The sequence below is a fragment of the Manihot esculenta genome, chromosome 4 (assembly GCF_001659605.2).
Source record: "Manihot esculenta cultivar AM560-2 chromosome 4, M.esculenta_v8, whole genome shotgun sequence".
Lineage (NCBI taxonomy): Eukaryota > Viridiplantae > Streptophyta > Magnoliopsida > Malpighiales > Euphorbiaceae > Manihot > Manihot esculenta.
Genome location: NC_035164.2, coordinates 2225968 through 2296762, shown reverse-complemented (window position 1 = coordinate 2296762; position 70795 = coordinate 2225968). Strand labels below are relative to the sequence as shown.

Below are 70795 nucleotides of genomic sequence, written 5' to 3'. Positions count from 1 at the left end.
CGTCTCTGGAGGAGACTTTCGGCTGCCGAAAGTGCCGCCGAAGGTGCTTTGTTTTGCCTTCCCTTGCATGATTTTTCATGCATGTTTATGAGGCTTTAGAGGGATTTTGGGAAGGTGTATTCGAGTTATGTTAGAAATGTTTGGCACCTCATAAGAGTCCTTTGGTGTAGGATTTGATCAGAGAAGAGGTGTTTAGCTCCAGTACAGAGTTGGCCCAAGTTAGTAAAGCAGAGGACACAGGTGAGTGGAACTAACTATGCATGTTTTATAATGATGTATAAAGATAATTAAGGTATGAGCATGAGACACGCATCATGAATGCCATGAGACATTAGGTTAAAAGGATAGTAATGGCATGAATATGAGACACGCATCATAAATGCCATGAAATATTAGGTTGTTGCATTAGAATTCACGAAGATGACGCATTGCATTGTTGTGATAGATGGTAGTGGATGGACATTCAGATGATTCACTAGCCCTTGATTATAGCATACGAAGTCCTGTGGTGCCCATAATAGGGCCGGGCAATAGCTCTGAGTCACGAAGTCCTGTGGTGCCTTTAAAAGGCCGGGCATTTGTACGAAGTCCTGTGGTGCTCTCTTTAGGGCCGGGCATAGAGCTAAGGGATTTTTGGATCAGTCCATCCGTGATATGTTTTGTGTTACGGTGCATGGCATAAGAGCATATGTTTTATAAACTGTTTTTACGGTTCCTACTCACTGGGCTTTAGAAGCTCATCCCTCGCCCCTATTCCCAGTTTTGTAGGGCCATAGTTAAAGCAGAATGAGCTAAGGAAAGTTAGAGAAGGTAAAGACGAAGAAGCCAAGAGTTATGGCTTTTGTATTTGATGTAATAGTATATGGTTATGTAAAGTGAATGTAAGAGCATGTTATGATAGTATGTATATGTTAAGCAAGATGATGTAAAGTGCTAGTGATTGTATGCATGTTAAGTATAGTGATGGACATGATGAGTATGATATGAAAAGTAATGATGTGAAAGTAAAGAGGAGATTAGAAAGAGCTAAAGGAAAGCTAAGAAGAGTTTACGAGATATAGTTACGAAGTGTGCTTTGCCTAATGTATAGAGAGGCATGTTTTGCCTATAGTTAGCTAATCCTAGAGCTGGTACATGATCAATGAGATTGAAAGAGAACTATTTTTATATGATGAATGAAATGTTTTACAGAAAGTTTTAATGTCCAAGCTTCAAAGTAAGAGCATGCATGAGCCAAGCTTGGAAAAAGAAAGAAAAGTTTGAGTCCCAGTCCTCGGGGCAAGCCTGGGGTATTTAAAAGTTTAAAGTTTTTATGAAAGATTGATCATGTACAGGATTAGACCAAATGTATAGAAGTAATGTCAGGCTTACTACGGGTCTAGGCGACCTTAAGTCGATCTGGATCCTAGTGCCGAACAGTTTGGCGCCGTTACGGAAGGGTACCGGTTTCCGGGCTGTTACAACTCCAGCTTTGCCCCATATCCACCCTACATGCCATATATGCCCTATCCTTCCTTTTATCCACCATATCACATGTATCCACCCCCCACCTTTTCACCCAAGTTCAGCATCGCCTGAATCCAGAGAAACAGTACCTCCACCACCACCACCTAAACCAGCAGCCCCTGTTGTTGAAGCACAACCTAGTTCTTCAGGGGGAAATAAGGTGAAGATGACGGAATACTTAAAGTTGGATGCTCCTAAATTCAACACGGGAGATGATCCCTTTGAGTATCTCAGTGCAGTCAGAAAGATAACAAGTGAGTTAGGAGCAGATGACAGTAGAGCCATTGAGATGGCAGGGTTCACATTAAAATGCAAGAAAGTCAGAGAATGGTTCAAGAACTATGTGGACCCCAGAATAGACAGTATGACATGGGAAGAGTTCGCCAACGAATTTGCTGGGTGGGCTTTCCCTGACAGTTCCAGAGAGCTAAAGGTTGTGGAGTTTGAGCAGTTGAGACAGACGGAGGAGATGAGCGTTGATGAGTATACAGATAAGTTCTTGGAATTGTTACCATACGTGGGTTAGGCGTATGATACGGACCAGAAGAAGGCAAAGAGATATGCCACGAGGCTTCATCCCAGGTATTTCTCCTTGATTCGCCACGCGGAGAAGGAGAGTTTCCACTCCATTGTGGATGCTGCTAGAAAGATGGAGGCCAGTGCCATAAGTCAGGGAGTAGTCAGGCAACCAAAGGCACAGACTGCTGGTGTTAAACCAGGTTCCTCCTCATAGAGTACGGCAAGTGTGAGCAAGAAGAGATGGGATAAACTCAGAGGAAAAAGAGGCAAGTTCTGGAACAGGATTAAGACGAGTTTGGGAATGGGTAGCGGCTCTAGCTCTGGCATAGATATTCCAGTTTGCACTAGGTGTGGGAGACCGCACAGAGGAGCTTGTTTGTTGGGATCTACAGCCTGCTACAGATGTGGGCAGGAGGGACATTATGCACGAGAATGTCCTCAGGCGACTTTGGTTACACCATCCCAGCAGATGACCTCAGGTAGTGTCGTACAGTCAGCAGCTTCAGCCCGACCACCAAGCAGTGGCAGAGGTAGAGGAAGAGGGGCAGCCTCTTCATCAGGGATGGGTTCCCGAGGTGCAGGTCCGTCAGCTCCAGCACGGATTTTCACCATGACGCAACAGGAGGCAGACACTTCGAACACAGTGGTGTCAGGTAATCTTATCATTGGGTGTTCAGAGGTGTATGCTTTGATGGACCCCGGTGCTTCTCACTCTTTCATTTCTTCTAGAGCCGCAGAGAGGTTGGGTCTGATGGTGTCCGAGTTAAAGTGTCCTCTTTGGGACAGTGGACCCAAATGTGATCCATCTTTGGCAGAGTCAGTCTGTCGGTTCAGTCCGATGTGCATAGAGAGTAGATACCTTCCAGCTGACCTTATGGTTCTAGAGTTGACAGATTTTGATTTCATTCTAGGGATGGACTGGTTATCTACGTATAATGCTACCTTGAACTGCAGGGACAAGGTAGTCCTTGTCAGAGACTAGGATGGGTCAGAGTGTGTCTTCAGAGGAGACAGGAGGGGGACACCTAAGGGTTTGATATCAAGCCCTTTAGGCTCATAGGTTGTTGAGGAGGGGTTGTCAGCCGAAGGTGCCGCCGAACATGCATGAGTTTCGTCTCTAGAGAGGGGTTTCGGTCGCCGAACCTGCCGCCGAAAGTGCCCTGTCCAGCTTTCTTTTGCATGTTTTATGTGATTGTTTGGGGATCGTTTAGAGGGTTTTTGGGGAGTTTCTTAGAGATGTTCTTGAGGTAGTTTGGTCCCTCATTTGAGTCCACCTGTGTAGGTATGGACCAGAGGAACCCCAGAGAGCAGCAGTGAGCACTGCTTCAGAATCTGCAGAGGTAGTACAGAGTCAGCCAGAGGTGAGTGGAACTTCTCTTTTCAGAACTAAACTGCTTTCAGCATATGTCATGCATCATAATGAGTATAGTAGGATGATTGCATTAGTTTCACGAATATGACGCATTGCATAATACGATGAGTATGAGGCTGTGGATAGACCAAGGCGACTCCAATAGCCCAAGCTCTGGTATAAGACCTGGCCGGGCTAGGCAGCCATCTGTAGGTAAGACCTGGCTAGGCCAGGCAGCAGAGATAGTAAGACCTGGCTGGGCCAGGCAGGCAGAGTTGTAAGACCTGGCCGGGCCAGGCAGACTGAGGTTGTAAGACCTGGCTAGGCCAGGCATCCTTTCATTGGGATTTTTGGTGGTCATGTCTATCCCTGAGATGATGTGCTGTAGTGCATTTCATGAGATCATGTTTTCAAATTATGGTTTATAGTTCTGCTCATTGGGCTTGTATAGCTCATCCCTCTCCCCTATCCCCCAGGTTTGCAGGTTCAGAGTCCAGAGGGAGTCCAGCAGGGTATGGAAGAAGAAGAGTTATGTAATAGCTAGTGTGGACATGTATATATATATAGAGATTGTAGTTGTGTAATAAGATGTATAGATGTGTGCTTGATCAGTTAGAGTTATCCCTTGTTGTATATACATGGTCAGTTTATGTTTCTTTTATTGTTAATGTATATGAGAAAACTAGGCTTAACATTATGAGTTGATAGAACAGCAATAGTGCATGCACAGGTTAAGCCCTGGAGGAAAGAAAAGTTTTAATGGTTTGACAGAAAATGTATGATCATGTATGGGATTTCACAGGTACACAGACAGTATAGCAGGCTTACTACGGGTCCCGGCGACCTTAAGTCGATCTGGATCCTAGTGCCGATAGCGGTTCGGTTTCTGGGCTGTTACAGATTGGTATCAGAGCCCTAGGTTCACATGGTCGGACCTATATAGATCGAGTTGGGCTCATATAGAGGATAGTGGGTCAAGCACAATAGGCAAACATGTCCACTAGGATAGGATGTTAGTCCTGTCTATTTGATGATGTGCAATGCCATGATTCATGCATGTGCATTCTTTTATATGTGTTGCTTATGTGCTCTGTTATGTGTTGTATTCCAGAGAGTTAGGATGCGAGGAACTCGTCGATCCGCGAGATTGACTGGAGTCCCATCGAAAAGTGAGGGTACAGCTGCTCGTCCTCCTGCATTGCCAAGGGCAAGGACTCACAGGTCAAGCAGGGAGGGAACATCAAGAGACCCTAGAAGGTCTTCTGACGAGAGCAGAAGAGGAGTAGGCAAAGGGGGAAGATCAGAAGAAGAGAGAGTTGCTATGGAGGAGGATCAGAGTAGAGATGTAAGTATGGGTATAGGAAGGTCAGAAGATGGTATGAGGGAGTCCCAGGGAGGCGCACAGGCCTCGGGGTTTGGCTATCCACCCTTTCCACAGGGCCCAGGGTATCCGATGGGAGGCACGTCGGATTACTCCAGCTTTGCCCCATATCCACCCTACATGCCATATATGCCCTATCCTTCCTTTTATCCACCATATCACATGTATCCACCCCCACCTTTTCACCCAAGTTCAGCATCGCCTGAATCCAGAGAAACAGTACCTCCACCACCACCACCTGAACCAGCAGCCCCTGTTGTTGAAGCACAACCTAGTTCTTCAGGGGGAAATAAGGTGAAGATGACGGAATACTTAAAGTTGGATGCTCCTAAATTCAACACGGGAGATGATCCCTTTGAGTATCTCAGTGCAGTCAGAACGATAACAAGTGAGTTAGGAGCAGATGACAGTAGAGCCATTGAGATGGCAGGGTTCACATTAAAATGCAAGAAAGCCAAAGAATGGTTCAAGAACTATGTGGAACCCAGAATAGACAGTATGACATGGGAAGAGTTCGCCAACGAATTTGCTGGGTGGGCTTTCCCTGACAGTTCCAGGGAGCTAAAGGTTGTGGAGTTTGAGCAGTTGAGACAGACGGAGGAGATGAGCGTTGATGAGTATACAGATAAGTTCCTGGAATTGTTACCATACGTGGGTTAGGCGTATGATACGAACCAGAAGAAGGCAAAGAGATATGCCACGAGGCTTCATCCCAGGTATTTCTCCTTGATTCTCCACGCGGAGAAGGAGAGTTTCCACTCCATTGTGGATGCTGCTAGAAAGATGGAGGCCAGTGCCATAAGTCAGGGAGTAGTCAGGCAACCAAAGGCACAGACTGCTGGTGTTAAACCAGGTTCCTCCTCACAGAGTACGGCAAGTGTGAGCAAGAAGAGATGGGATAAACTCAGAGGAAAAAGAGGCAAGTTCTGGAACAGGATTAAGACGAGTCTGGGAATGGGTAGCGGCTCCAGCTCTGGCACAGATATTCCAGTTTGCACTAGGTGTGGGAGACCGCACAGAGGAGCTTGTTTGTTGGGATCTACAGCCTGCTACAGATGTGGGCAGGAGGGACATTATGCACGGGAATGTCCTCAGGCGACTTTGGTTACACCATCCCAGTAGATGACCTCAGGTAGTATCGTACAGTCAGCAGCTTCAGCCCGACCACCAAGCAGTGGCAGAGGTAGAGGAAGAGGGGCAGCCTCTTCATCAGGGATGGGTTCCCGAGGTGCAGGTCCGTCAGCTCCAGCACGGATTTTCACCATGACGCAACAGGAGGCAGACACTTCGAACACAGTGGTGTCAGGTAATCTCATCATTGGGTGTTCAGAGGTGTATGCTTTGATGGACCCCGGTGCTTCTCACTCTTTCATTTCTTCTAGAGCCGCAGAGAGGTTGGGTCTGATGGTGTCCGAGTTAAAGTGTCCTCTTTGGGACAGTGGACCCAAATGTGATCCATCTTTGGCAGAGTCAGTCTGTCGGTTCAGTCCGGTGTGCATAGAGAGTAGATACCTTCCAGCTGACCTTATGGTTCTAGAGTTGACAGATTTTGATGTCATTCTAGGGATGGACTGGTTATCTACGTATAATGCTACCTTGAACTGCAGGGACAAGGTAGTCCTTGTCAGAGACCAGGATGGGTCAGAGTGTGTCTTCAGAGGAGACAGGAGGGGGACACCTAAGGGTTTGATATCAAGCCCTTCAGGCTCATAGGTTGTTGAGGAGGGGTTGTCAGGGGTTCCTAGCTCATGTGAGAGAGCTAGACAGTCGGGTTAGGGAACCGTCCTCAGTACCAGTGGTTAGAGAGTTCCCAGATGTGTTTCCTGAAGAGCTTTCAGGGCTACCACCTGATAAGGAAATAGAGTTCGAGATCGAATTGATGCCTGGTACCAGACCGATCTCTATTCCTCCCTACAGGATGGCACCAGCAGAGCTGAGAGAGTTGAAAGAGCAGTTACAGGACTTGGTAGACAAGGGTTTCATCCGCCCGAGTACCTCACCCTGGGGTGCTCCAGTACTGTTTGTCAGAAAGAAGGATGGATCTCTGAGACTTTGTGTCGACTACAGACAGTTGAACAAAGTCACTACCAAGAACAAGTATCCTTTACCCAGGATCGATGATCTATTCGACCAGTTGGCAGGAGCAGGTTTTTTTTCTAAGATAGATTTGAGATCCGGATACCACCAGTTGAAGATCAGGGAAGGAGATGTATCCAAGACTGCTTTTCGGACCAGATATGGGCATTATGAGTTCCTCGTAATGCCGTTCGAGTTGACTAACGCCCCTGCAGCATTCATGGATCTCATGAATAGGGTTTTCAGGGAGTACCTAGATCGTTTTGTGATCATCTTTATAGACGATATCTTGGTGTACTCCAGGAATGCAGAGGAGCATGCTCAGCATCTGAGGATAGTTTTGCAGACCTTGAGAGAGCATGGCTTGTATGCCAAGTTCTCCAAATGCGAGTTCTGGCTAAGGAGCATTTCCTTTTTGGGACATGTAGTATCAGAGGAAGGAATAGCAGTAGATCCCAAGAAGGTAGAGGCAGTAGCCAACTGGCCTACACCCACTACAGTGACAGAGATCAAGAGTTTTCTGGGTTTGGCAGGCTACTATCGGCGGTTCGTGCAGGACTTTTCGAAGATAGCTGCTCCTATGACCAGACTGACCAGGAAGAATCAGAAGTTCGTATGGTCAGAGGATTGTGATGAGAGTTTTGAAGAGTTGAAGAGACGGTTGACTTCAGCACCGGTGTTAGCTCTGCCGATCAGTGATGAAGATTTTACAGTGTTCTGTGATGCATCCCGAGTGGGATTAGGTTGTGTGTTAATGCAGAATGACAGAGTGATAGCTTATGCTTCTAGACAGCTGAAGAAGCACGAGCTGAACTACCCGACACACGATCTTGAGATGGCAGCTGTTATCTTTGCACTTAAGATGTGGAGGCATTACCTCTATGGGGTAAAGTGTGAGATCTACACAGATCATAAGAGCCTGCAGCACATCTTGAGTCAGAGAGAGTTAAACTTGAGGCAGAGACGGTGGGTAGAATTTCTCAGTGATTACGATTGCAAGATCCAGTATCATCCGGGTAAGGCTAATGTTGTAGCTGATGCCTTAAGCTGGAAGTCACTTGGCAGTTTATCCCACATTTCAGTAGAGAGAAGACCGGTGGTGAAGGACTTTTACAGACTCATGGATGAAGGGCTACAGTTGCAGTTATCTGGTACAGGTGCTTTGATTGCACAGATGAGAGTTACACCTGTGTTTCTAGAGCAAGTGGCTCTGAAACAGCACGAAGACCCTGAGTTAGTGAAGATTGCCAGGACTGTTCAGTCTGGCAACAGTGCAGAGTTCAGATTTGACAGTGAGGGGATTCTCCGTCATGGTAAGAGATTATGTGTACTAGATGATAGCAGTTTGAAGGAAGACATTATGAGGGAAGCTCATAGTGCGAGATATAGCGTTCACCCTGGAGCCACTAAGATGTATCAAGATCTGAGAAGGGTGTATTGGTGGCCAGCGATGAAGAGGGAAGTGGCACAGTTTGTGTCAGCCTGCGAGACATGTCAAAGGGTGAAGCTAGAACACCAGAAGCCGGCTGGAATGCTTAACCCACTGCCGATTCTAGAGTGAAAATGGGAGAACATAGCTATGGATTTTGTAGTGGGATTACCGGCTACGTCCAACAGGCTAGACTCCATATGGGTGATTGTGGATAGACTGACTAAATCTGCCCACTTCATTCTAGTCAGGAGTACCTATTCTGTGGACAAGTTGGCGCAGGTATATGTAGACGAGATAGTCAAGTTGCATGGAGTTCCAGTGTCGATCGTATCAGATAGAGGACCTCAGTTCACCTCCAGGTTTTGGCGGAGTCTGCAAGCTGCTATGGGCACAAGATTGGATTTCAGCACTGCTTTCCATCCATAGACAGACGGTCAGTCAGAGAGGACCATCCAAACCATTGAAGATATGTTGCGAATGTGTGTGTTAGACTTTGGCAGTTCTTGGAGGCAGCATCTACCTCTGGTGGAGTTTGCCTACAACAACAGCCATCATGCTAGCATAGGGATGGCTCCTTATGAAGCTCTGTATGGGAGGAAGTGCAGAACACCTGTTTGCTGGGAAGAGGTAGGAGAGAAGGCTCTTGCAGGGCCAGAGTTAGTTGAGATTACCAGCAAGTTAGTGCCTATCATCAGAGAGAGGATCAGAACAGCTGTAAGCAGACAGAAGAGCTATGCGGACATCCGTAGGAAGCAGATAGAGTTCCAGGAGGGGGATATGGTATTGCTAAAGGTGTCTCCAATGAAGGGAGTGGTTCGCTTTGGAAAGAAGGGTAAATTAGCTCCACGGTACATTAGTCCCTTTGAGATCTTGCAGAAGATCGGGCCTGTGTCGTATAAGCTGGATTTACCTACATCGATGGAACGAGTTCACCCGGTATTTCATGTTTCTATATTGAGACAGTTTGTGTCGGATCCGAGTAAGGTTCTCAGTGAACCTGATATAGAGATCCTTGGAGATCTCACTTATGTGGAACAGCCAGTGCGGATCATTGACACCCAGATTCGAAAGCTGAGAAACAAGGAGATACCAATGGTGAAAGTCCTGTGGAACCACCACAACCTAGAAGAGTGCACCTAGGAGACACGAGAGTCGATGCTCCAGCAATATCCCTATCTGTTTTAAGGTTTGTTTTTCCCCTTGTTTATGTGTTTATGTGTTTAGTTGTTTGAGGAACATTCGGGGACGAATGTTCTTAAGGGGGGGAGAATGTAATACCCGGCTCGAGTCCAGCATCGGAATTCCTGTAGTCCGGTGGAATCTCGGGTGTCGGAACCCTCGAGAAGGGTAATATATATGTTTTCTAATGTATTTTGACTTGTTTTAAGGTTTTAAGGATAAAGGAAAATGAGGTTTTGAAAGAAAAGAGTTAAGGGAGAAAATGGCAAGTTCGGCCGCCGAAGGTGACTTTCGGCCGCCGGACCTTGCATGGTTTTGGATTCACGTTTGGCCGCCGAAGGTGGTCTGGCTAGCCACCTATAAAAGGGCGCCAAGGATGATATTTTGCTTCCATCTTCAGCCAGAGGTGAGTCCAACACCCTCCCTAGTTGACTTTCATGATCTTGCTCAAATCTTGTAAGGTTTTGAAGAGTTTTCATGTGTTTTTGAAGGTTTTGAGAGTTTTGAGCAAAAGAACCAAGTTTTTGAAGTGTGGAGAGTTGTAAGGAGATTTCTCCATAGCTCCACGTTAGGATCACTTGATCTCTTGTTTGGAAGAGGTAAGCAAAGATCCAGAACCTCTTTTACTGATTTTTGAAGGTTTTATGGGAGTTGTATGGATAGTAAGCATTAATAGGGTTTTGGTTGAGGTTTTGCATGATTTTGTGTTTAAGCATGTGTAAGTGTTGTTTGATATGTTTCTTGGGGTGATAAGTTAGTTTTAGGCCCTTTTATGCATGTTTTTATGGTATGTGCTAGTTGGGAGTAGTTGATATGCATGTTGGAGAAGTTTGGGGGAAAGTTTGCATGAAACAGAGTAGGGTTCTGCCCAACGGGCAAAACCAAGTTCGGCCGCCGAAGGAAGGTTCGGCCACCGAACCCCTTGTGGAGGCAGTTTTGGCTGCCAAAGCTTGCCCCCGAAAGCTAGGCTTTCGGTTTAGAAAGGGACTTTCGGCCGCCGAAAGAGGGAGTTCGGCCGCCGAAAGTGTGTGAGTTTCATCTCTGGACGAGACCTTCGGCCGCCGAAGGTGCCGCCGAACATGCATGAGTTTCGTCTCTGGAGAGGGGTTTCGGTCGCCGAACCTGCCGCTGAAAGTGCCCTGTCCAGCTTTCTTTTGCATGTTTTATGTGATTGTTTGGGGATCGTTTAGAGGGTTTTTGGGGAGTTTCTTAGAGATGTTCTTGAGGTAGTTTGGTCCCTCATTTGAGTCCACCTGTGTAGGTACGGACCAGAGGAACCCCAGAGAGCAGCAGTGAGCACTGCTTCAGAACCTGCAGAGGTAGTACAGAGTCAGCCAGAGGTGAGTGAAACTTCTCTTTTCAGAACTAAACTGCTTTAAGCATATGTCATGCATCATAATGAGTATAGTAGGATGATTGCATTAGTTTCACGAATATGACGCATTGCATAATACGATGAGTATGAGGCTGTGGATAGACCAAGGCGACTCCAATAGCCCAAGCTCTGTTATAAGACCTGGCCGGGCCAGGCAGCCATCTGTAGGTAAGACCTGGCTAGGCCAGGCAGCAGAGATAGTAAGACCTGGCTGGGCCAGGCAGGCAGAGTTGTAAGACCTGGCCGGGCCAGGCAGACTAAGGTTGTAAGACCTGGCTAGGCCAGGCATCCTTTCATTGGGATTTTTGGTGGTCATGTCTATCCCTGAGATGATGTGCTGTAGTGCATTTCATGAGATCATGTTTTCAAATTATGGTTTATAGTTCTGCTCATTGGGCTTGTATAGCTCATCCCTCTCCCCTATCCCCTAGGTTTGCAGGTTCAGAGTCCAGAGGGAGTCCAGCAGGGTATGGAAGAAGAAGAGTTATGTAATAGCTAGTGTGGACATGTATATATATACAAAGATTGTAGTTGTGTAATAAGATGTATAGATGTGTGCTTGATCAGTTAGAGTTATCCCTTGTTGTATATACATGGTCAGTTTATGTTTCTTTTATTGTTAATGTATATGAGAAAACCAGGCTTAACATTATGAGTTGATAGAACAGCAATAGTGCATGCACAGGTTAAGCCCTGGAGGAAAGAAAAGTTTTAATGGTTTCACAGAAAATGTATGATCATGTATGGGATTTCACAAGTACACAGACAGTATAGCAGGCTTACTACGGGTCCCGGCGACCTTAAGTCGATCTGGATCCTAGTGCCGGTAGCGGTTCGATTTCCGGGCTGTTACATAGAAAGCCACCAAGGAGTAGTGATGACAGACCAGCGTCTGAAGAAGATTCTACACAGACCGAAAACCTCAGGTCAGATGCTGGCTTGGTATATTGAAATTAGTCCTTATTGTCTGGAATACCGACCTCGAACAACTATAAAGTCTCAGGCCCTGGCTGACTTCATAGCAGAGTGCTCATTCAATGAAGAACAGAAGGAAAGGGGTGAGTCGCCTTCGGAAAAACCAGAAAATGAGGGAGAAGGGCAGTCCTCTAAAGAATTTAATTGGAAGTTGTACGTGGATGGGGCATCAGGCGCTAGGGGCAGTAGAGCTGGAATAATGTTGAAAGGACCCGGGGAGTTTAAGGTCTGCTACGCCCTGCGCCTAGAATTCAAGACCTCCAATAATGTGGCAGAATACGAAGCCCTAATAAATGGGATGCTGGTAGCGATGGAGGTAGGGGCAACCGACCTTGAAGTGAATAGTGACTCCCTACTGGTGATCAATCAGGTAACAGGGGCGTATCAGGCCAGAGACCCTACCATGCAGAACTACCTAACAAAGGCAAGGGCTATAGAAGCCGAGCTCAGGAATAAAGGGATCATAGTCAGGTATCAGAGAATACCTCGAGAGGAGAACAAAGAGGTGGACTTGCTCAGTCGGTTGACCAAAGAAGAACTAGAACAACTTCCCGATGAGGTATACATACAGCATGTCAGCACGCCTGCTTTTAATAAAACAATCACTGTATTTCAGGTGGAGCAAAACCAGGATTGGATGACCCCGTACCTGGAGTACCTAGAAAAAGGAACGCTCCCCGAGGATAAAGATGAGGCAAAAAAGATAGCAGCTCGCGCCGCTAACTATCAGGCAGTAAGGGAGACTTTGTACAGAAGGGGGAAATCCAGCCCGTGGCTCCGATGTTTGAGCCCAGAGGAGGCAATAAAGGTGATGGAAGAAATACACAGGGGAATGTGTGGAGCTCATGAAGGAGCAGGAACGCTGGCTAATAAGATATTCAGACAAGGGTACTACTGGCCCACTGTCAAGAAGGAGGCAGAAGAGTTTGTCCGGAGGTGTGATGTATGCCAGAGGTTTGCCAACGCCATCAATGTCCCAGCCACTCCTCAGTCCAGCATATCCAGCCCGTAGCCGTTCTCACAATGGGGAATAGACATCCTGGGACCATTTTCCAAAACCACAGGGCAGAAAAAATTTGTGGTGGTGGCTGTGGAGTACTTCTCAAAATGGCCAGAGGCGGAGGCAATCCCCACAATCACAGCCCGCAAGATGATAGACTTCGTATGGGGGAACATCATCTGCAGGTTTGGTGTACCTAGGGTGCTCATCTCAGACAACGGCAGACAATTTGACTGCAGCGTCTTCAGAGCATTTATGGCAAACATGGGTATATGGCACAAATTCTCCTCAGTAGCTCACCTTCAAACCAACGGCCAGACAGAGGTCACCAACCGAGCTATCCTCCAGGGATTGAAAAAACGGCTAGATGGAGCAAAGGCGAACTGGGCGGAAGAGCTCAATAGCATCCTGTGGGCACTCCGAACTACCCCCAGGACGTCCATTAAAGAAATGCCTTTTGCACTCGCATTTGGCACTGAAGCCGTAGTCCCAGTCGAGTTACAAGTCCCCACACACCGAGTCCAGTTCAATAGTGAAAGCACTAACGACGATAAATTGAGAAGTAACTTGGATGCCCTGGAGGAAGTCAGGGAGGAAGCTCAAATCCGTACTGCCGCTTATCAGCAAAGAGTAGCCCGATATTACAATCAAAGGGTCAGGGAAAGAAACCTGAAGGTAGGGGACCTGGCCCTAAGAAACCTGGAAGCTACAGGAAAAAGAGCGGCGGTAGGCAAGTTGGCACCGACCTGGGAGGGCCCATTCAGAATAGCAAAAGTGGTCAAGCCAGGGGTATATCGAATTGAGGATATGCAGGGAAACCTTGAGCCTTACGCCTGGAATATCCAGCACCTAAAGAGGTACTTCCCTTAAAATATTTGTAATGAGAATTCTTGTATTCTGAAAACATGAATAAATGGAGTAACATTACTATTTGACAAAACAATGTTATCTTTATTACTATGAGTATTAACCCTCTCTGAAAAAGAAAAAAGAACAGATCCCAGAAGATCTCAGTAAGGTAGGTGTCCGGGCTTCCAACGTGCCCCACCACCACAAAATCGGCTGAGATGACGAAGCGACAATAAGGCCAATGAACCCAAATCTTACAGGAGACCTCAAGGAAATACAAGACCAGGATCCCCTAGATCTCCTGGCAAAAAGGCCAACGGCCGGCGAAGATCTCAAAGATCTCCCGAAGCAAAAACAGCCGGCAAAGATCTCAAAGATCTCCCGGAGCAAAAGACGGCCGTTGAGATCCCCGAGATCTCCCAGAGCAAACAAAGACAACAGTATGCGGTGACAACATGCAAAAACAACTCATGAAAGCACAATAATGGGCCCATAATCACCAAGGAAAAACCACATCCTGACGTCCCAAAGGAGCTCGGGACCTAAAGAGCAAGAGACTCTGATCTCGCAACCAAAAGAGGCAAAGTGTCTTGCGGACCTCAAAAAGATACCAAGGCAGAAATAAAAAGCCCAAATCCGAACTCGGATTACAAACTATTAAGGCACCGACCTCCAAAGTTAACTGAGGGCATTAAGCCAGCTCAGCTAACCTAGAGGAAGATCTAAACAACAAAGAACCCAGCCAAGGCATACCCGAGAGCTGAATCATCAGACGAAAGACGACAAAGGGCCAAAAGCACCGACCTGAAAACACGAGCTTAGAAAACCAAGCAAAAGAAAGCCAGCCCTGCTCATCCCCTTAAAAAGGTACATGATCCATTTTACTCCGATTATACAAAGGTTGTACTCCTGAAATCGTATGCATGAAGTAATGAAATGAAAATTGAGGACGACTGGTCAACTGTAAAAAACTGAGCTCAGGCTGAGGACCTAATAGGGTCAGAACCCGTAAAGGAGCAACAGCTCAGAGTCTTATCCCTACGGAAAACCCAGCTCGGAAAAAGCTTGCAGACGAGAAGCCCCCAGTGAAATTGAAGAAATTTGCAAGCCAGGAGCCAAGTCTTGGGCTAAGTCTTCAACCCTAGTTAGCTTAAAAGCAAGCGATAACTCGGTAGAGTATTAAAAAATAGACAAAGACAAAAACAATTCAAGCGCAAACACAAGACAGGAAATAACTCAGGTATGAACATGAAGTAATAGACAGTAATAAATTTTCATTAAAAGAAAAGTATATTACAGCTTATTCTCATCACCTACGCGGGATAGAAGGAAGACCGTCCCTAAAGGACTTACATGCTTAGGGGCGCTATCATCTACATAATCTGCATTTATACTATCTACATTGTTGATTGTGGGAGACCCAGCACTCTATGGCTCAGGCCTCCCAGTACCCTCAAAAGGAGATTCAAGCCGGATAAAAGAGAACCTTCAACGACAACAGATGGGATACGACACTTGGCAAATTCAGTAGTGTTGTCGCCCTTTTGCTTACTTAAAGTAGCACAAGAAATCCGATAAAGCATTCTGAAGGGCAATAGAACAAGAAAGCATTGACGGCAGCTTGACTGAGCGCAGCAGATCTCTGTTTCTCATAGCACAAGCGCTCTACATCAAAATCGACAGCAAGCTGATCATCTTCACCATTCCCAGCAAGGAAATCCTGACACGAATCTACCACGACCTACTTTATATTACATGTGTGAGCCGCATTTTGTATTCCACAATAAACTTCAGAAATCATGTTATTCCTTGAATCTGAGTCAGGAGCAGGAATCAGAGACACCACGAGAGCATCCTTTTTCTTCTCAAGAGGAAGGAGGACAGAAGCCGGTCTCCCAGAAGCCCGGGACTCCTTCAGAATGGGAATCGGGGCAGGCACTTCGATAAGGGAAGGACGCTTGCCCCCGACCTCCTCCGCTACACTCCCGCCATATGCAGAACCGGACTCCCTCTCCTCTGTAACCTGAACACCCTTAACTGGGCCCCCCTGAACATTCCCCCCAGGCACGTAATACCCGGCTAGACTCCGGTATCGGAATTCCTACCGTCCGGTGGAATCCCGGATGTCGGAGACCTCTAGAAGGGTAGAATCATGTTTTATAAAAATGTTTTAATGTGATTTATGATTTTAGCATGAAATTAAATGAGTTTTTGCATGAAAATAGCATTGGAGGAAACCCAGGTTCGGCCGCCGAACATGCATGTGTTTTGGAGGCACGTTAGGCCCCCGAAAGCATGAGTTAGGGAAGTCCAGGTTCGGCCGCCGAAAGTCAAGTTCGGCCGCCGAACATTGCATGGATGCGGAGGCACATTCGGCCCCCGAACGTGGCCTGGCCAGCCACCTATAAAAGGGGCACTTAGCCGAAATGGGCGAGCTTTCTCCCATTTTCGGCCACAGCAAGCTTCCGACCTCCCCTTTGCAACTCTTGTGTTCTTCTTCCAAATCTCTTCCATTTTTCTTGAGTTTTAAACTCACATTGCAAGTTTTGAGCATTTAAACCAAGTTTTGGAGCTTTGGAAACTCAGGAGCTCATTTGCTTGGATCTCTGAGTTTAGGTCGTCTTTCTCTCGATCTTCAAGAGGTAAGAACCGATCTTAAGCTCAATGCATGTTTTTAACAAGTTTTAAGTAGATTTATGGGGTAGAAATGCATGTAGGATATATGTTGAGTTTATGGGTTAATATTGATGTTTTGGACAATGTGGCTTGTTTGAGTATGTTTGAAGTGTTGTAGTTGGGGTATTTGATGTTTTAAGGCCCCTAGGAACTTGTATGCATGTTTTGGTTGAGATATATGCATGATTTGAGGTTTTGGGAGGCAAGGGGTTCATATGAACCAAGTTTCTGCCCTTCTGGCAGAAACCAGGTTCGGCCGCCGAAGGGAGTTTCGGCCGCCGAACCCCTTTGTGGAGGCAGCATTCGGCTGCCGAAGCTTGCCCCCGAAAGAGGACTTTCGTCTCTATCTGGGACTTTCGGCCGCCGAAGGTGCCGCCGAAAGTGCCCTGTTCAGCCATTTCATGCATGTGTCTCTATGATTATTTCATGATGTTTTAGGGGGTTTTTGGGGAGTATTTTAGAGTTATGTTCAAGTATGTTTGGTCCCTCATTTGAGTCCACCTGTGTAGGTTCGGACCCGAGGAACCGAGGACCCCAGCAGTGAGTTCAGCTGCTTCGGTGTTGTCAGAGTCAGCCAGAGGTGAGTAGGACTAAACTTAATCTTTTAAATTAAATGTTTATTCATGTTTCATGCATCATGATTATGCAATAGGATGATTGCATTAGTTTTCACGAATATGCCGCATTGCATCGATTGTTGTTGATGTGGGTGAATGTCGGATGACCCAATTAGTCCATGACAGGAAGACCAGGCCCCATGCTACAGGCCTGGCACAGAGTAAGGAAAGACCAGGCCCCATGCTACAGGCCTGGCACAGAGTAAGGAAAGACCAGGCCCCATTCTACAGGCCTGGCACAGAGTAAGGAAAGACCAGGATCCCATTCTATGGTCTAGCACGGTTATGGGACTCGAAGACCAGGAGCCCAGAGGAGGCCCTGGGGAAATGGTAAGTAATGTATGTTCTGACAGGAAAGACCAGGACCCCATTCTACAGGCCTGGCACAGAGTTAACTTGGACTAATTGGTGACACGTTCACCCAACCCTTATGTGAATTGTCTGTGTTATGATGCATTTCATAGAGCATAGTGTTAATGGGTTTTATAGTTCTACTCACTGGGCTTTTAGCTCACCCCTCTCCCTTTACCCCCAGGTTTGCAGGTACAGGATATAGCAGGAGTCCGGATAGAGTAAAGAAGTCATGTTTATGTAATAGCTAGTAATGGACATGATCGAATTGTAATGTAAAGTATTAATCAGTGTAGTTATGTAATGATGTTTATGGATGATAGAGGAGTGCTTGACCATAGATTGTTGTATCCCTTTTAATACATGATCTTAGAGATTTTTATGATGTTTATGTAAACCAGCTCAACATATGTTATGTTACCCTTTGGGGGTACTGATGAGATCCCACAGAGGGATCAATGTTATGTTAATGTTTTTACAGGTTGAGTTTGGTTGATGTTATGGAAAGAAAATTTTAAATTTTTATGTTTGTAGTTGATCATGTATGGGATTATACAGGTTTACAGGTTTCATGTCAGGCTTGCTACGGGTCCCGGCGGCCTTAAGCCGATCTGGATCCTAGCGCCGGTAGCGGTCCGATTTTCGGGTCGTTACAATATTAGTCTCGCGTGCAAGGACCTTCACCTCAGCCTGAGTGATCGAGCTCGACGAGCTGCAGCTTGGCGACCTTGAAGATTTAACATTTCGAGGGCCTGGCTTTGGAGCTCGGAAAGGAGGCCGAAAAGACGACTTGGACGATCTTACTTCAGCCATGTGTTGGGAGGTCTCCCCCCTCGATCGCACCACTGAGGAGGCGCCCGAGGTGGTATTCATGTCTTACCAGGAGAGCACAAAATTCTTAGAGGGCTTAATCTGATCCATTTTCATTTCAAAAGCTGCAAAAAAAAAAAAATCCAAAATCGGGGCAAGTCAGATAACTTCTCAACGAAAATCATAAAAGCAAGATTAAAACGGGACTCCAGGAGGGACAAAATAATGAGATCTTTGGTCCATCTTGACCCTCCTGAAGAAGACGATGAACAGACACGCCGTAGGCGTGAACCCCCAGCTCAGACAAGTAGACTCGAAGGAAGGCAAAATCAAGCTCACATCATTCTGAGAGTCTATTAAACCAGAAGGATGAAGGGCGAGGAGAACGATTCTCCCCTTTCGGCAAGGGGCACTAACGTTCAAAAGGGGAACATCCGGTATTTTCTGGGAATGAAGTTTCAGATGTTGGACAGGGTGATACTAAACTCTAGGTTGCCTACATCCGAGAGATTAGAGCTATCCCAGGTAAAAGAAGAAACGTACCGTGGAAATAAAGACAGGGGAACGCAGATAGCAGCGTGCACGAATGACCGAGAAAAGCAGAGACTGGGAGAAGACGAGGAAGATTTGGAAATCGATATGACGATAAGGTGAAAGGGTGTTCTGATGCAAGCTATATTTAGACGACGCGGTCATAATGATTCTCGGTATTTACCCCCTCACCAGTCGGGCAATAACTGATGAGAAGGTAAAGGGGCATTTGATGACCGCTGGGCTTCTCCATCCCATCAAGAGGCCGGGCCGATAGTAGCAGCTCACAACCAGGAGGCTCCTAAGCCCTCAAATAAGCCGGGCCCAACCCGTTCATCCTCCAGACTGGACTTCTATTTAAGTCACTTGATCAGACCAACCCAACCCAGTTCAGCTTTAAAGCCAGACCTTCCTGAGTTCCGGTCCGTTTCCCTCAAACCCGGGCACGGGAAGAAATGATTGCGAGTCCAGTCATTTCGCAGCCCTCTCCACTCACGTGCCGAAGGGAATTAAATGCTTGTCTGATACAGGGATGGTCCTGAGGTCATCTATACGTACGAACCTGCAACAAGGGGTAGAGGGTGCTGTAGCGGAATGGCCATCTCGCGTGAGGAAAGGAAAGAGTATAAAAGGGAGGAGATACCCTCCTTTAGGGCTAAGTTTTTTCCTAAGTTCACAAACTCATTGTAAAACCCTATTTTCTGGATCTTAGATCATCATAAAGTATTTATAATTAAATTATATTAATTATAATTTTATAAAATTATTAAATAAATAAATAATAATACTGTAAAATAATAAAAACTTTTTATATGGTCTTTTATTATAAAATTATTGCTATACAGTAAAAGTGATTTTTTTAATTGTCTAAACTTTTTTTATGGTGTCTACTAAAATTTTATAAATATATTTTTAATATTTTATTTATTATTAAAATAAAAAATAAAATAAAATTTTTATTACAATATTAATAATATAAAATATTAAAAAATAATAGCACATTAAAAAATCATATAATAGTGATAATAAATTATATAAATAATAAATTATATAAATAATAAATTATATTTATTACATAAATAATAAATTATATTTATTACATATACATGAATCATTATTTTATATAAAAATAAAATTATAAATATATAAAAATTCATAAATATATTTATATTTTATAAATATTTAGAATTAATTGTATCATTTATTAATTTTCATAATTTATTTAATTATTTCCATTCCCACAGGTTCTCATAACAATATTACAGCAAATAACTTGACAAATCAGCACGTGAATGTTTTCAAACAAGTACAACAATGCCTTACAGAAGTTAATGACAAATATAAAGCTACACTTGATAAACATAGATGTTTCAAGTCCTTCAATGCCGGCAACCAAGTTATGGTGTATTTATGTAAGGAGCGTGGTAGTGGATAGAAAAAGCTTGACGTCGAGAAGATTGGTCCATTCTGGATCATTCAGAAGATTAATGACAATACTTATATTCTTGACATGAAAATTTTCAAGACGTTTAACGTGGCGGATCTATTTCAGTACTATGTTGCTGATGAAAACTCGAGATCGAATTCTTTATAAGTGGAAAGGAATGACACGGAGCAATTAGTTTTGGATTTTACGGCAGACTTGAACCGAACCTAATTTTTGCTGTCGACATCCGATGGAGACCTACGATAACTTTTTAAAAAAGAAATTACTCGACTTTTAAAAAAGAAATTACTCGACTTTTAAAAGTGTGATGAGGGCCACAGACCTAGTCATAAAGTTCGATATGAAAATTTCATCGTATAGGTATTAATTTTACATTTTAATTATTTTTTTAGATATTTTTATAATTTTGCATATTACAAATTTTTTCTATTATAAATAGATTTAACTATTAAAACCCACTTTTCAATCTTTAAAAAATTTTTAATAAAATTTTTCATATTCTAGTCTATCTTTCTCTTATATCGTTTTAACCGAACGATATTGATTAAAATTATTGATGGAGTCTAATTAGTCATTTATCACTCGACCAAAATTAAACCTAAGAAATGTCAAATCTTCTGAGTTGAGACAGCAAGAATCCATTTTATTCAAATTCCTTATGCCCTTTTGTCCCTGTTCAAAGTTTTAAGGGATAGATGTTTCTTTAAACCTTAAATTGTAAGTAAGGGAATTTTTATACGCAATTGAGCTTATGCACAGTCATTCAATAAATTAATAATTAATAAACATATTAAAAGTTATTACAGATTTTATATTTAATTACATTCTATTAATTGAGTATATAAAAAAAATTTTCTTTTTACTAAAATTTGACTTTTATATTTAATCAATTCGGCACTGTTTTCCAATAATAGTTAAGTGCTTTTCAGATAATAAATTTTAATTATTTCTATAAACCACAGTACAAATATTTCATTTAATAATTATTAAACTTATTTTCATTTGTGAATCCCATTTGAAGTTTAAATTCCAATATCACAATCATATAAATAATTTTATTTTTCTATCTCAAATAATAAATTTGGTATTGATTTAACCACAAATTAATTCCAGTTTGGGGAAAAGTAAATTGCCCAAATTAGAATTAAAATTCTATTAACATATCAGGATTGGCAAAGCTTAATTTGGGTTCATGATAAAAGTCTTGGTTTCTCCTTTAACCCAGCCAGCATGACCATGAGGTTATAATTATAACAAGGATAGGCCTATTTTGCTTTGGTATTTTGTAGAATTGAAGTTGAGCTATTTTTGTTAACGGCCTAATTTAGTGTTCAAAGAAATGAGCCCATTTTCATATGGGCCTGGATGTATTAGGGGTAGATTGCATTGAATGATCGCTCAATTTAAATAATTACAAATTAAATTTTAATCAATAATAGATAATATGTAATAATTTAATTAATTAATTAATTAAAATTTCTCCTAATAAAAAAAATTAAATAATGAAACAAATTTAATTATACTAATAAGAAAGAATATGTGAATAAATAGTTTTAAAGAAAAAAAATAATAGTGATGAGTGTCGAATCTATCAATTATAAATATTTTGTTTTTAATTCAATAATTATTATAAATAAGGTAAATAAATATCAATCTCCTAAAAATTTAAATTTATTTATTTAAAAAGTCAAGTGAGAAGAGAGTAGAAAAAGAATTGTTAAAATAAAAGGAAAGAAAAGAAAATTTTAATTGGAAATTTGGTTTTAAAAAAACTTGAGAAAAAAATATGTGTGATGGATTAATTAAAAACTCGTAATTCAAGTTATAAGGTTTATTAGTTGATATTAATTCAAAAAGTAATTTACTTAATTTTTTATTACTGATTAATGTTCAAACAAGTGAATCTAATTAATTTTTCTTTAAAATTAAATTAATTTATAAAGTACTAAATTAATTCATAATTAATTAATACTCAACAAGCGTATAAATTTAATTAATTAATCATTTAAAAAAATTAAAATTTAATTAATAATTATAAACAAATTATTTAAATCAAAACACTAGATTAATTAGTATTTGTATTAATCAATTATTCAATTAATTAATAATATGTTATTTAGTTAGGATATTTAATAGCGCTCTTAGTTTTGTTAATAGAAAAAGTAAATGTAATGTCGGGTAGATTTGAAATTTGTCAAATAATAGACAAAATTAATTAATATCCTACCGACCAACAACTTTTCAAATAGCAACTAAATGCTAAGCCATTACAGCAACATAACCGATCAAGCAATATCCCACTACTTTACTAATTAAGCAACATGACCCACATTTTTAACAGTCTCGTTAAATTTTGTTCTTACAATAATTTTAAAAATAATATTTAGTATTTTAACTTAATCGATTGATACTGTGACTGATTTAATTTAATTGATCAAATAATATTTATTAAACTTTTAAATTTGAAAAATTAATAATTTTATAATTTTATTTAAATTTTAAATTACGTTGAATTATATAAATACTGTTGTGATTAATAAAATCTTAAAACCGTTCAGTTTCAATTATATTTATTGTTTTATATAAGTTTGTAATAATAATAAAATCTGGAGTTTTCACTTCTCCATCTCTTATTAGATGTAATATATATTGAGCACATGTTTAATTTGAAAATAAAAATCGATAACTATTTTTATCAATATTCATTTATTAGATGTAATATATATTGAGCACATGTTTAATTTGAAAATAAAAACTATCAACTACTCGTATCTATATTCATTTATTAGCTGTGAGCAGTATTCGATTCAAATAAAAATAAATAGTATTTGATTCAAATTAAAAAAATTAATAAAATAAAATTAATTTAAAATTTTAGTTTAATTTTTTATTTATTTCAATTTAATTTAATTTTTAATTTTAAAAATTTTAATTATTTTAATTCGATTTAATTTTAATAAATAAAATAAAAAAATCAAATTCAATTGAATTGAATTTTTAATAATATATAAAAATTAAATTATATTAAAATTAAAATATTTCAATTAAATTTTAAAATATTAAAAATAAAATTTAAAAATAAAAAATTTATTAAAAATTTAAACCAAATTAAATTAAATTAAATTAAAACATTCAATTCGATTTAATTTCTAATTAAAATCGATTTTATTTTTATAAATATTAAAATTTTAATTTTTAATTTATGTAGTCCGAACCGACAGTCTTGCGTCTATAAATGCGAATTGCGTCTATAAATACGAATGAAGTCTTGGCCCTGTAATGGACACATGATTGCTATCTCTCTAATTTTGGTATTGCAAACTTGCAATGGAACTTGGAAGTATCCTTCAGTTTCTTGAGAACAAGACCATTCTTCTCACTGGTGTAACTGGGTTTCTTGCTAAGAGTATTCTCTCTCTATCTACTGCAAACTGAGCATTTATTTTTCGGTTTAGTTCTTAGTTCATGCTATATATATTAAAATTGTTTTTATAAATTTATCTTCAGTTTTTGTAGAGAAGATATTGAGGGTTCAACCAAATGTGAAGAAGCTTTATCTTCTATTAAGAGCTGCAGATGCTACTTCTGCTAGTTATCGCTTCCACAGCGAGGTAATTATATAAGGTCTTCCAAATGTTTGATCTTATTCCTGTTACTCTTTCATACCTTTTCATAATTTTTCCTTTTATTGTATACATCTTTAACATTAATGCAGGTGATAGGGAAGGACTTGTTTAGAGTTGCAAAGGAAACACTGGGTGCAAATTTCGATGCGATTATATCCAAAAAGATTATTGTTGTTTGTGGTGATGTCTTTTATGGGGACTTGGGAATTAAAGACTCTTCTTTGAGAGAAGAGATGATGAATGAATTGGATATTGTACTTAATTTTGCAGCCACTACCAAATTTTATGAAAGGTAAATTATTTCTTCTTCTTCTTCTTCTTCTTCTTCTTCTTCTTCTTCTTCTTCATCCGCTTGTGGTGCAGATACGACATTGCATTCGGCACCAACACAATTGGACCTAAGAATGTTATATGCTTTGCCAAAACTTGCCTAAAAGTGAAGTTATTTGTCCAAATATCTACTGGTTAGTCTCAAATTGCTTTTAATCTGACATTTCTAATGTTGTATTGACTGCTAATCCACAATGGGGAAATGTGTTTTCAGCTTATGTCTGTGGAGAAAGTTCAGGACTCATACCAGAAAAACCTTATCGCTTGGGAGAGACACTTAATGGTGTTTCTGGGCTAGACATTGATTATGAGAAGAAACTGATTGATACAAAATTAGATGAACTCAGAGCTCAGGGAGCTACAGAAACAGAAATTAAACATGCCATGAAAGATATGGGCACCGAAAGGTAATTAATTACATTAATTGATTAAGATAAATCATCATCCATTAAAATCAGTTAATTTCGGACACTTGTAATTTTGAATTCACAAATCTTATAATTTCTAGAGCAAAGAGATATGGATGGCCAAATACTTATGTGTTCACAAAGGCTATGGGAGAAATGCTTATAGGAAACATAAAAGGAAATCTTGCTTTGGTGATAATACGTCCCTCTATGATTACTAGTACTTTTAAGGATCCTTTCCCTGGTTGGATTGAAGGAGCAAGGTCGGGAATCAAAATCTTTCATTTTTCATTCTTTGTATATTGAAAATTTCCAATATCTAGCTTCTTGTTCATATATATATATATGTATATATATGATCAAATAATTGTTTTTCTTTTTGTTACAGAACCATTGATGCACTGACTGTTAGTTATGGTAAAGGAAAATTGACTTTTTTTGTTGTTGATCTTGAATCAATTGTTGATGTGGTGAGCAAATTTACTTTATATTCTCTACTTCTTGCTGGCTTATTTTTGAAGACACAGTAACTAAACAGTTAATTTTACTATATTATCTTAAATATTTAACTTTACTTATTGGAATGTTGCATTTACTTTATTTTAAACATTTTTATCTAAATTAGCATAAATATTCAATTTAATCTCAATTTAAATAGAGAATTAAAATTGCTGCACTAAATCTAAAGAATAAGGTTTGATAATTTCTTGTCCACTGAGCCTTTTTCTGTTATTATTCTTTATCGGTACAAGATAAATTACTCAAACTAGTTGGTGTTGGAAAATGGAGTTTGGGACAAAGTCCCACTTTGGTTGATCAAGGATAATATTATCATGCAATATTAAGAATTAAGCAAAGTTTTAATTTAATGGGTTTATGCAGATACCAGGTGATATGGTGGTGAATGCCATAATAGCGGCTATGGTGGCTCATGCAAATCAACCTTGTGATGAAGTCATTTATCATGTGGGATCGTCACTACAAAATCCAATGAGATATTCTAATTTCAGAGATTATCTTATTCAGTACTTCACAAATAAACCATGGATGGACAAGAATGGAAAGCCAATCAAGGTCAATAAACCTACCATATTCAATAGCATCTCCAACTTCAACAGATTTATAAAGATTCGCTACTCGCCATTATTAAAGGTTTGGTAATCAAATTATATATAATGCCCATGTGTTGGCGTTGTATCTGCATTCCCATTTAATTAATTTTCAGTTGAAGTTGCTCCTTTTAAAGGTAATCTATGGGGATTGATTGACGTGCACATCACATATGCAGGTACTTGAATTGGCAAACATTGTATTCTGCCAATTTTTTTCAACACATATAACAATCTGAACAGAAAAATCAAACTTGTGAAGCAGCTAGTTGAATTATACAGACCATATCTATTTTTCCATGGAATGTAAGTAGAAGCATATTCAACTTTTAGAATGATTACTATAAATCTATTTAAGTTTTTTTTTTTTTTAAACATTATTTGCAGATTTGATGATTCCAATTTAGACAATTTACGAATCGCAGTTGGAATGAATGATATAGAGGATGATACCTTTTTCATGGATCCCAAGTCAATTGATTGGGATAACTACTTTTTAAATACTCATATACCTGGTGTGGTCAAATTTGTATTTTAACTAAAGTGCAATTGGCAGTGTAATAATATTTTGCCTTTGGACTTTTCTCTTAGCCATTAAATAAAAGTTGTTTGGATGAGTTATTACTAGTCGTTTGCCCGCAGGTGCGAGTATTAAATTTTTTTATATTATTATTAATTATATGATATTATTTTATACAATAATATTTCTTTTCATATAAATTAACTCTATTTATTAAAAAAATAAAATATATTTTTTTAAAATTTTAAATTCAAAAACTCAATTACAATAAAAAAATTAAAAAATTTTAGTATTTATTATCATATATTATTAATATATAATAATAAATTTTATTTAAAAAATTATATTCTTAAAAAAATAAATTTATTAGACTCTAATAGTGATAGATAGTAACGACGGTAATGATAATGACAATAGCAATAGAGGAGACAATCTTTTTTATATTAATTTTTTAAGTGATAAAATTTAACATATCAATTATATTAGATGAATAATATTTTGTAATATTACGAATGACTTTATAATAATTATGGTATAAATATATTTAATTATTAAAAAGAATAAAACCATCTCTCTAAAATATTTTAAATTAAAATTAATTTTTCGACTATTGCTAATAGGATTAAACAAGTGGACTATTGAGTAACTGCTCTTCTCGGAGGTCACAATCTCATGACTCATCCTTCAACTTCAATTTAGCTAATAAAATTAAGTTGGCTGTGAGAATAGTGTAACTATACATTTTATATTAGAATCACAATTTTACTGTTTTATTATATTTTAATTATTTATATTTATTAATTTTTTATAATTATTTGAATAAATAAAAATTTAATTTAATAATATTTATACCATTAATTCTATTAATTCTTTAATTATTTTATATTTTTATCACTGTTAATATCTTTTTATAATAATTTTAATAAATTATATGTATTTATTTTATGTAATTATTCACAATATAGAATATTTATAATTAAATTATATTAGTTATAATTTTATAAAATTATTAAATAAATAAATAATAATACTGTAAAATAATAAAAACTTTTTATACGGTCTTTTATTATAAAATTATTGCTATATATAATAATTTTAATAGATTATATGTATTTATTTTATGTAATTATTCACAATATAAAATATTTATAATTAAATTATATTAGTTATAATTTTATAAAATTATTAAATAAATAAATAATAATACTGTAAAATAATAAAAACTTTTTTATGGTGTCTACTAAAATTTTATAAATATATTTTTAATATTTTATTTATTATTAAAATAAAAAATAAAATAAAATTTTTATTACAATATTAATAATATAAAATATTAAAAAATAATAGCACATTAAAAAATCATATAATAGTGATAATAAATATAATAAAAATTATATTTATTATTAAAAAATAATAAAAAAATGAAAAATTTATATATAAATAGTGATTAAAAATAATAAATTATATTTATTATAATAAATATAATAAAAATTATATTTATTGTATTAAAAATAAAAAATAAAAAATCATATATTAATAGTGATTAAAAAATAATAAATATAATAAAAATTATATTTATTATATAAATAATAAATTATATTTATTACATATATATTAATCATTATTTTATATAAAAATAAAATTATAAATATATAAAAAATTATAAATATATTTATATTTTATAAATATTTAGAATTAGTTGTAATATTTTTCATAATTTATTTAATTATATATATATATTTATTTATTTATTTACTAATAATAGAAATATAATTATAAAGACGTATTATAAATTTAAATATATTATTTTTCATATATTATAGTTAAGAAAATAGATATATATTAATTTTTTATTAATTATTTTAAAGATATAATTTATTTTTAATTTTAATTTTTTTAATTATAAATTAATATATTATATTAAAAAATTATATATTAATAATAATAAAAAATTTAAAAGTCATATACAAATTATAATAATAATAATTTATTTTGAAAATATTAATTAAGAATATTATTAAATATAAAAATATAATTTAAAAATAAAAATAAAATATGGTATTTATCTTGAAAAAAGAAAAAGTTGAATATGGTATTTATATTCTTCTGCATAACTGACAGTAAACTTATCTTTAACATCTAAAATCAAGTATCTGAAGCCATTTGGAGACTGCTGTTAATTATCCATCCACTCTTCATCTGAAAAATCAGGCTCTTCTGGTTTCTCTATTGAGCTTGCAGCATCAGAAACTGACCCTGCAGCTGATTGCTTCTGCTTTGTAGTCCATCTAGCGCTTGCCACCAGGCTCTCAGCCAGTACAGACCAAAATGACCCTGGCGGAGGCATCCCAGGCTCAAGTGGCTCGCCCATTTCCTTGAACTTTCTGTGCCTGTGCCATGCAGCTTGTATAGTAAATGCTGCCCATGTCCTCCACTGATGAGAATAGAATCTGAACTTGTGCCTAAGCTGTTTACTGTTTAGCCTTCTAAATTGTAATGCTACAAATTTCAAGTCCTGTGCTAGGAGAGCAAATGCTTCTACTTCATTGGTGGCCTTGACAGTTCGAGTAGACGATGGATAGGGCACACGTGGACGTGGGTCCAATGCCCATGTCAGCAACTCCTCACCACAGAAGTCACCTGGACCTATTCGACACAAGTTGAGTTGTCCATTGCCGGTGTAAGAATCAAGGTGGCCTCTGATTATGAATAGCATTTGCTTCACAGGGTCACCTTCACGTACTATGCATATGCCTTGGATACATAATGCTGGCTTAAGCCTCTCGCAGATTGCATCCAACATTGTTTCATCCATTTCATCAAACAGGGGTGTCTGTGTGATTATAAAGATTAATTAACTCATGACCAAAACAATATCATCTTTAGTTAATGAAGATCGAATCAAATCGAATCGAACTTACACGTCGAACTATATCAAAGCATAAGTGGCGTTTAACCTTTCTTCGGAGATCCACTGGAAAGCTTTGAATAAGGGTTTCTTCATCAACACCTCCAGTAGCTAACCATTTATATTGATCATAATTTCTCACAGACTGCCTTAGTTCTATAGGCAGATGCCTCTGATGCATCCATTGTTCTTTATCAGCTCTCTTAATCTTCCATTCCTCTAGCCTTTTGGTTGTAGATTGGAGGTACCTCTGCCAGTATTACATTTTTATATAAATATGAAATCAATTTATAGTAATTTACAGTTATCCTGATAATAAAATGTGAAAATGCAGCTGCTCATTAATATATATATATATATATTTTTTTTTTTTTTTCTGGTGTTTGATGGAAGGACTTACTTGCATATTCCCAATAAGCAAGGCAAACAGTGAAAGTCCAATAATCCCAACGATGGTTACAAAAATATTTTCTCCAACTCGGATGCTTGTAATTAGATTTTGTCCAATAGTACTGTATGCAAACATTGAACTAAAAATAATTAGATTCCTTTTGTTTTCTCCGGCTCATAGTATGAAACTTCTGGGTTAGGTCATAATTCGATCCAATGGAAAATATATCCAAAATTCAAGCAATAAATAAATAAAATCATTCAAGTCATAGCAAGACTTGTTATTATTACCTGACATTCTTCAAACCCCACCAGAAACAGTAGAAGTACTTGTTCATGAATGCTGCACTTCCTATATTAAGTTGCAATACCCCAATGTATATGCCATATTGATAAGGGCTGTTGCCGCTCATACTTGCATTACATTGGTTTGAGATATTGGTCGACAGGAACCATTCAGACCTTCGAGGGTTTTTGACTTGCCGGCAATCAAAGAATCCATTTGGACAATGTGAATTCTCAAGATTGCAGACACTGTGCCAGCAATCTTGAATTCGTTCCAGCGAAAGCAGATAATAGCAAGCTCCTGAGACCTGTTGCAATTGAGTGAATAGACTATGTAACACAAAGTTTTTCGATCAGCCTATGAAAATAGAAATGACAGATATTAGATTGTTTTACTGACATGGGAGCCGACCATATACAGGAACAGATTATAGACGGCTCCTGTCCATGCTTTTTGTGTCACAACACCAGCAGCATCAGCAATATGCGACCAAAGTGGAAATATAAGAAAGATTCTTGGAAGGTATTGAATCATAATTAGCAACCAAATGATGTTCTTCATGTGCATGATTCCCCAGCCATCAATATTAGGAATAATAAACCAAATCAATATCTGAAGAAAAAACCCAGCATTAAACAGCAATCATGCAATAAGAAAAGTGAAAAACAGCGACCAAATTTACCAACCGGACGAAATAACCATAACTATATTATACTTTTTTGCAGATGCTATGGAAAGACTAATCTGAATATATATATATATATATATATATAGAGAGAGAGAGAGAGAGAGAGATTTCTGTTAATTTACTTGAGGAAAGGGCAAGGCAGCAATAACGTCTATCAGAAAGCCATGGCTTAGGTATCTTAATGCAATCTTTGAAGAGTTTATTACAAGCTCTCCTCTTCCGAGTACTCGGGAAGATGGTGCAACATAAGCTGTATGAAATCTGACAAATATATGAATCACATAGAAGACATCAGCTATTGATCTTATGATGGTGAGGATGATTTTGAGATTAAATGCCATGTCTATACACAAGTCTCCGCTGATGATTGGCACATAATAGAACAAAGGATCCACAAAGAGTGAAACCAAACATGCCACTAAGAAAGTCATGTTCCATTTGTAAATGGTTTGGCCTTTAGGATCCAATATCTTGTTCTTTGTAGTGTCGTAGTCCTCTGAAAACACCCTGCTCAATACTCTTTCCTTGAAGGATTTTCCTTTCTTCAATATAATACCCCTCCTTGATTTTGTTTCTGTTACTCGAGTTCCATCAGGTTTGCTGGTGATGTTCGTTGAATCTTCTACTGTTACAGTCGGCGGATTTGATTCATCAGGATCAACTTCAACTCTAAATCAGAAATGAAAAAGCAAGAAACAAAAATATTGTGCTGTTATATTCTTGAAAGCTGATAATAGTTTAGATTAATTAAGCATGCAACACTTACAGACATCAGTACGATTCTTGTACGTACTTGAATCAAAATTAGAAACCAAGTTTTGTTAAGGGACGAACCTGACAAATCTTGAACTGCCAAAACGACCCATGATACTTCTCTGGTAGTTTCAAGAACCAACGGAAGCTTGCTTGGTTTTCCGCATGCAGGGTGTTGAAATCCAATAAGCAACTCAGAATTTTATTTATTTATTGGGTTCATTTAGATGTAAACTAACTGTGAACTTCATTTGTCTGTGATTGGATGCATGGTTGGAGCAGGTACGAGGTTTGATTTGCCAGTGACGTCTAATACCACAAATTAGACAAGTAAATAATTAGGGAGGAAGGTGAAGGTTAAGAGCTCATACGCTTAAGTTGGTGAAATTTTCTTTCTTGATGATGATAGCTTCTTTAGAATGAGGAAGCAATTGGACAAGAAATTAGTCAACTTGGCTTATGTATTTGATGATACAATCTGCAGCACATGCTAAGAAGATAATCTATATATACATAATAAAGTTAGTCTCAAAAATAAATTAATCTAAGAATGATAATTGACACTCTATTTAGATTTTGATTATCTTATTATATATTATCATTAAATATAAAGTACCCTTTTATTTATTTTAGAAAATGTGACTTTTTACTAATAAATAAATAAATATGAATATTTTGTTAATATATATTTTTCGTGACAAATTCAAATTTTCCTTACAATTTTTTAGCTTTAATTTTTTTTTTCAAAAAATATAAATTTTTTAAAATTTTATTTCAGATTATAATAAGAATTGATTTAATAGAATTTTGAGTATTAAAAGATTCTTTAACCAATTTGAAACATAAAGAAAATACAGTTGCTCAATTTTTCCTAGCGCTGAATTAGGGGGAGATTATTAGTATTATTTGTAGGAAAAATGAACAAATCTAATGTTCTATAAATCCCACGAAAAACAATAAAAGTACTTTGGCAAGAAAGTTGATCTTGAACTTCCATTTATAGTAAATGAATTATATTAAATTATTTTAAAAAATTAAAATTTTTTTGAAACAGCCGGACCCAAACTGACCCGAATAACTTTTGGACCAACTTTTCACGTAGCCCAAAATGGTTAACCCAAGTTATTTAGTAGTTCTGTGCTCGCTATTATATACAATTCCAATTTCTGATAATCTTCCTGAGGGACGATCAGCTGCCGCAATTCCGCAAGCAGGCAGCTGACCGTTACACTCGGTCCCGCTAAATTTTACGACGTCCTCGTCGCAACTGAATTCACGACAATTGCTAATCAGGACCAGACTCTTTGGTATTGTGGTTAGCTAGTACCTCGGGCGGCTCCACCTCGTCTCTCACGGGTAGCCCTTTCCTCGCAGGCCCACTAGCTCCGCATAATTTGTCTGACTCAGGGTGGCTCTGATAGCAATTGAAACATTCAGGCCCAAATTGATCCAAATAACTTTTGAACCCACTTTCCACGTAACCCAAAATGATTAACCCAAGATATTTAGTAGTTCTGTACTCGCTATTATATACAATTCCAATTTCTGATAATCTTCCGATGTGGGACGATCAACTGCCGCAATTCCGCATGCAGGCAGCTGAGCGTTACATTTTTATTATTATTAATTTTTTGTAAAATTTTGATTTCAGGGAAAAAAAATCTTTCCATCAATGATTAGATGAAATACCTTGAACTTATATTGCTAAATACATTGTTATGACAAATACACATATTAGGAATACACCCATTTATAATTGTAAAGAAATACAAAAAATTTAATGTTATTTGACAGTAAAGTTTACATATCCACGTGCAAAATATAAATAAAATTTCACTATGATAAAAAAAAATAATACGATTTGATAAGCGGTTGTCGAAGCCGTAAAAAATAAACCTATTAGACAATCAACAATAAACTTGTAGATAGTGGCAATAGGGTCGAACTACAGAGAATTGATACCAATGATTTTCCTAATAATGACTAGGTCAAGTAAATAACAAGTAAATAAAAGAGGGGGGTTTGATTTGATGAATTAAAACTAAATAGTAAAAGAAATCAATAATTTAAAGATGAGTAAATCAATAAGAGAAAAGCTTCTAGTTGAAGTATGGATCTTTTTCAGATTGTTTAGAATTGATCATTGATTCTTTAATACTCCTATTTATCTCAACAAATTAGTTTAGGATGTGGAAGACGCTTCTCACAATCCAAATTCCTCCTTAGTTCTAGTTTGATTAGGAAACGTTCGCTAATCAAACACTAGTTAACAAGTTGCCAAGGAACGTCCTTGGGGCCTTTGGCATCGAACAACTGTTGACTGCATTAAGACTTAGAGAAACCCAATTCTATCCTTGCCAACCGCGTGGTCAAGTTTAGATTATGCAATTTGATTAAATGTGTATTTGAACAACCTAAGCAATTACGGACCTAAATCATTCAAACAATATTACTTAAGCAATTTAAAAGCAATGGGCCCTTATTGATTCTAAAAGCAAAGTAATAATTATGGAAAGCTCAAATTGCATAAATATTGATAATAAATAGAAGTTTAACTATGGAGATTTAAATCTCCCAATTCATCACAAAATCTGAAATTCACCAACTTCAACTAGAAAAGGAGGAATTTAGCCACTCATGGTGGACTAAATACACAAAAAGATGAAAAGAAAAGAAAAAGGAAAGAGGCTGCAGAGTTTCTGGCGAGGGAGAAGATGCTGACTAGCTGATCAGAAGATGCTCCTTTGCTGGTTTGGAGGTTGCTCTTTTATAGCTGAAGAATTCCATCCTTCTAGGGTTTTGAAATCCCTTTTTAATTTGACTTGTGATTCCTCTTTTGATGTTGAATTTAATTGCAACTAGAATTCCTTAAGTGAGAAACTCTTTTGTGGCTCTTGGAATTGTTTTGGTAGTGATTGAGTTGGATTTGGACTTCTGAAAACTCAAAATTCGGTTTCCTGAACAATTTCCCGCTCTGCTGTATTTTCTGCTGTCATTGTGATCGGAGCAGTGATTTGGGCAAATCACTGGTCCAATCACTTTCTGCAAGTCTGTGCTATCTCTGCTAGTGATCTGGGCAGTTTCTGCGAGTGATTTGACCAGTTTCTACGAGTGATTTGGGCAAATCACTGACCCAATCACTTCTGCCTGTTGCCTCCAGGTTTCTGCTTCAGCTTGATTTGGGCAGTGATTTGGGCAAATCACTGACCCAATCACTTTTTTGTCATTTTCTGCACTTTTTTTCCATTTTTTCAATTTCTTCCTTTTCTGTAAAAACAAGGTAAAAACCATAAATTAAGCTAAATAATGTGTAAATAAACAATAATAAAGATCATAAAAATGTGGCTAAATTATGCTTGATCACGATTTCTCAAAAAATTATATGGTTCTGTGTAAATATTGTATTGAGAATTTTAAAAAAATACACCGACATTAGAGTTAAAAATATCTTATTTTTTTACTATAACTTTTTTTTTTTTGTGAAGGTGGGCAGGCCACCATTATTTTTTATTTATTTGAAACGAATGTAGGGCGTACCCATACAGTCAGAAAGTACAATGCCTTTCAACAACTGAGGCAGAGATTTAAAGGAAAAAAACAAATAGATCTCATGGATAATCTGCTCAAAAGAGCCAAATAATGAGCCGCCTTGTTGCCCTCTCTGAAATTATGATGGACCGAAGAAGAATTAATAAGCAGTCTAATATCTTCAATCATCTTGTTCGTTGTTGAGGATGAGCAGTTCAGAGCTGATATTAAGGCCATTGAGTCCGTTTCCACTTGCAAATTAAATAATTGGTGGCTATGACACCACTCCAAACTAACTTTCAAAGCACACATCTCTGCAGCAAGAGCGTTAGTTGCCTCTAAAGAAAAGGAGATAGCTGCAACAAAGGAACCAAATTCATCTCTTATAATTGCACCTCCTGACGAGAAAGATGGAGTGAAGGAAGCATCGATATTAAGTTTCAAAAAACCAGTTGCTGGTTTTTTCCAATAAACCAGCATGGGCTTCAAATTCTGCAAACCGAATCCATCAGGAAGAATATCTGACAATTGTGGAAATGGTCGAGCAAACTTCTTCATTGAATTAGCTATTCCCCAATTAAGTATAAAAGTGGCAATCTGATGCTTAATTGCTGGAAAGAAAATAGCAGTATCTCCCCAGGTTATGTCGCAGTAAGCTTGCCAAATATAGAACAAAATTACCACTGGTACCAATCTACAAATTCGGCCTGCAAAAGAATTTTGTGAAAAAGATAGCCACCAAGTCATGAGCCCCTGGCTCAAGGTACCTTTAGTCGATATATCAGGCAGCACATAAGAACCAAACACTTTCCAAATCTGCTGAACAGGGTTACAGAGATAAAAAACATGGTTGACCGAAGCTTTTGCCGATTGACAAAAGGGGCAAGCTGATGCGGTCTATATACCAAGTTTTTGCAGTTGAGATGGCAAAGGAATGGCATTTCTCAATATTTTCCAAACCAGGATTGAGAACTTCAGTGGTATACTATTGTCCCAAATCATTCGATGAGATAAAGAAGCTCCTCGACGCTGTCGAACTTCGCTATATGCTGCAGCTAACGTGAAATTACCCATATGACTATTTTTTCATCTCACCGTTCCATTTTCAATTTCAATTAACTCAGCACCAATTGAACTTGCATGGCAGATGCGCTTCCAAGAACAAGAATCCGGTGATTTATATATCATCTCTCCTTGCCGATGATACTTACTGTGCATATAAGCAGACCAAAGAGAATCTTTCGAAAGGTACAACCACCACATTTTCAGAGAATAAGCTTCTTGTAGAGAGAGTAGGGAGCGTAATCCAAGACCCCCATCCTCCTTAGGCAGGCAGAATTCCGAGTACCTTACCCAATGATGCTTTGGTTGCGCCGATGTTGAGTTCCAGAAAAAATCTGCAAATTTGCCCTCCAGAGAGTTCATAATAGATTTCGGCAAGAGCATAGATCCCATGGTGTGTATAGGGATAGAGTTTAAAACATGCTTCATCAAAATTAATCGACCCCCAGGAGAAAGAAATTTTTTTGTCCACCCCATCAATTTAGCATCAACTTTCTGAAGCAGCTCCTTGCAATAAATTGCCCGATTTATCCCTTGGTAAATAGGAGCCCCAAGGTAGATAAAAGGTAACGATTTTCTCTTGATACCCAACAATTGTTCAAATTTTGAAACAGTGGCTGGAGTCGCCTTTTTGGTACAATAAAAGGAACACTTTTCAAAATTAATTAATTGGCCCGAAGCTGTCTGATAATCAAGCAAAAAGTTCCTGAAATTATGAATGCTTTTGACATCTCCATTTATAAAGATAAGAAGATCATCAGCAAAAGATAGCTGAGACACAATTGGACAATTCCTGCCAAGCTTATAAGGAAATATTTTCCCTTGATGAATAAGCTGTTTAAGACCTCTAGTAAAGCATTCTGAGGCTAGGATAAAGAGAAGAGGAGAAAGCGGGTCACCTTGTTTCACTCCGCGCAATGGTTGAAAGAATCCATAATTGATGCCATTAACCATTACCGATAACCGAGTAGCTGCCAAATTAGACATGATTAATTCCACCACCTGATTAGAGAAACCGAATTTAAGTAGCACAGCTTTGATATACTCCCAAGAGACTCGATCAAATGCCTTTGCCATATCTAATTTAATCGCCAAATTGTGACCTCTTGTCGTCCTATCAATCTCATGAACCATCTCATTAGCTAAAAGAATATGAGAATGAATGGACCTTCCCTTCATAAATCCAGCTTGTTCAGGCGAAATAAGCTCACCTAAGAAAGAAGATAACATGTTAGCTAGAATTCTGGTACAAACCTTACTAATGAAGGTAGCAAGACAAATTGGCCTAAATTTGCTGAACGAATCCGGATTATCCACCTTAGGGATAAGAACAATACGAGCACTGCTAAGAGCCTTCGGAATAGGAACACCCAAATAAAACTCTTTAATTGCACTACAAACATCCCATCCTACTATATCCCAACATGCCCGAAAGAAAGCACCATCAAACCCGTCCGGACCTGGAGAGCTGTTTGGATCTAGCTGCCAAACTGCCGACTTAATTTCAGAATCTGTAGGAACCTGCTCCAACATAGAATTTTGCTCAACGGAAACAATTGTTGGAAGAAAGTCAATCATTTTATCAATATTCCTTGAAGGCTCACAATCAAAAAGAGCCGAGTAAAAGTTCACTGCCTCTTGACCAATTTCCGCTTGCTCAGAGATCCAGATCCCATGAGAATTTTTAATTTCAGCAATCCTGTGCATCCTCCGAGTGACTTTCACGTAGTTATGAAAAAATTTTGTAGTAGCATCCCCTTCGCTGAGCCACTTAATACGCGATTTTTGCCTCCAAAATGTCTCCTCGAAATTCAATTTTTGAATTAAATCAGCTTGTCTTTTATTCCAAGTAGTCCTATTTATCGATGAAGGATCCTTATGAAAAGCATTTTCAGCCTCCTCCACATATTTTTCTGCCTTGGAGATGTTATCAAAAATGTTACCAAACACCTCCAAGTTCCAAGTACGAATGGCAGATTTTAATTTTTTTAATTTAATGAATAAAGCTCTCATGCCACCTCCATGAAAAGAAGAAGACCAGTTATCCTTAACTAGCGGAATAAAGGACTCATGTGACAACCACATATGCTGAAATTTAAAAGTTTTTGGCGCATTGAATGATGTAGCCTTGCATTTTAATAATAACGGTGAATGGTCTGAAGTAGATTTCCCCAAATGTCTCAAAGCAATGTCATCAAAAAAGTCATAAAAAGAAACATTTGCAAGAAAACGATCAAGCCTCTTCCAGACACGCCCATTTCTGCGAACTCCAGTCCAAGTAAAAGAGCATCCAGTAAAGGGAATATTAATCAGTTCACAACTATCAGAGCAGGTACTAAAATCTTGCATGCCATTTAAATTAGGAGTACCATTCCCTTTATATTCAGATAAATTTTTTATCACATTAAAATCCCCGCCTACCAACCAAGGCCCAGAAATTTGCTCTGTCAAATCACAAAGATTTCTCCAAAGAGACAAGCGAGCCTCTCGAGTGTGGTAACCATAAACAGCTACCAGCGTAAGTGAGATGGAAAGCGAAAGGTAGCGAACAGTGCAAGTAAGCATTTGTGACACATCATGAAAGCCAGACAGAGAAACAAAAGAAGCTCTCCACATAATCCATATCTTATTATCCAAAGAGGAAAAAACATCAGAAAAACCCAACTTTGAAGCCCAAGAAATCTTAGTGTTCTGATCAACCATAGGCTCTAAGATAATAAGAATAACAATTTGATTATCAATACACAGCTTATGAAGACGAGAAAAGGAAGAATTTATACCTCGCAAATTCCAACTCAGAACATTCATTGAGAAAACTTTTTTGGGACAGTTGAAGTGCGAGTTGATCGTCGAAGACCAGCAGATGATGGAAGCTTTTTCTATTTAGACTTCTTCTTACGGACAATGGTGAAGCCCGCTTCTATGGGTCTCTCTGAATTTGTTAGAATAGTTAGCAAGTTAATCCTCTTAGTTAAATTATTGCTAATCTCCTGCCACTCTTCACAGCTATGGTTCTCAAACCTGATGGGCAAATTGTTATCCGAATGATACGCAGTCAACTCAACCTCCGAAGTGTAGTCGGCATGATCAGAAAGTGTCTCTATAGAATCAGCAATCATTTTCCCCGCTGCAATTAAAGAGTCAATCTCAGAGCTAGAAGGCAAAGGAGCTTCATTCGTCAAACCAGTCCGATAATTCATAGAGGTGTTCAAAGTATCAGAGATGACAATAGGATCATTATGAATAGAAGCAAATGAATTAATTCTCGCAACAAGTAATGGGGATGCAATCTGAGAACCAGCTTTATTGTCCACAATATTACCCTCGGTTGTATCTACTGCAGCATGTTTCAGTTCATTTTCTGCAGGATTAGACTCAACATTGATTTTTCCTTTAGGAACCCAAATTTTTGCTGGTGGTTTAACCTGAGCCTCATCGACCTTTATGATGTCCTCTGGATGATTATGCACCGAAATACAAGATTGTGTTTTATGCCCCAACCTACAGCATGACAAACAATAATCCGGCAAGTTTTCATATAGAATGTGCTGGAAAAAAACCCCATAACAATCATCAATCCAAATTCTGGGTTCTAAATCTTTAGACAAATCAAGTTCAACACATACTCGAGTCGCCGAAGGACGACATCTTGTTGATGTGGCAACATCCACCTTTAAAGGATTCCCAATAAGATTAGCTATAGGAAACAAAGCTTCCTTCTTAAAGAAATGAATGGGAAGCCCCTCAAGAGTAATCCAAATAGGAATTATTGGGCAATCCATATTAGGGCGAAAGTTTGGGGTCCATTTAGAGACCCGCATCGAGAATTCCAAAAAATACCAAATCTGTCGAAGCCAACAGCGATGATAATCATCTTCTCTAACAAAGTGAATAAGAATATGTTTAGAATCCAAGAGACCCAATTTAAAAGGTCCTGAAAAACCAACAGAATCGAAACACTTTTGCAAGGTTTTCATATTAGGACGACCAGAATCAAAATAACCAATCAAAGCATATTTAAAATCTTCCACCAAGAAATCAATCTCATCAGGAGAGAATGAAATTGAAGGAGCACCTTTAAACCGAGATGGTTTTTTAGAAGTTAGTGAAACAGATTTCACCGATTCAAAAGACCGATCAATAGGAGTGGAATTTTCATCTTTCAAAACCGCAGCGTAAGATCGGATTTCCGGACCGGCCAAGGCCGGCGCCGGAGGAGGACGAGTTGCCGTGGCGAAGAAGAAAACGCAAAGAAAGTTTATGGCGAAGAAGATTTTTTATCGTTTTAAAATACGTTTTCATCTTTTACTATAACTTTTATTCATGTGAATATAGATTTTACTACCTAACTATAAAAATTTGTCGTACATTTTTTTAATCGTTCTTGTACTATGATTGTGTGACTATGTATGCACCTAAATCTATGTGCATGTTATAGGAAGTTCTTATTACTATATGATGGTAAACCAACATAGTCATTTCAACAAATCTAACAAGTAATTCAAAAGGATAGAATACTAAAGTTAAATTTCTTAAGAAGTGAACATCTTGAGATTCATAGCTAAGTCACTTTGAGTCTACTGAAAAATCTGGATCAGTGGGCTTCTGCACTGAGCTCAAAGTAAAAGCATCTGACCCAGATTGTGGTTTATATTTGAAACTCCTCATGACACCTGCAGCTTGATTATCTGCACATAAAGCCCAGAGTGATTCTGATTGATCTTCAGTCATTTCCTTCAATCTCTTGTGTCGACGCCATGCTGCTTGTATGAAACAAGCTGCCCATGTTCTCCACTGATGAGAATAAAATCTGAGTTTGTGCTTAACTTGTTTACTATGTAGCCTTTTAAACTGAGCTGCTACAAATTTCAAGTCTTCTGCTGTAAGAGCAAATGCCTCCACTTCAGAAATAGCTTTGACAGTACAGGTGGATGAAGGTAGGATGATGGTTGAGTGCAAGTCTAAAGCCCATGTCAGCAACTCTTCACAGCAGAAATCACCAGGGCCAATTCTGCTTGAGTTGAAGAATCCAGTACTTCCATCATTGGTGGTGTAAGAATCAAGTTCCCCTCGAATTATGAACAGCATTTGGTTCACAGGATCACCTTCATGCAGCAGAAACATACCTTTTGCACATAATTCAAGCTTTAGCCTCTCACAGATTGCATCCAGTGTTGTTTCATCCATTTGATCAAACAATGGCACCTGTTTAAAATGCAATGAACTTTTATGCAAATGTGGCAAATTTATCAGGGCATGAATATGTTCATAGGATCGAAGCAATCAACTTACTCGTCGAACGAGATCAAAGCATAGGTGACGTTTAACCTTTCTTTGAAGATCTATCGGAAGACTTTTGATAAGGGATTGTTCATCAACACCTTTGGTAGCCAGCCACTTATACTGTTCATACTTCCTAATGGACTGCTTTACCTGAGGACTTAGCTGCCTGTAATGCATCCATTTTTCTGTATCTGTTCTCTTGATCCTCCACTCTTCTAATCGCTTAGTCACAGACTGAAGGAATCTCTGCAAGTCATATATATATGTAAGATCCCATGTTGGGATTTGAAGACGGTGTAGGCTAGTTTTAGCCGGGTTGTTACAATTTGCTTTTATCACTTCTCAGAAGTTCGCCTTTAGAAAAAGGAATGATTTTGGAATCTCACTGACAATTTCTTTAGCATGTATTTGTTCATGAGCTAAAAGCATTTGTGTAAGTTATTTCAAATCTAGCAAGAAGTTAAAATTCCACTAAGACAGAACATCAGAACACAAAAAGACTTACTTGCATGTTGCCAATGAGCAATGCAAAGAGTACAAGACCAAGAATCGCGACAATGGTAACAAAAATATTTTCTCCAACATGAATGGTTGTAACTAGATTTTGTCCTAGAGTACTGCACACAAGAATGAAAATAAGCATTAGAATAGCCATGGATGATTCTGAACTTTTGGCATTTCAGTAGAAATATAAAATTTATTACTGCAATTTTATTCTTTGGGGGAGATAGCATTCTGATACACTGATCAAAATATTTGCTAATGAATTTGATTGTTTACCTCAGGTTTTTTAAACCCCACCAGAGACAATAGAAGTATTTGTTCAAAAAAGCTGAACCTGCAATTCTTAATGACACTGCATCACCATATATGCCAAACTGATAATTCAGTTCACTGTTTGGTTGACATTGATTTGTAACATTGCTTGACTGGAACCAGTCAACCCTTGTAGGATCTTGAGTGTTGCGGCAATCGAAATATCGATTTGGGCAGTATGGCTTCTCAAGATTGCAGGCTCTATTCCAGCATTCTTCCTGTCTCTCAATTGATAAAAGGTACCAGCAAGCTCCTGAAACCTGTTTACATGAAGAGAATGAGCTTGTTTAAGGTAGTAAAGTTTCAACCTACATATATAAGATCTGTAGACATATAATTTAAAATATAATATTTTAAATTATAAAAAATAATGTTTTATTATTGAAAAAATAATATTAACAAAAATACAAGTACAGAGAATTAATTAGACTTATTTCCATTTTTCAATTGACACAAAATAGTTAACCTAAATTATTTTACGCTAGCTATTATACATAATATTCCTAACTCATACACAATTTCAAGTGATGATGAATATCTTAAGGAGACAGAAAACTGGAGAGAAATTCTAAATCAAGCTTAATATGATTAGGAAGTTTTTACTGACATGGCCAGCTAACATGAAAAGCAAAAGGTTGTAAGCTGCTCCTGCCCATGCTGTTTGCATCATAATACCAGTGGCCTCAATTTGTGAAGAAAGTGGGAATACAAGATAGACTCTAGCTAGGTACTGAAACAGGATGCTAAACCAAAGGATATTCTTTGTGTTTATCACAGCCCAACCTTCAAGATGAGGGATTATTACCCAAATCAGCATCTGAAAACATAGACAATTGTCATTACAACACCCATTATCATGACTTTAATTTCTCTGAAACGGCCTGAAGAAGTAAAGAAAATTTTTACCTGAGGAAGGGGTAAGGCAGCAACAAGGTCTAACCAAAATCCTTTGTGCAGATACCTCTCTGCAATTTTTGAAGGTTCTATAACAATCTCTCCTCTTCCAAGTACACGAGAAGAAGGAGCGACGTAAGCTGTATGAAATCTAACCAATATATGAATCCAATAGAAGATATCTGCCATTGATCTTATGATGGTGAGAATGAGTTTGAAAGGTGTTGTAATGTCTATGCACGCATCTCCTCTAACTATCGGTAAGAAGAAGAATAAAGGGTCAACAAACAATGAAACCAAGCATGCTGCAAAGAAAATCCTGCTCCATTTTCGAATAATTTTGCCTCTAGGATCCAATATTTTGTTCTTTGCTCTCTCAAAATCCTCTGAGAACACTCTATGCAGTACTTTTGCTCTCAGAGATTTTCCTGTTTTTCCATTATGAATCTCTTCATCTTTGTTTTCTTCGATTGTGCTGAGGTCTGCTACTTGAAAATTATCATGAACTCTGAACCATATCAGAAAGAAAAGCTGAAATGTTATAATCGTAATGCAAACATATTTTTCATATTAATCTATTGGTATTAAGTAAAATGAGATTCAATCAAAGAAAACCTTATAAATCTTGAACCACCAAGCAAAAAACCCATGTCAGGATCCTTCCAAAAGTAACAGTATTGTTCCTGTCAGGATTCCATAATGAACTCTTTATGAATATTAGGCTTAGAAAAGTCTGAAATCAATGAAAATTGAGTTTGAAGGAAAAGAAAGAGAATTACATAATTGTACATCAACTTGAAGATGATAGTTTGGAGACTATACCTTCTTTCACCAGCCTGTGCAAAGCAAAGAAACAAAATTCTTTCTCAATCTGAAAGTTCAATAAAATCCCACAAGTTGACCAAGATAGTTTCAGGATATCATTAAATTATCAAAACAATGAACAGGATGGTGCAGAAATTTAAAAATAAGTGTTTGCTTGTGAAAGAGTCCTACATTTCGTTTTTTTTTTTTTTGCCAGGAATTTGGCCTTGCAAATTGAAGTTTGAACTTTGACTCAGATAATTTGTTTGTTTATTCCATCTGTAGTGCAATAAAACCAGCTCAGTTAAGCCTGTCCCTAATGGCAACTGCTGGATCAGGTACATCTCATGATCTCAGAACTTAGGCTCTCATAAAGTAATGAATAAAATATGCACCAGTAATACATTTCCCCTTAACTTTACCGACAATATGCCTGTCAGGACTTAACTCAATTCCACACCACCAGCCTGCAGCATCCTGGAATCCACCTATGAGTCGAACTAGTTAGATTTGATGCTATTTGTCAGGTGACAATTGCGACTCCTTTACCATTAAAGTAAATAAAGTAATAATTTATAACGTTTGCCTTAGACCTGTTTTTGCAGTAGTGTTAGAAAAATTATACAAGTACCGGCAACTGCTTACTTATGTCATAACATGAGACAAAAGTTAGGAATCAACCAATGTAATAGAGTCTATCCCCCGAAATATCCAGGTAAGATTGATGGTTTATTCATTTATACATGACACAGTTCCACCTGATGAGAAGCATGCAATAACAAACAGGATGTTTCTTGATGACTATAATGAAACAACAGGTACCATTTTTAGCCTAAATTCTTAAACAATTGAGAAGGAAACCATGCTTAGCCTGCCGAAAAGTCTGGCTCAGCTGGCTTCTCTAGCCCGGATTGCTTATATTTGATATTCCTTCTTGTGCCTTCTATGAGACTCTCTGCATACCTATCCCAAAACGACCCTGGCGGTTGCACTTGAAGCTCACTGCCACCCAGTTCAGCAATCCTCTTAAATTCTTTATGGCGGCGCCAAGCTGCTTGTATAGCAGTTGCAGCCCATGTTCTCCACTGATGAGAGTAGAACCTGAACTTGTGCCTAAGCTGTTTGCTATTCAGCCTTCTAAATTGCGACGCAACAAATTTCAAATCTTCTGCTAATAAAGCAAATGCTTCCACTTCAGTAATGGCCTTGATGGTGCGTGCAGATGATGGAAGGGGGATATTGGAACGAGAATCCAATGCCCATGTCACCAACTCCTCACCACAGAAATCACCTGGTCTGATCCGACAGGAGTCCAAAAATCCAGTACAGCCACCATTGATGGTGTAAGAATCAAGGTGACCTCTTATTATGAAAACCATTTGGTTTACAGGGTCACCTTCACGCATAAGAAACATGCCTCTGGTGCACAATGCAGCCTTAAGCCTCTCACATATTGCATCTAGCATAGTTTCATCCATTTGATTAAACAATGGAACCTGCAAACCATGTCAAAAGGAAAATTAGGGACCTCAAGAAATGAATCACCGATATAGATAACTTCACCATTCTACTCCAACTTATCTCTATTGAGATAATCCACAATACTAGAACACACACTCAATCAACAATCTGAACAATAGAGAAAAACACAAGAAAGTTAATGTGTTTAATCCTAAGGTTTACGTCCACAGACAAGAAAGAGAGCTCCCAAAACATTGACCCCAATATGTTTTCCAGAATCTCACAAAATACAACAAAGAAGAAAACACAATTCCCATTTTGTATTCAATTCGGATTGGGTCATAGTGCAAAAACTTTTCTGAGTTAGATCACAATTCGGTCCATATGAAAATATATACGAAATTCAAGTCACATAATTAATAATCTCATTGTAATCTGGCTCTAAAGTTCACTAGCTTCTTACCATTATTGTCTGCTGCTAATGAGCATATACACATTGGTAAAATCAAAACAGTAGACTTACTCGACGAAGGAGATCAAAGCACAGGTGGTGTTTCACTTTTCTCTGGAGATCAACAGGAAGGTGTTTGATGAGGGATTCTTCATCAACTCCTTTATTAGACAGCCACTTGTATAAATCATATTTTCGAACAATCTGCCTCAGATCTGGAGGTAGATGCCTATGATGCATCCAGTTTTCTGTATCAGTTCTCTTAATTTTCCATTCTTCTAGCCTGATGGTTGTGGATTGGAGGAACCTCTGCCAGACACTAGCCCACATAAGATGATTCATAATCTTCACAATCTTCTCTGTGAAGCTACCGTTTCTTCTAAAGGTTATGTATGTGATTTTTTTTTTTCTGGAGAGATATAGTTGAAAGACTTACTTGCATATTTCCAATGAGAAGTGCAAGAAGTATAAGACCAAGAGTTACAAGGATGATTGCAAATATGTTTTCTCCAATGTCAATGCTTGTAGTAAAACTTTGGCCAAGAGTACTGCACATATCAATTAAGATAGAACATTAGAGACTCTGTTAGCAGTTGATTGTTTAAAGAGACCATGAAGCAGTTTTGCATTTTTCTCTTATGGAAGTTCAAGCCTTGTCAACATCTACAGGATTGACTTAATTAATGTTTCTGATATTAGCCCTTTTCCCAACTAAATAGAGTAAGCCATGCCAGATTCATATTCATATATAAAAGATATTCATATATATATATATATTATATGTATATATCCAAAATTCAAACAACATAATCAACAGATTACCTTAGATTCTTTAAACCCCACCACAGACAGTAAAAGTATTTCCTCAAGAATGCTGAACCTTGAACATTATATGTCACTGCAGCACCGTATATACCAAATGGAAACAAGTTATTATTTGGATTACATTGACTTGTAACATTGCTTGACTTGAACCACTCAATTCTCTGATAATCTTCAACTGTGCTGCAATCAAAAAATCCAATTTGACATTGTGGATTCTCAAGATTGCAGGCCATTTTCCAGCAATCTTCTTGTCTTTCCATTGATAGAAGGTACCACCAAGCTCCTGAAGCCTGCTTAAATTAAAATAATTCAACAGGTTGAAAATTATTTTGAATCTTACAGAAACAGGCATCAATCATCAAAAGCTTGTACTGACATGGCCTGTCAACATGAAAACTAAGAGATTATAAGCAGCTCCTGTCCATGCTTTTTTAGAAACAACACCAGCCCCCTCAAGGATTTGTGATGAAAGGGGGAACAAAAGACAAACTCTTGAAATATGCTGAAACACAAGGATTAGCCAGAGAAAGTCCTTCCTGTTTGTCACTTCAACAGCTTCAATATTGGGGAGAATTGCCCAAGCAAACACCTGACAAGTCGGGGGAAAAAGCTGTTATTATATAACACTACAACAAATTAAGCCTTTTATAGCGAGATTTTAGTGGAAAAAAATTTTATCACTAAAGGTGCATTAAAATTTGTAAAAAAAGCACTATAATTTCGCCACTAAATATCAAAAATTTACTACTAAACCTTTTAGCCTCGCAGTATTTGTGGCGAGCAAGGGATGAATTTGAATTTCGCCACTAAATTTTAGTGGCGATTTTTATCCAAGAAGATCTAATTTCTTATACTAAACAGTGAAAAATGCACAGAATTTATCATTGCCACCACTTGCCTGAGGAAGGGGAAGTGCAGCAAAGAAGTCTAACAAAAATCCTTTTCTCAGATAGCTTAATGCAATCTTTGATGAGTCTATAACAAGCTCTCCTCTCCCAAGAACGCGAGAAGATGGCGCAACGTAAGCTGTATGGAATCTAATTATTATATGAATCACATAGAAAACATCAAGCAATGATCTTATGATGGTAAGGATAGTTTTGAGAGACAGAGAGATATCTATGCAGAGTTCTTGTCTGATTATTGGTAAGTAAAAGAATAAAGGATCAACAAAGATAGAAAGCAAGCATGTCCCCAAGAAAATCTTGTTCCATTTGTGATGAATTTTCCCACTAGGATCCAATATCTTGTTCTTCTCAAAATCCTCAGAAAACACTCTTTGCAATACTTTTGAAGTTTTTCCTGCCTGAGCCTCATTGAATCTGCGCCTGAGCATTGTCATTTCAACACCGTTGCTTCTTCTCTGGAGGTCCTCCAATTCCCCATGCGCAGCTTCAACTCTGATTCTTCCATTGGGACCCATTATTCTTCTAAATACAAGCTTCATAACGAATGAATCAACTAGTGTTTTCTTTAAATTAATTTGCCTCTTTTTTTTCAGTTTGATTTTATAGTTTTTTACCGTAAATTATGATAGCAAAGAAAAAAAAAATTTACTATTTAATCTCTATATTATAATAAAACTACTCAATTGATCTATCGATTTTGAAAAATATACTAAAACTTTTTAAAAAGTCTATTAAGTAGTGACTCCATTAATTTAGCTTCTATTTAGTCCCTGTTCTGGGTCAAAAAATTGTGCGAAACTAATGGGTCTGCAAGGAAATGGTTACCCGTATGAGACGAAGTAGAGCTGCTCGAAATACTAACGAACCACAATATCGAGAGTCTGGTCCTGACTTAGCAATGTTACCCGATCCCGCACGATAGGATTGCAATGGGGACATCGCAAAATTGAGCGAAGGAGAGTGAAACATTCCAGATCATTAAAATATGTAAAATCAAAACCGTATATAATAGTTAGCACGAAACTACTAAATAACTCAAATTAATCATTTTGGACTAAGTGAAAAATAAATTCAAAAGTTATTTGGATTAGGTTGGATTGGCTTGTTACAATTTGAATTATAAAAAATATAATGCATCAAGAATTTAAATTCTAAAATGCAAATATAGAATGTGAAATGCATGATTAATTTTTGAAAATTCTAACAAAAATTCGACAATATTCCAGTCTAAACTAGACTTTATTATGTTTTCAGTACAGATGAGTGGATAAATTTATCATATATTTAATATTTTATTGTAGAAAAATGTAAATGGATAATATTAAATTTATACTTTTCAAATAAATAAATAAAAATTTATAGAACAGCTGAATAAATAATCGACTATGCTCTATATATGAATCAATTAGATAGTATCTTAATGACGGGTGGTCGCCCTTTAGGGTAGCTCGCACATATGTATAACAAGCATAATTTTATTTGCTCTTTGACTTAATATTGTCATCATAGAGTCCAAGATGTCAGCATTGCTCTCAGTATGTTAGCAATTTTTTATTTATTACACATGAAATACCAGCATTATCTGTTAGAGACATGTTATGAGTGTATCGATTCCTTTATGAATTTTTATATCTGGAGTCATTTTCTACATATATTTATATCTTCTAAAATTCAATAGGTTATTATGTTAATGAGCATATTTTCAGTGGAGTCATTTTCCACATATATTTATATCTTCTAAAATTCAATAGGTTATTATGTTAATGAGCATATTTTCAGTGAAAACTCTGTCGGTGTATCGTGTCATATTTATCTCTATAGGTTTAAGAACCGGATGTAACAGTTAGGACAAACCCATTAGTTAGTCTCTCAATTTTATAAAAAATTTACTAATGATTTTAATATATAGAGACTAATTAGTAGATTTTTGACAAACTTAAAAAATTAACTAATGAGTTTTTCTAAACTACATGGACTAAATAGTAAAATATTTAAATACTAAAATTTTATTAAAAAAATCTAAAATCTTCTTAATATATATGGACTAATTAGTAGACTTTTTATAAATTTTAAGGGATTAACTAATGAATTTTTTTAAACTACAGAGACTAAATAGTAAAATATTTAAATATTAAAATTAACAGAAAGACTAACTAGTAGATATTTTAAAATATTAGAACATTTCAATATATGTTTTAAAATTAAATGACCAACTAATAAGTTTATCTATAATATAAAAACTAAATACTAAATATTTTTTAGATTTTTTAAATATTTTATCAATGAGAGATTAATTAATAATTTTTTTTAAATATTAAAAATATTTTAATATATTTTTTAAAATTAAAAAATTAACTAATTTTTTTTATAATATAGAAGTAAATAATAATTTTTTAAAAAAGAAAAGCACGTTCACCAAAAGAAGTCCTAAACATGAAAGAAGCTTCCTTGGTTGATAACTTAATATGATAAGGAGAATAAATTAAAGATGGAGATCATTCAAAAATAAATAAATAAATAAAGCAGGAGACTTTTTAAATAAAAAATAGTTTGTTTACTTGTTTGAATTTACTTTGTCTAACTAACCCACCTCAAGTGACTCTTGCTCAGATGGTGACTGAGGTGGTCAGTACGAGATTACGAGGTTTCAATAATTTAAAGGGCGAGATATATTTTTCTATGTAAAAGAATTAAATTAATAAAAAGAGTCAGAAGAATTGATAGCAGTTAACGGTGAGAAGCTGTCAACTTGTGAAAAAAAATAATAATAAATAAGCCGTGGACTTGAGATTTCATAATTTGAATCAAACATTAGAAAAAATAGGATTTAAAACTTGTTTAGCCTAATTTTAATCGTGCAGATATATTTAATATCAGACCTATAAAAAAAGGCTATCTGACTACGAGAAAGCTATTTAAAATATTAATAAATTAAATGATCGAAAATTTTATCTAACTTAATAATTATATCCGATTCAATACAATATAATATAACAGAATTATAATAAAAATATTATAAAATATATAACTTAACTTTATATATTTTAATTATAATTATTGGTCAATAGCAATAAATTTATATTTTAAGCTCTCATTATTATAAAAAAATTAAAGAATTATTACATCTATCTCTACCGTAAAGCAATTGTAGTTATAAATCAATAACAAAAGTTTGAGAACCTTTATTTTTGTCTTCACCATTCAATATAAAATAATGATTTAATTACTTTTTTATAATAAAAAAGAGTACGATTAAAATTGTAATTTTATTAAAGATAAAATAATTTTATTAAAGTATATCATTATACATAATAAAAAAGTAAATTTTTTTATAACCGCTTTAAATTTTATATATTTTAAATTTTGTCGAATTATTATATTTATAATATTAAATTTTTTTTTTTTTTTTGAAATGGAGAGCGGGGGATTGAACTTGAAATCTTTCAGATTTTGATTAAGATATCGCTAATACCACTACAAATCTTATAAAATATTCTATATGGAGTGTAAGGAGAAACTTTTAGGTTTCGATTATTATTCGGATTTATAAAAATATATCTAAACTCGAGTAGACATAAAATATAGCATCTTACATGTAATTTTCGGTAATTTTATCCTTTTATCCTTCAAGGTTAGTCATATTGAACCCCCTTTTCAAATTTATCTCTCATGTAAGAAAAAATCTGGCTCATCTGGCTTCTCCAGAGAGCTGACAGTACCAGAATCTGTCCCAGATTTTTGCTTGCACTTGATACTTAATCTAGTGCTTGCCACTAGACTTTCTGCATAGCTAGACCAAAATGATCCTCGTTGTGGAACTCCAGGCTCATGAACAGTCAGATGAGCAGTTTCTTTCAACTTTTTATGCCTGCGCCAAGCAGCTTGTATAAAGCAAGCAGCCCATGTCCTCCATTGATGAGAATAGAATCTGAACTTGTGCCTAAGTTGCTTACTATGCAGCCTGCGAAATTGTGAAGCTACAAATTTCAAGTCATCTGCTATGAGTGCAAAAGCCTCTACTTCAGTGATGGCCTTGACTGAGCGTGTGGAGGATGGAAGGGTGACACTTGGTCTCGGGTCTAAAGCCCATGTCAGCAACTCCTCGCCGCAGAAATCTCCTGGACCGATCCGGCACGAGTTGAAAAATCCAGTGCGGCCACCATCTGTGGTGTAAGAATCAAGGTGGCCTCTGATTATGAAGAGCATTTGGTTAACAGGATCACTTTCACGCACAAGGAACAGGCCTTTTGTGCATAATGCAGGCTTAAGTCTCTCGCATATAGCATCAAGCATAGTTTCATCCATTTGATCAAACAGAGGAACCTGTTGAATCATGACAATAATAAACACAACTAATGATCATTTCAATCAAAATCTAAGAAATGTAGCAAATTAATTACTTTTCGAACTAGGTCAAAGCATAGGTGACGTTTGATCTCTCGCCGGAGATCCATAGGTAGTCCATGGAGGATAGCTTCTTCATCAACCCCTTTGGTAGCCAACCACTTATATTGGTCATATTTTCTGATGGAGTCTCTTAATTCTGGAGGCAGCTGCCTGTGATGCATCCATTGTTCAGTGTCATTTCTTTTGACTCTCCACTCTTCTAGGCGCATGGTTGTTGCTTGGAGGTATCTCTGCCACAATGCATGATATCAATATATACTATAAGAAATACTAAAATTAGCAATAAAATTTTTTCTATCAAAAATATAAACTTTGCTACTAAAAATTTACGGTAGCAATCTATGATTGTTTGTAATAAAATGGTATTTGCTTTTAAGAAAGAAGTTATTACCAACAACAAACATTGCTGCTAAAAAAATTTTTATTAATGTCCATATAATTTTCGTTGTTGCTATATATTTTACGTATCACTAACAATAATTATTCATATGGTTGATGTACAATGGTTTTTATAGTAATAAAATTGATGTTGCTGTCAATTTTTTTGCCTTAAAATTCTACCATTTATTCTAGTGATAATTATCGAAGCTTTGAGAATTTTTAAAACCAACTGCAAGAAGAAATCTACATATTCGTATTTGCAAGAAGGGTTAGAGAACTTACTTGCATATTCCCAATAAGCAAAGAGAGCAGTACTAATCCTTGAGTTGAGGTGATAATGGTGAAGATGATTTCTCCAACATAACTGCTTGTATTAAGATTTTGTCCTACAGAACTACAAACATATAGTTGGAAAAGTTTATAATCACTCACCAAAGGAATTGAAAAATGCAAATTTCATTATCTAAAAAATTTCACTGAACTAAGACGATATCTCCAAATCCTACAAAAGATTAACTGACCTCAGCTGCTGCAATCCCCACCATAGACTGTAGAAGTACTTGTTAGGAAATGCTGAGCTTGTTGCCCCAGCTTGCAGTGCAGTGACGTATATCCCCCATTGATAGAAGTTATTATTTGGATTGCATATATTTGTGACATTGCTTGAGTTCAGCCAGGCAACTCTTGCAGGATCTTGGACGCTGTGGCAATCAAAGTAACCATTTTGACAATTCTCAACCTTGCAGACACTTTTCCAACAGTCTATTTCTCTCTGAACCGATAGAAGGTAATAGATAGCTCCTGAGACCTGTTTATGCAATTTGTCAAGCTTTGTCAGAAAGAAAAACTGTTCAAAGCTTTGAATTTCAGAAACTGAAGAGAGAAATGGAGTTGTTTATACTGACATGGCTTGCCAACATATAAAGCAGAAGATTATATGCGGCTCCAGCCCAAGCTGTTTCTGTTACTACACCGGTGGCCTCAACGATTTGTGACGTGAGAGGAAATATGAGATAGAGCCTTGGAAGGTACTGAAATAAGATAACAAATGGAAGAACAGTCCTTGTGTCTGTCACCATCGATCCTCCAAGATTGGGGATGATTAACCAAATTAATATCTGAAGTTACAAGGATAGAAATATTCATATTTAGCGACAAAGTTCAAATTTGTCACTAGGTCGACGCTAAAAGTTAAAATCGCCGCTAAATTTTGCAACAAAAAGTCTCAATTTGTGGCAGTGAGTAAAAACAAAAACATGGATAAAATCATGGAACATACCTGAGGAAGAGGCAAGGCAGCTATTACATCAATCCAAAATGTTTTGTGTAAGTACCTAACTGCAATCTTTGAAGGCTCTATTACAAGCTCTCCTCTTCCGAAAACTCGAGAAGAAGGCGCAACATAAGCTGTATGAAATCTGACAAATATATGAATAACATAGAAGACATCAACAACTGATCTTATGATAGTGAGTGTTGTTTCAAGGGAGAGTCCAATGTTTATGCACATGTCGTCATTTGCTATAGGCAAGTAGAAGAACAAAGGATCTATGAACAATGAAACCAAACAGGCTGCCAAGAAAATCTTGCTCCATTGATGAATGCTTTGTCCTCTTGGATCTAAGATTTTGTTCCTAGTCCTTTCATAGTCTTCAGAGAATACTCTGCATAAAACCTTGTCTTTCAAAGACTTCCCTGTCTTTGCATCAATTTCTCCGACTGCTGCTGCATCATTCATCTTTAAATCATTCACAAAATAACCAGAAAACAGAAAAGAAAAGTTCGTTAAATTTCAAATTGTAAGAATCTTACTTGGAAATTGATATTACAAACCTGTAATTGCCATGATCCATTCAGGTTCACTGGGATCAATGTCTTTATCAGGAAAAGTAAATAAATTATCTGTTTCTTGTAAAGCTAGGCCTTGAATGGATTTGAAAATGATTTTGAACCCTGAAGAGCTGGAAAGGAATCCAGCGCCCACTTTAACAAAGAATCATGAAAAGAGTTAGAAATGAGCCAATATCATATATTTAATCTTTAAGAATAATAAATTTCAAAATGACCGTGAAGAAGCCAACTCAAATTAAAGAGAGTAAATTATTATAAATATTAAAACTAGGAGGCTGACAGAGTTGATATCGCTTAAAATTTTAATTTTGAAGTGAGAGTAGATTATACATAAATTTATTTTCAATAAATTATTATATTTTAATTTTTAAAATTTTTAAAAAATTTGTGAGATTCACTTGCTTTCCGACAGAATACAGAAATTCCCAATTATATATAATAGATAGTACGAAACTATTAAATAATGTGGATTAACCGTTTTGAGTCAAGTGAAAAGTGGGTCAAAAAATTATTTGGATCAATTTAGTCTGTATTATTTCAATTGATATCAGAGCCACCTGAATCAAAAAAATTGTGGAGAATTAGTGAGCGTACAAGGAAAAGGCTACTCGTGTAAAGATGAAGTAGAGCCACCCGAATGGTTTAGCAATTGTATTCGATTCAATTGCGACGATGATATTACAAATTTAACACGAAAAAATATGAAATTTACCTGTTTTTCCGTCCCATATGGATATAATATAAAAATTTTAAATTGTATATAATAGTTACCATGAAATATTAAATAATTTAAATTAATTATGTTAAATTAAGTAAAAAATAAATTCAAAAATTATTTATATTAGTTTAAATCAGATTTTCATCTCTACTTATAAAAATCGTGCCCTCAGAGATTGATACAAAAATATTTAGCGAACCAGATAGATCATTGTTCAAAGGTTTGATTTTTTTTTTTAATATTTATTTTTTTCTTGACGATTTGTGCATTGTTTAATGGTTTTGACATATATCTCGTCTTCTCTGCCTAGCACTGTTTAGTTGCCTTGTAGTTTTGGCCTTCTCATGATGTTGACTTGACAAACACGATGGTGTAATTATGCATGCTTTCACATGTTCCTAAAATCAAAAAGTCAGAAGCAAAAAAAAAAAAAAAAAAAATTAATTAGTTAGGGTCTTTTCTACCACAGATATTGTATTTGATTTGAATGACAGTAGCAAGCCTCTCAAATCCAAATGGTCCATATCGTAAAATAATGAAAATTAAATTTCAAGTCAATTTCTCAGCGATATGATATACTATATAATTAGCTTCTTACTTCTTAGCCAATGATGGATTAAGTTCTATGTCACCACAATCTACAAGTCAACCAAATATAAAATAAATTTAGTAGAAAACTCTTACCAGATGATGCATTTCTAGTAGAAAACTCTTATCAGAAGATGCATTTTTGGTGGAGGTACAGATAGAATACATCTTTAATTATTTATTTATTATTTTTAAATTGAATAAATTTTTAATTATATTATAATCAGAGAATCAAACATCATAAATGAAATTATAATATATAGAAATTATTTGGGTTTTTTTTTTTCATTAAGAAAGGAGGTCTTTATCTAGTGTAGTACGGTTTCGGTCTAAGATAGAAAATTTTTCTCCCCTGCAATATACAATGCAGTTATAATAGGTATATTAGATTATTTTTATGGAAGGATAAAATTAATTACCTAATGATAATCTGAGATCCAGAAAATAGGGTTTTACAATGGATTTGTGAACTTAGGAAAAACTTAGCCCTAGAGAAGGGTATCTCCTCCCTTTTATACTCTTTCATTTCCTCACGCGAGATGGCCATTCCGCTACAGGACCCCCTACCCCTTGTTGCAAGTTCGTACATATAGATGACCTCAAGACCATTCCTGTGTCAGGCAAGCATTTAATTCCCTTCGGCGCGTGAGTGGACAAGGCTGCGAAATGATTGGACCCGCAATCATTTCTTCTCGTGCTCGAGTTTGAGGAAAAAGGACCGGAACCCAGAAAGGTCTGACTTTAAGGCTGAACTGGGCTGGGCCGGTCTGATCAAGTGACTTAAATAGAAGTCCAGTTTGAAGGATGAACGGGTTGGGTCCGGCTTACTCGAGGGCTTAGGAGCCTCTGGTTGTGGACTGTTACTATCGGCCCGACCTCATGATGGGATAGAGAAACCCAGCGGTCATCAACTAATATATATATATACTATAGACAGTTAATTTATAATAAATAATTAATGGGTAAATTATACTTTAATTTTTATGTTTTAATATAATTAACGGATTCATTTCAGTATGTTTAAAATTGAATACTTAAATTTTTTTATAATCAATCAGTCTAATTAGAGGTTTCTCCATTCATTTTTTATCGTTAAAAATATAAAAATATCTTTATTATTCATTTTAAATGGATAAACTACACTTGAATTCTTGCAGTTTTATATAATTAATGGATCGATCCGTGTATTTATAATCAATCTGTACTCATCTATTATAATTTAAACATTTTGATCTTTCATTTTTATTTAAAAGAATACTAAAATTTTCAATAACTTTTATCTATAATATCTTATTTAACTAATTTTTAATATTTTTTTCTTCAATTTCTATTTATTAAAATATTTTAATATTTACAATTCCAGCAATTTTTAAGTGGTATCAATTAATTTTTAAATAAGTCGTAAACTTTTATAAATAGTATTTTATGAAGAAATTGTAATTTTAGAAATTTGACCATCTACTAGTTTTAAGCTTATGTCTATAATGGATAAAAAAATTGTAATTTTAGGCGAATTAAATATAGAGTGATTTAAGAATTCAGTTTTAAAAAATATAATGATTAATTAGTCAATTACTCTAAAATTTAAGAGACAAAATATAATTTATATAATATAAAATTCATCTATATTAAAAAAAATTTTAGTGTCAATAAAAATATTTTAAGTGTTTGAAATGTTTATTTTTTCTTTGATAAATTGACTAATGAAATTATAAACGGAAGAACCATCAATTTAAACATATTAGTTATATAAAAATTTAAGTGTTTGATTTTAAAAATGTAAGTACAGATTCATTTGTTTAAAAAAAAAATACCGATTCATTAATTACGGGTAATTAACTCTTACAAAATTGGATCAATGACAAGAATTATGCCTAGACAAGACTAGGCAAGAAATTGCGATTCATTAATTACATTAATAGGTTAATTAACTCTTACAAAATTGAATCAATGACAAGAATTGTGCCTAGACAAGACAAGGCAAGAAAAGATTTTAAGGAGAAATTTTAAAGTAGTGTGGTGAATGGCGTAAGTCGTCTTACATGAAATGTCAATACACTGAAACTTAGACATATAAATAAAATATGATTTAAAAATTAAAAAAAAAAGTGATCCAAAAAATTTTATCAAATAATTTTTTTAATAAGTATAGTTACTTATCTTATCAATTTTTTTCAGTGGCTTGTGACACACTTATATAATATTGCGGTCATATTTTAAAAATTCATTTTTTTAACTTATAAAATTTTTATTTTTATATTTCATAAATATTCAATTTAATTATTTTACAATGAAAAAATCAATTATTTTGAAACTTAAAAATTTTTATCGTAAAAGAAATTGAATTCTTACATTATTTTATAAAAAATTTAATTAAATTATTTTTTTTACAAATTAATATATGTAAAAAAAATTAAAAAATTTTATTAGAATTCATTCTAATTTGTTTTTTTACAAACTACATTCTCACCACGAGAGTATAAGTAATCGGTGCCTCGCGTCTGTGAAGGGGGCCAGATCTTATTTTCTTTGATTTATCTATTGATTTGTTTTGGTCTTTCTTTAGTTTTTTTCTTTTTATTCTGTCTTTATCTTTCAACAAAAAATTATTTCTGTTTTTTATGGGTATTTTTCACCACGGACAAACGAGGTTGTTATTCTTTTATTTGCTTGAAAGACAAAAAATGATTTCTGTCTTTTATGGGTATCTTTCACCATGGACAAACGAGGTTGTTATTCTTTTGTTTACTTTGTGATATCTTGTTTTATTTTATTTTTGCAGGTTCAATTGTCATTAGGGATAAGTGCTATTTTAGATCTGAATGAGTGTTAACAGCTCTGCTTTAGTCGTCTAATTTTACTGCTTTGTTAATCGGTGACGGTGGCCTACACAATGTTCTAGCTAGGTGTACGATAGGGTGTTATGTTTCTGAGATTGGATTGGATGGTGGGCTGTTGTGATGGACCATGGGTTTTGGATTGACTTTGGGTTTATAGTATGACACTATTTAGTTAGATTTCGATGTGGGATGCGCCTTCTTTTGCCAGCCGAACCCACAAATCCTCAGGATATGTTGAATTGTTTTTCAATTATTCTAAATAAAAAAAAAAAAAGAAGTTTGAAAATTAAAAATATTAATTATTGAAACAAAACCATATATTTTTTTTATTAATAGGTTGATTAACTCTTACAAAATTGTATCAATAATGAGAATTGTGTAAAGACAAGACTAGATAAGAAAATATTTTAAGGAGAAATCTGATAGTGTGGTGGATGACATAGACTATTCTAAATGAAATATCAATACACTAAAATTTAAATATATAAATAAAATATAATAGAAAAAATAAAAAAAAAAATCCTAAAAAAACTAATTAATCCTCCGGATGCGCTTTCTTTACGCCAGTTCTCCAAAGCCTTCCAAGATATAAGAATCCTCGGGACTTGTTCAATTGTTTTTTAATTATTCTAAATAATTAAATTGAGAATTAAAAATTTTAGTTATTAGACTTAGATTATATAAATAATATTTGAGAAGTTACGCAAGGTTTCGTCATCCCATTTTATCTTTTTCTTTTTTAAATCTTTTTTCTAGAATTCTGCTTTTTAACAAACCCTTTCAGCCTTGAGCTAAAATGAACCAAATTAACATTGTTTTGATTAAAACTCTAATATGAATGAAATGGTTTTAGCATTACTTTGCCCTGAATCATTATTTACTTTCAAAAGAAACTCTATTCTTTTATTATAATTTGGTATTCCTTCTAACGACATTCATAATCCAAACCACCCTTTTTTTTTGCTATGAGGTTTTTCTGAAAAAAAACATAATTATAAAAGAAATTCCTGACATATTTCATGATACCAAACACTGGAAGTTGATTTAAGTAACCAAGAAATTATAATTACTACCACTGGGTAAACAAAAAAAAAAAAAGAAAGAATTGAAGAAAGAAGGCCAGAAAACTACAAGAACTTGAGAGAAAAAGATACACAAGAATAAGATGCTACTACATAAATTTCCTAGATCAATCAAAAGATATGCAAAATATTGAATCTCAACTCAGATTCATCCAGGAATGAAAAACATAAAACTTGATAGGAAAACAAGTGGGATCGAAAAATCACAAAACTTAATAAAGACATCCTTAAAGGATGATGAGGAGAGGGAGAAGAAACCAGGAATGGCAAAAGGCTGAAGGGTGACTATTAATTGGCAAAAATCACTATTCATAGCTTCTCTCTAATCTTGTGTAGCAGAAGCAGCCTCTTTCAAACATGACCTCATTATCGTCGCAAGCTTTGAACACGCATCAAGGCAAAGCTGCATTGCCTGTTAGTAAAAGCAAACTTAGTACAGCTAAACTACAAAAATTGCATGCACTTTATGTTGGTTAATGAGTATTTTGCAGGGGAAAGAGGAAGAGTTAGTTTGGTAAGGTGACACATGTATCAAAGATAGTGGCAATTTCAGCAATACCTCGTTCATTTTTGCAGACGACCATTCCCCTGTAACAGTCAGCTGAGTGACCTCATAACGAGAAGGCATACAGGTCATCATTAGGTTTCCATCTTGACAGCTTTCCTCTTCCAAAATTGGATCAATGACGAGGTTTGTGCCAAGACAAGACTAGGCACACCAAAAGATTAGAATCTCAGAACATGAGAAAATTTGACAAAACAACAAGCATTAACAAACTTAATGTAAAAGCCCACAGCACCTATCTTTAACAAACTAACTCTTCTGGAATCATAGTCAAGCATTAACAAATTTATTTTTTTCTGGTGTCATTAACAAACTTAACCTCTTCTTGACTATGATTCCCAAGAAGGAAAAAAATAAATTCTTGAAAGCAAGAACAGTAATGGCATGGAAGAAAATGAAGCACAACAGCCTTAAGGGCTCCCTTCTTTAACCAATGAGGAAAATGAATTGGCAGGAGAAAATCAATAAAGAATGATGGTCACTAACTACATGAACATAACTCTTTGATGGTAAAGATTTTTAGTTATTTGCCAAATTATCAGAGTTCTTTTAATAATTTGCATCAGACAAAGAGATGAGCTAATAGATATTTAACTAAATGTAACGAGTGAATGTGAAAATATACGAGGAATATGGCATGCTGCATTACAAAAAGAAGAGTCACAAAATCAAAATTTTGTGCAGAATGCATACCACTGAAACTCCAGCAACGAGGTCATACATCATAATCCCTGCATCAGCCAAGGCAAGGCTTGCACAAGATATTACAACAGGAATATCACCTGCAAACAAAAATGATGAAGATCATTAATGAATCCAAAGTTAAGCTTAAACTTTCTCAGCATCAAATAATTTTTTGTTTATAAAGGGGACAAACTTTCAGAGAAAATTTTTTGATTAAAAGTTAAATATGGATTTGCTGTGCAATCTTTCAGATTTAATCAGAAAAGCACCAGTGCCCAATGACAGTTTGATGCAGTGACAGCTGTGTCAGAAAGGTATTTGTGCTATCTACAAACTAAACCTACCATTTCTTTGTGGAGCAACATCCATTGCAAGAGAAGTTTAAGTTTTCCTAGCTCCCTTCTTTTTCATCCTTTATATTTTTCATTTACCAAAAATCTAATATAGGCCCAAACTTAAAGGTAAATGTGAACCAGTAACTTACTGCCACCAGATTCCAACACCAATGCAAAAACATCTACAGTTGTCTTAGGAAAAGTTTCCAACATTATTGCACCTTCCAAAGCTTTATGAAGCATTGAGGAAAATTCTTTATGGTCTGATCCCTAACAAAAAAGACTTTCACATGTTACACTAAAGACACTTGCAAAACAAAATAGAAGTTTAAAACATGATTATCAGAAAATTCAGAAATTCCTTTGCTACATCTACCTGCCCTCGGACTGGGGTGGCAAAAGTTGTATAGCTCACATTGCAATTCAGCCGGCCAACGTCACTATACATCATCGCTTTCTTGCTCTCTCTGGGCCCAAATCTGAACCAAGAAACGCCAATAAAACTAAGAGTGTTATTGTTGCATAGCTGATAGCTCTGCCAGGAAAAGTACATCAAAACACCCCCAATGATTTTTTTTTAAAACAATGACAAATTAAAATAGTTAAATGAATTACAAAAATATACACACACACACACACACAGAGAGAGAGAGAGAGAGAGATCACGGAGACAATGATATGCATATTAAGGGAAAAGATAGACTCACACAGATACAATGACCTTTGTATTACCGAATTCGGCATAAGCTGATCCAGCAGCAGCATTGACAGCACCAGTCCTGAAAACTGCAAGTGAAATCAACTTAATGATCTTTAAGGGAAATCGGTTAAAATCATATTTGATGCACTTTTCTTTTAGTGTATGTGTGAAAAAGCCAGTAAGATGATAGTAGTGCATGCTTGTAAAATGTATATACATTCTTTTAAAGAAGCAACCAGTAGGATTTAGTGTCTACCACAAAAACTCTGCTTGTAGAACATGAGATTCACTCTCATCCATTGTATGCTGAAACACTAAACAGTGGATCCTCAATTACAAAAGGAGACATAACACGTGAAAACACAGGATCAGATTATAAGAAAGCATGCACAAATGTGAACAACACATCCTAGGCAGCACTATACTTTTATATGTGAAAGACAGAAAGCTCAACTTTCAGAAAAAGGATCTCTTCATGAACTATTGTGAAAAAAAATACTAAAAATAAAAAAATAATAATAATAATAATAAATAAATAAAAACTAGAACGAACAAGGAAGGCATCCAATTGCTTTTGTACCATACCACTTTGAAACAACCAAAATACGGCATTCTTTAGGAATAATTATATATGAAAGTGGAACCTAACAATTTAAATAACAGAAAAAGGGAGGAAAAAGAACATTTTGAGTCATAGAATTTGAAGTGATTTTTAACAGCACTAAGTCTTAAGGACATGAATTGCCTGCAGAAAAGATACAATCACAGGAACTCCAAAATATAACAGTTGTTTTTAAAAAATCTTGAAATATCACAACCGTTCACATAATGGGGAAAAAAAAGGTGAAAGACATTCCAGAATAGAGACATAGGTAAGACTTCTCATATGATAAAAGAATTTGGTAGACTATCAATCAATAAACCATATTGCTCAAACTTAGGCACTTGTATCAAATACAAATCCAATCACTCAAGTTACTCTAAATTTTTCCAAAGTTAGATAATTTTACCCTATATCCATGTCCAATTTAAGTGTCCAATATATGTCCAACAAGGGTTCACTATGATGAAGTGAAGAGTGGAAGAACTACATAGATATAAAAACCCCACAAAAAATTAAGCACAAAATTTTATGGGCAACATCCGAATAACTGATAAACATGGCTTATGACATGTAACCTGAAAAAATACCAACAGAGCAAAGCAAATTCATGCAGAACCATGAGAAAGTTTCATACCAACCATATAGTCCAGAAAAGCAAATGATAGCAAGACCCACTTTAACCAAATCATTAATCATGTGCCAAAAACATAGCAAATAACAAGTTTAACATAAATCAAAATCCTAAAGTTCAGCACAAAAATAATAAGATAATGCAGCAAAGCAAAAGAACTAGCTAGTTGAATAACAAGAACACAGCTTCAAAACAAAGCAGCTAGAGTATATTGCATGTGGTCATAGTTCAATCTATAGAGAGATAAACCAAACAAAAACCAAGAAAGTAATCAGGACCCAAATGAAATCTTCAAACACATACTTGAAACACTGAGCATCCAATCAAATCAACAAAAACTAAAATATCAATTAAACAAAAAAACAAAAACGGGTGGAGCAGGTTACGGGCTATGATCAAGAAATGAATGCAGAGCATCAGAAGCCAACAACTCGCCTTCAAAATCGAATTCAAAAGCAACAAAAATAAAAGAAAAATAATCGTAGCATATCAGTGAATAGAAACTGAGAGAGAGAGAGAGAGAGAGAGAAAGAAAGAGAGTACAGGCAGGCCGGCACTGGTGGAAACCGCGGCCGTCAGGACGGACCCAATCGACATCGGAGTCTTTGAAAATGGGTGGACGGGATTTACGAGTAGGAGTCGGAGTGTACGTGGTCGGAGCTGAACCGGGTTTGGAGGCCATTTCCTTGCTTTCTCCCCTTTTGAGCCCCAAAGGCAAAGATTTCGAGCGACGTTCTGCTGTTTGAGAACTTTGTCCCGAGTCGTTACAGGTTTTCCCACCCTTGTAATCCCAGTTCAAACGATGTCGTATTGGTTTTCTCCTTTCTTGTTAAGTATATTTTTTTTATTTGACTTGTAATTAGATTTCGAAAATTTGTACTCAAATTCAATTTTATATTTTATTAGTTAAAATTCAATTTTATAATTTTAAAAAGAATTTTATTGTCACATTTTTTCCTGACTATTAATAGAAAATTTAATTACATTGCATAGATTTAATCGACTTTTATGAATTTTGATCGAATTTAATATTTTCTTTTTTTAAAAAAGGAATTGCATGATTCTCATATTTTTTTAGCTTGAAAGAGATTATTCCCTACATTATCTCAGAGACTCAAACTGCTTTTATCAAAGACCGTTGGATTACAGATAATATCATGATAGCACACGAAGTGGCGCATTTCATGAAATGGAAAAGGAAAGGAAAGGAAGGATGGGCAGCCTTGAAGCTCGCCTTGAATGGCCTTTTATTCTCCAGATATTCAAATGCTTGGGGTTTGATAGTAGGTGGATTGAAAAAATCTCTATGTGCATTACCTCTGTCTCATTCTCTATTCTCCAGGATGACAAAGAGATGGGTCCTATCGTTCCAGGAAGAAGCATTCGCCAAGATTGCCCATTATTCCCTTATATTTTTATTATTTGTGCTAAAGGTCTCTCCACTCTTCTTCGTCATAAAGAAGCATAGGGTGTCATCCATAACTACAAGGTGGCAAGAAGAGCTCCACTCATCTCTCACCTCTTCTTCACGAACGATAATCTTTTCTTTTTCAAAGCTAGTAAAGTTGAGTGTAGACACTTGCAGCACTGTCTCGCCCTTTATACTCATGCATCAGGTCATGAGATTAATTTTGAGAAATCCTGTGTCTCCTTTAGTCACAACACTCCAGGAGTTAGAGCGCTGATTAGAAGCATTATTCCAGTAGAGGAAAGATCATATGTTAGCTCATACTTGGGGCTATCTTCTTCCTCTTTGTCAAAGATAGAATTTGGAGTCGTCTGTGAAAAAGTCGTTTGCTTTCTAGAGCAGGAAAAGAGGTGCTCATCCAAGCGATCCCTTCATACATCTCAAGTGTTTATCTCCTCCCAAAGGAATTGTGCTATGAAATTGAAAGAGCTATGAATGGGTTTTGGTGGCGCTCGAATGGTATCAATAGCAAAGGTATTCGTGGGCAATGTTGGGAATTATTATGCAAAGAGAAAAACCAGGGAGATTTAAACTTCTAGAGAATTCATGACTTCAACTTGGCTCTCCTAGGAAAACAAGTATGGTGTCTTTTGAAAAATTCATCCTCTTTTGTTTTTAACATTTATAAAGCTACATAGTTTCCAAACTCTCATATCCTATAGGCCTCATTTGGTTCCAACCCAAACTACATTTGGCGAAGTGTTATGCCTCTTGTAGTTTTTATGACGCTATCTCAGAAGATCTAGAACATATTTTTATTTTATACCCTCTAGCAAAAGACTGTTGGCAACATATATCCCATCTTTGTCTATCTACACCAGGCAAAAACTTCAAGACCTGGATCAAGAATGTTTTCAACAGAGTTGATGAATGCAATCGCATCCTCATATCTATGATTTTGTGGTTGATTTGGAAAGGTAGAAATACTCTGGTTTGGAAAGGATCCTGACCATCCTCTTCTCAAATTCTTTCTTCGGCGTTCACTTTGCTTCATAGCTGGAATCTTGCAGAAGTATCCAGCAATTCTCTTGTGGATAATTGTATTTCTCTTATGTCTAAACTTTCAAATTGCTCAGTTGTTTTCGCCCGTAGATCAGTGAATACTGTCGCTCATAGCTTAGTTACGACAGCTTATTCCCAGTTTGATGTTTAGGAGTAGGGTCTTGTCACTCCTACTTTCCTACTTAATGTTTAATTTGCTTATCTCATCTAATGAATAGTCTTTTTCTTAAAAAAATAAATTAAAAAAAAAATCTACATCTAAAAATCTGGCTAACACATCACGTGTAAAAAATAATTTATTTCACTGTATAAAAATCTAAAAAAAATTGGCGGAATTACAACAGTGGCTAAATATAAAAAATAAAAATAAATAATATTAACTCATTAGTAATGGAATGCTTCTCAAATTTATGAAATATATCTGAGTTCAAAACAAAAACAAACAAAAAGAATAAAATCGACAAATTTCAAACTCAAGAAATGCAAAAGAAACAAATTAAAAAAAAAAATTCAAGAATACCTTAAATTTTTTTTTTTAACATCAAATCATCACAGAGGCCAAATCAAAAGATCAAAGAGTCAATACAAAATAAACTATCTACTCTATTTCAGTAACTTCAGAATCACAAAAGCTTTTCCAAGCAAAGGAAGATAACTAGGAAATGCAGCTTTTATGGAGGAGGAGGCCCAGGTTCAAACAGTGGAGGGCAGCAGCTTGTAAACAGACCACAGCAGCACAGAAACCATAAACTGCAAATTAGAAATTCCAAATAAAATATTAAAAAATTTACCAAATGAGTTTGTTTATTTCAAGAAAATTTTCCACATTTTTAAGAAAATTTTTCACATAATATTTAGATACTCAAAAAAATTAATTAATAAAAAATATTTTTTTAACTAAAGGAAAAATATCATTTTAAGGAATGTGACTTTCCTTTAAAAAGAGAAAGTTATTTTCTTATTTAAAAATACTTTTCATAGAAAATATTTCAATTTATTTTTTGTAAATAAATGGAGGGTAAATAATCATTTAAAATTCTAGTTTCACTGCTTTCTTGAAGCTAATCAATACAATGAAAGAATAGAAGAGATTGATCTGCTTACCAAGAATCCAAGAATCCTCCACCAGATGGAGCAGGAGGAAGCAGTGGTGTGCTTGGAGGTGGTGGATCCATTGGCTGATTGAGAGAAACTTCTGCCTAAATCTCTTCTCTCTCAGAAAGGTTGATGGGTTTGTATTGGTTTTAATATGAATAAAGATTATGCAAATAGTGTTAAGTTTGCATATGCAACATCCTTTCTTCTAGTCATAGCCCTAACTACCATTCAATGGTAGGTGCCAAATTAAAAACCTAACTAACATGAAAGTAAATACGCATAGTTTAACAACAGTATTGGAATGGGTACACCATTTTTTTTTACTTAAGTTAAAATATATTTCGTTTTTAACTATGTGGTATTTTTTTATGTTCATTTTACTATTTATAAAAAAAATCTTAAAAAGAAAAGACTACTCAAAGGTTGCATCCATTGGAACTTCTACCTTTCTCTAATTGTGCAAATGGGTGCCTCATTGTTTTTTGAAAGGCTCCATTGCCATTATCTTGTTTTCCTGTGTTTGAAATGGATGAATTTAAGTTCAACAGTACTCATACAAAGTTTTTTTTTTTTTTTTTCAAGTGTTATGAGCAAGTTTGAAGTTTTTATGTTAATAAAAAGAATGATGCTTAATGTTGTACAACAAATTCGCCGATTATCTCCTAGCAGGGTTGACAACGCATATTTGCTTCTCTTTGTGTGGTTTGCATCAAATCTGCTCTTTGGTGTGGCTGTTTGCAGGTTGGGCTTGTTGGCTGTATTACCTTGCCAATGGGAAGTCAAGCTTTGGATAATGGGTTGCATCTTGTTAACAATGTGTGAGTTATCTCTGGAGACGTTATCGGTGCCTTCTATGAGCATCAGTCTCTTAATGACTATTAAAGTGTCAAGAACAATTAGTGTCAAAAGCTCTGCTTCACCACCCGTGGACATCCTTGGTTTCAGATCTCCCTCATCACCTGAGTTCTGCATGCTCCTTTTGTTTCTATCATGGGCCAACTCAACTTTGTGATTTTTCTGAAGGAAATCTTTAAACAGAAAATGTTCTTGGTCATGGGCGTATGTGTTTTTCCTTCCCTTCTAAGGTCAGGTCCTGTGCAAGTCTCGATGAGTAAGATGATTTTCCCTCAAACGGGTTGACCCGTTTGTGATGGATGATTCATATGCTTTACGTTTTTGTTTGGGTTAGACTCGTATATGGTTTTGTTGAGTTAGTGTAAGCAATTGAAAAGAATGAAGAGCAGATATTTCATATTTATATATTGAATAGAATAATTCACCCCAAGTATCCCCACAATTACATGGCTAGCTATACCCCCACTTTCTCTTAGGAAAAGAAAAAAATAGCAAAGTTTCCTTGTGTACATGAACCCATAACTGGACAATTTAACACCCTAAACCCCCCTCCTTTTCCTTTTACCAATTTTTCTCTTAAACTCCTGTCAACTATTCCCCCTACTCCTTATTCATTTACATAACCAAAGCAAGGAAATATTACCCAACAATTTTGAAAACCAACTCCCTCTCCTTCCAATCTAGCCCAATTCCCAAACAACAAAAAAGGAAAATAAACGAAAAACAAAATTTAAGTAGGCAAAAAATGGTCCTTGGATATAGAATATATGAATGTAGGGTGAGGAGAACTTTCAGAGATACTGCTGCCGGTTACCTTGGTTCTAGTCGAGCAGCCGGGAATGACAGAGCTTGCCGAAGTTTTCGATGAGATGATGGGCTCCCTAACAACATAGTCTGAGATCGAGTTACCATATCGACCATTGTTGGTGTTTGGTAAGCTTGCACAAGACTCGTACTATCGGTCGAGTCGCCTCGTGCAGTTGCTCTCTGCCATGAGTGTGAACTCAAACCTGATAAGACGTAAGCCCTTCCGGATGTTTCGTATACCTGACGGTTTGCCATCCTTTCCTGCATTTCCTTTAACTCAGCACACAATGCAACACACAATCTGTCACCAGCCTGTGCAGATGCAGTTTCAGACAATGATTTGTAACATCTATCCAAGACAGAGACTGCTCGAGCGAGATCACCATTTTCAGCAGCGACTCTAGCCTCGGCCATTGCCTCTGCTGCATGAAGTCTGTTTTGCTGCCTATCCACTTCCATTGACACCACTTGTGCTCCAATTACTTCAGGCCTCTGGATCGTTACTTGACTAGCTCCCTCCAATGTCACCACATCTTTTGTTATTGGATCTCTATATACACATCCAACTTTCAGCAATGACATCTGATCAACAGATCTATCAACTGGAATATTGACTGTCACCAAGAAATCCCTTTCTTCTTCCGCATACAGGTCGCCAACATCAACAGTGCCCATTCTTGCATTACCCATGATTCTGGTTCGATAACTACCTGCTTTTATCGAACCAATATGCAAGCTCCGGTGAACACACTCAACTTTGACCTGTAGCTCCTGGACTACCACACTCAACAGCCCTCCAATACATTGCGCAAATGCATCCTGAATAACACCCTCGGCTTCTATGAATGAAAATGTGCCCCCAGAAGCCTCAGAAATAGAATGCATTGAGGCAGCATCATGGTCTGCACCAAACCCAAATGTATGCACAGGAATCTGGAAACCTGTGCCACCATTCTGATGAAGTGATATTGGAAGAAGTGATTTGTAATCTGTTCTACGATGTGTCCCACTAGGACTGGTGATAGTATATGTATCCTGACCATCAGACAACAGAATTATACTGGCAACTGAGTTCTTCCACTTTCGATCTCCTATCACCTTGGCACCTTTCCTAAGGCCTTCTGCAATGTTTGTTCCACCATTAGAGATCAGGGAATTAACCGCCTGTAGTGCTTCCTGCCTACCAGCCTCAGTCATGCGACGAAGAGGAAACAGGCGGCGGGCTGTGGACGAGAAGGCAACGACAGAGAGTCGGTCAGAAGGGCCAAGATTCTGTATGACAAACCCCATAGCTCGTTTTAGCAAAGCAAGCTTTGTTCCTGCCATGCTTCCACTAACGTCAAGAACAGTAACTAGGTCAACTGGAGCACGAGAATTTTCAGGTAATTCAGTATGATAACTGCTGCTATTCTGCCTTTGACTTGTAACAGGAGCCTTAAGATGTATTAGTACAGTAAAATTATCATGAGAGGCTGATCTTGAAACAGCTGAAACTTCTGGATATGTTTTGACATCTACTGTTCCCACAGAATCAGGATCATCAACATCATCTTTAGCAGATGCACTTCTCTCAGTAATCTCACGTTGCTGGCCTATGGTTTCATCATCATCAAATATAGGTGGTTCCTGGCCATGATAAAGCGATGAGATATGTCGGTTTGCATCTATCCGAGCAGGAGGTAGCCGTCTTAGAACTGTCATCCAGGCATCATCTCGAGGCCAGCCAACTGCATTGATTCTTTGTCTTCCGCGGGAAATATCAGAAGTGGGATTTTGGAAGGGGACTTCTTTCCACTTTGCTCTGCAAACTGGGCAAATCTGGTTCCCATGTTTTACATTAGATGTAATGCAATGGAAGTGGAAAGCATGCGAGCATTCTGCAGTAAAAATAGCATGGCCCTGTCCTGGTTTCATGGCAGTCAGGCATATTGCACAAGTACTCTGCAGATTAAACAGTTCAAACTGGTGAGAACAATATCACTCCCATTTTATATATAATAATATGTAAACTATAGTTTGAAGTATCACACATGGTAGACACATGTTCCAGGGAGCAAGCAGTCATATCAACTACTAGAGATATCAGACATGTTAGTGTTGCAAACCCATGAGAGAGATTTTTAAGTTCTAGCAGCCAAGGAGATGAATATTATACTGTGTGAAACATTAGTCCTAAGATGCTCCTAGCCTCCTATGCTGCCAAAGCTCTTGGCAAACATGCTTCGTATACACAAATTTTCAGTAGTCAAGTAAACAATTTCATAGCAATGAGATTATTTTCACATATAGGCAAATCGAGAAGCCTCCTTGATATTTATGAAACTGATCTATAGTTTTGGATGACATTACTGTTGTCACAGGATTGTATTCCTTGAGAACAATAGTTATAAGGAACTTATATTTTTAGGAACAACTTGATCTGAGGCATCACAGTAGACTTGGGAAAATCACAAAATTATGTCCAACTGCAGCGCAATATCGAGATTGAAGCACGAAAAGAAGGAACAAAACCAAATATCCCGAGTTCAAACAATTTTTTACAGACAGCTTCTTTTCCAAAAACCAAACAGTAAGTCAATATTAAGCAGTCAAAAGCTCTGCAAAGCACTTAATGCCAAAATGTTAACCTTCTGACTTTTCAACAGTAAAGAATAATCAAAAGGACATAGATAATGTTATATTAACTGTATCAAAGAAAATATTTCACAAGGAAATCATAAAAAAAAAGGAACATAATGAGCTTGCTTCAGAAATTTTTTTTCTTTTTTTAAATTTAGTCAGTCAAAGCATGCAAAGGACATTATGGCAAATTATAAACAATCAAGGACGAGACTTTTAATAAGAAAAGAATAATTGAGCAGCACTTAAACAAACTAATGATGGACCTTTCAAGATAATAATCCAAAAACAAAGTAAAAAATATTTATATAAAAAGCTCATCGAAAGAAGGGAAAATAATGGACTTGCCCCAAAATTTTGTCCCTGTTTTCATTTTTTTTTCATTTCTTTAACTCCCCAACTTTTTCTTTCTTGAAGCTTATTGCAAGAAAGATCC

At 36.3% G+C, this 70795-nt stretch overlaps 7 protein-coding genes across 10 annotated transcripts in view; 1 reads left to right on the top strand and 6 right to left on the bottom strand.

The window, feature by feature from the left end:
- The first annotated feature begins 23349 nt into the window (after nucleotides 1-23349).
- On the top strand, nucleotides 23350-26172 carry LOC110613638 (fatty acyl-CoA reductase 3). Its single transcript, XM_043955816.1, is given in 11 exon segments — nucleotides 23350-23481; nucleotides 23583-23686; nucleotides 23791-23993; nucleotides 24065-24165; nucleotides 24246-24438; nucleotides 24540-24701; nucleotides 24827-24908; nucleotides 25321-25590; nucleotides 25727-25763; nucleotides 25766-25853; nucleotides 25935-26172. Coding segments are annotated over 11 exon segments (1470 nt in total). The 5' UTR covers nucleotides 23350-23402; the 3' UTR covers nucleotides 26086-26172.
- A 2002-nt stretch (nucleotides 26173-28174) lies between these two features.
- LOC110613637 (protein CNGC15b) lies at nucleotides 28175-35694 on the bottom strand. Its single transcript, XM_043956050.1, has 8 exons — nucleotides 35526-35694; nucleotides 34931-35327; nucleotides 30462-31008; nucleotides 30051-30263; nucleotides 29657-29958; nucleotides 29376-29487; nucleotides 28989-29225; nucleotides 28175-28900 (listed from the first exon to the last, which is right to left on the bottom strand). The coding sequence occupies exons 1-8, from the start codon at nucleotides 35692-35694 to the stop codon at nucleotides 28244-28246; spliced, it is 2634 nt and encodes an 877-aa protein (XP_043811985.1). The 3' UTR covers nucleotides 28175-28243.
- Nucleotides 35695-40035: 4341 nt separating this feature from the next.
- Nucleotides 40036-43731, bottom strand: LOC110614024 (protein CNGC15b). The gene is made up of 8 exons (XM_021755473.2): nucleotides 43498-43731; nucleotides 43291-43358; nucleotides 42688-43183; nucleotides 42389-42598; nucleotides 41746-42041; nucleotides 41471-41582; nucleotides 40975-41211; nucleotides 40036-40887 (listed from the first exon to the last, which is right to left on the bottom strand). The coding sequence occupies exons 2-8, from the start codon at nucleotides 43323-43325 to the stop codon at nucleotides 40249-40251; spliced, it is 2025 nt and encodes a 674-aa protein (XP_021611165.1). The 5' UTR covers nucleotides 43326-43358; nucleotides 43498-43731; the 3' UTR covers nucleotides 40036-40248.
- A 406-nt stretch (nucleotides 43732-44137) lies between these two features.
- Nucleotides 44138-47661, bottom strand: LOC110613636 (protein CNGC15b). Its single transcript, XM_021754861.2, has 6 exons — nucleotides 47115-47661; nucleotides 46593-46805; nucleotides 46214-46506; nucleotides 45828-45939; nucleotides 45464-45700; nucleotides 44138-44975 (listed from the first exon to the last, which is right to left on the bottom strand). Exons 1-6 carry the CDS (start codon nucleotides 47637-47639, stop codon nucleotides 44346-44348), a joined length of 2010 nt encoding a protein of 669 aa, XP_021610553.1. The 5' UTR covers nucleotides 47640-47661; the 3' UTR covers nucleotides 44138-44345.
- Nucleotides 47662-50624: 2963 nt separating this feature from the next.
- Nucleotides 50625-53903, bottom strand: LOC110612943 (protein CNGC15b). The gene is made up of 7 exons (XM_021753806.2): nucleotides 53746-53903; nucleotides 53192-53637; nucleotides 52818-53030; nucleotides 52434-52720; nucleotides 52195-52306; nucleotides 51525-51761; nucleotides 50625-51447 (listed from the first exon to the last, which is right to left on the bottom strand). Exons 1-7 carry the CDS (start codon nucleotides 53756-53758, stop codon nucleotides 50785-50787), a joined length of 1971 nt encoding a protein of 656 aa, XP_021609498.1. The 5' UTR covers nucleotides 53759-53903; the 3' UTR covers nucleotides 50625-50784.
- A 5111-nt stretch (nucleotides 53904-59014) lies between these two features.
- On the bottom strand, nucleotides 59015-63285 carry LOC110612944 (exosome complex component RRP41-like). 2 transcript variants are annotated; one of them, XM_021753808.2, is made up of 8 exons: nucleotides 63054-63258; nucleotides 61532-61589; nucleotides 61283-61361; nucleotides 60952-61054; nucleotides 60725-60845; nucleotides 60250-60338; nucleotides 59551-59700; nucleotides 59015-59403 (listed from the first exon to the last, which is right to left on the bottom strand). In XM_021753808.2, the coding sequence occupies exons 1-8, from the start codon at nucleotides 63105-63107 to the stop codon at nucleotides 59314-59316; spliced, it is 744 nt and encodes a 247-aa protein (XP_021609500.1). In that variant the 5' UTR covers nucleotides 63108-63258; the 3' UTR covers nucleotides 59015-59313. The 2 variants fall into 2 exon arrangements, with proteins under 2 accessions (XP_021609500.1, XP_021609499.1); XM_021753807.2 differs by lacking the exon at nucleotides 61532-61589 and having other exon boundaries at nucleotides 63054-63285.
- Nucleotides 63286-67302: 4017 nt separating this feature from the next.
- LOC110613220 (E3 ubiquitin-protein ligase WAV3) overlaps nucleotides 67303-70795 on the bottom strand; it is a 5042-nt gene continuing 1549 nt past the window's right edge. For 2 of the 3 annotated variants that reach the window (XM_021754245.2, XM_043955981.1), the window contains exon 2: nucleotides 67303-69681. In XM_021754245.2, coding sequence (XP_021609937.1) covers nucleotides 67744-69681 — 1938 coding nt within the window. In that variant the 3' untranslated portion in view covers nucleotides 67303-67743. Of the gene's footprint in view, nucleotides 69682-70707 lie in introns of all 3 variants that reach the window. The other variant, XM_043955980.1, reaches the window with a different exon arrangement.

Bases quoted from the DNA above. Each gene is read 5' to 3' on its own strand.
- LOC110613637 (XM_043956050.1), bottom strand. From the start codon at position 35,694: ATGGGTAATTTCACGTTAGCTGCAGCATATAGCGAAGTTCGACAGCGT. The intron at 31,009-34,930 runs GTGTGCTTTGAA...TTTCTGATTTAG, and splicing joins AACGCTCTTGCTGCAGAGAT to AGTTGAAGTTGATCCTGATG. The intron at 29,488-29,656 runs GTAATAATAACA...GTTTGCATACAG, and splicing joins TGGGGTTTGAAGAATGTCAG to TACTATTGGACAAAATCTAA.
- LOC110614024 (XM_021755473.2), bottom strand. From the start codon at position 43,325: ATGGGTTTTTTGCTTGGTGGTTCAAGATTTATAAG. The intron at 41,583-41,745 runs GTAAACAATCAA...TCTTGTGTGCAG, and splicing joins TGGGGTTTAAAAAACCTGAG to TACTCTAGGACAAAATCTAG. The intron at 40,888-40,974 runs GTAAGTTGATTG...CATTTTAAACAG, and splicing joins GCTTTGATCTCGTTCGACGA to GTGCCATTGTTTGATCAAAT.
- LOC110612943 (XM_021753806.2), bottom strand. The intron at 51,762-52,194 runs GTAAGTTCTCTA...GCATTGTGGCAG, and splicing joins TGCTTATTGGGAATATGCAA to AGATACCTCCAAGCAACAAC. The intron at 51,448-51,524 runs GTAATTAATTTG...ATGATTCAACAG, and splicing joins GCTTTGACCTAGTTCGAAAA to GTTCCTCTGTTTGATCAAAT.
- LOC110613636 (XM_021754861.2), bottom strand. From the start codon at position 47,639: ATGGGTCCCAATGGAAGAATCAGAGTTGAAGCTGCGCATGGGGAATTG. The intron at 46,507-46,592 runs GTCAGTACAAGC...TAATTTAAGCAG, and splicing joins TTTTCATGTTGACAGGCCAT to GCTTCAGGAGCTTGGTGGTA. The intron at 44,976-45,463 runs GTAAGTCTACTG...CATGGTTTGCAG, and splicing joins GCTTTGATCTCCTTCGTCGA to GTTCCATTGTTTAATCAAAT.
- LOC110612944 (XM_021753807.2), bottom strand. From the start codon at position 63,192: ATGGCCTCCAAACCCGGTTCAGCTCCGACCACGTACACTCCGACTCCT. The intron at 61,362-63,053 runs GTACTCTCTTTC...TTTCACTTGCAG, and splicing joins CCACCAGTGCCGGCCTGCCT to TTTTCAGGACTGGTGCTGTC. The intron at 61,055-61,282 runs GTGAGTCTATCT...TTCTTGGTTCAG, and splicing joins ACAAAGGTCATTGTATCTGT to ATTTGGGCCCAGAGAGAGCA.